The sequence below is a fragment of the Schistocerca americana genome, chromosome 1 (assembly GCF_021461395.2).
Source record: "Schistocerca americana isolate TAMUIC-IGC-003095 chromosome 1, iqSchAmer2.1, whole genome shotgun sequence".
In the NCBI taxonomy this organism is placed as follows: Eukaryota; Metazoa; Arthropoda; class Insecta; order Orthoptera; family Acrididae; genus Schistocerca; species Schistocerca americana.
Genome location: NC_060119.1, coordinates 448,086,782 through 448,158,870, shown reverse-complemented (window position 1 = coordinate 448,158,870; position 72,089 = coordinate 448,086,782).

The window sequence follows — 72,089 nt, the reverse complement described above, 5'->3', positions numbered from 1 at the left end:
TGTGTATATCAGAAAAAGAACTGAGGTATGGCAGAATTTGCGTAAATTATTGGAAACTGTGTATCATGAGCAAAAACTATGTTTACATAGAAATACAGACAATGTGTATTTAACAAATTAAAAAATATCTTGCAAAGCAAGAAATCAAAATGTAACATTGCACAACAATTAAGTATGTGTTCAATAATACATGCACATGATCGTCTAAAATTGAGAAAAATGCTTCAAATATGGTGTGTATTTATGTAATAATGATACTAAAAAATAAAGTTACATGTTAATATGACAAATCATATTAATTACATGAAAAAATATAAATCGGCTCCAATAAATTCTGTTGTCGATAGTCTAGACTCTAAATAAACTGTAGGATTTAGTCTTGTCACATTTTGATTTATTTGAACAGGCAAACGGGTTCAGCTCTACACCCACCATATCTTAAAAAGAACAGAGATCTACAGGATGCGTAATTGTTGAATTAACGAGCTTTATGCCACTGGCTCTCATGATAACTGCTAAAGAACTAGTTATTTTAAACAGCTGCAAATGACAACGGTACAACTACATACGGCATCAAACTGCATCTTATCATACAGGGTTGGTCAGAGTGTATAGGCAACTCAGTCTCACACAGCTGGGCATGCAGTCAATTTTTAGCAAGCAGACACTTAGATATGCAAATACACTCCTGGAAATTGAAATAAGAACACCGTGAATTCATTGTCCCAGGAAGGGGAAACTTTATTGACACAATCCTGGGGTCAGATACATCACATGATCACACTGACAGAACCACAGGCACATAGACACAGGCAACAGAGCATGCACAATGTCGGCACTAGTACAGGGTATATCCACCTTTCGCGGCAATGCAGGCTGCTATTCTCCCATGGAGACGATCGTAGAGATGCTGGATGTAGTCCTGTGGAACGGCTTGCCATGCCATTTCCACCTGGCGCCTCAGTTGGACCAGCGTTCGTGCTGGACGTGCAGACCGCGTGAGACGACGCTTCATCCAGTCCCAAACATGCTCAATGGGGGACAGATCCGGAGATCTTGCTGGCCAGGGTAGTTGACTTACACCTTCTAGAGCACGTTGGGTGGCACGGGATACATGCGGACGTGCATTGTCCTGTTGCAACAGCAAGTTCCCTTGCCGGTCTAGGAATGGTAGAACGATGGGTTCGATGACGGTTTGGATGTACCGTGCACTATTCAGTGTCCCCTCGACGATCACCAGTGGTGTACGGCCAGTGTAGGAGATCGCTCCCCACACCATGATGCCGGGTGTTGGCCCTGTGTGCCTCGGTCGTATGCAGTCCTGATTGTGGCGCTCACCTGCACGGCGCCAAACACGCATACGACCATCATTGGCACCAAGGCAGAAGCGACTCTCATCGCTGAAGACGACACGTCTCCATTCGTCCCTCCATTCACGCCTGTCGCGACACCACTGGAGGCGGGCTACACGATGTTGGGGCGTGGGCGGAAGACGGCCTAACGGTGTGCGGGACCGTAGCCCAGCTTCATGGAGACGGTTGCGAATGGTCCTCGCCGATACCCCAGGAGCAACAGTGTCCCTAATTTGCTGGGAAGTGGCGGTGCGGTCCCCTACGGCACTGCGTAGGATCCTACGGTCTTGGCGTGCATCCGTGCGTAGCTGCGGTCCGGTCCCAGGTCGACGGGCACGTGCACCTTCCGCCGACCACTGGCGACAACATCGAAGTACTGTGGAGACCTCACGTCCCACGTGTTGAGCAATTCGGCGGTACGTCCACCCGGCCTCCCGCATGCCCACTATACGCCCTCGCTCAAAGTCCGTCAACTGCACATACGGTTCACGTCCACGCTGTCGCGGCACGCTACCAGTGTTAAAGACTGCGATGGAGCTCCGTATGCCACGGCAAACGGGCTGACACTGACGGCGGCGGTGCACAAATGCTGCGCAGCTAGCGCCATTCGACGGCCAACACCGCGGTTCCTGGTGTGTCCGCTGTGCCGTGCGTGTGAACATTGCTTGTACAGCCCTCTCGCAGTGTCCGGAGCAAGTATGGTGGGTCTGACACACCGGTGTCAATGTGTTCTTTTTTCCATTTCCAGGAGTGTAGACTTGCAATTTCTTGTTCGTTGAAGTACACTACTTATCAAAAAAGTGAAGCTCCCAGAAGGGGAGGAGGAAAGACAATAAAACTTTACGAGTTGAGCAGGCAGTGTAATGCTATTACAGTGATTACAAAATCATGTTAATTTACAAAGTGCTTGGCCGTACGAGCCTACCTTTCAGTATGCTTTGCACTACTTCTGATCTCAATGCATACACTGACTAGGTTGGGAAGTGTGTCATAAAGAAATTATGTACTCCCCTGAGACAAGCCGGCTTACAACACTAGCACTGGGACGGAGTTTACGTCAGTGCTGGTTCCACACATTTTGTATGAAGGACGGCTGTGAGTAGATTTACAGCCACAGGAGTGCCTCAGCATCTCGAAGAAGTTCCTAAGTATACGTGATATGAGTACGCGGGCGTTGTCCTGCTGAAAAAGAGAGTATGCGTACGGAACGATTTGAAGTGTAATGATCATATAAAATTAATTGTTGATAAGGCGGATGCCAGGTTGAGATTCATTGGGAAAGTCCTTAGCAAATGTAGTCCATCATCAAAGGAGGTGGCTTACGAAACGCTCGTTAGACCTATACTTGAGTGTTGCTCATCAGTGTGGGATCAGTACCAGGTCGGGTTAGAGGAGATGGAGAAGACCCAAAGACGAGCGACGCGTTTCGTCTCAGGGTTATTTGGTAAGCGTGATAGCGTTACGCAGATGTTTAGCAAACTCAAGTGGCAGACTTTACAAGAGAGGCGCTCAGCATCGCGGTGTAGATTGCTGTCCAGGTTTCGTGAGGGTGCGTTTCTGGATGAGGTATCGAATATATTGTTTCCCCCTACTTATACCTCCCGAGGAGATCACGAGTGTAAAATCAGAGAGATCCGAGCGAGCATGGAGACTTTTCGGCAGTCGTTCTTCCCGCGAACCAAACGCGACTGGAACAGGAAAGGGAGGTAATGACAGTGGCACGTTAAGTGCCCTCTGCCACACACCGTTGGGTGGCTTGCGGAGCATAAATGTAGGTGTAGACAGATGTACTGCCGGGTGTGATAAAACACGTCGGAACGCAAGATTTCCGTGACATAACGTTGTGCCGTTCGAGTTCCCTCTCATTACTAGCCGTGACGCGAAATCATACATGGTGGTCCACCACATCATTATGCCGGGAGCAGCTCCGTTGTACCTCTTCAAAACATAGTAGTGTATCCGACGATTATCAGCCATGGTAGTGCAGAATCGCGATTCGTCGCTGAAGACAGTGTATCTGCACTCGTCAGCATGCGCATCCGATGGTTATTCCCTAGTCTGATTGCTGCTAGTAGTCGACCGACGATGCGGGATGACAGAAAATGTTGTAGCGAGTCCTTTATTTTGTTAGGTACCAACACTGTATCAGGTAGCTGGCCGCAGAATTTCGTAACTGCGTGACCCCGTTCACTTTGTTTTCCTTGCGGGAGTGTCAACAAGCTTGAAACGAAACGGCAGCGTTTCATCGCGTTGGCACGTTAGGTGCAAAACAGGACATCAGCGCTTTGCGGCGAACTGCGTGGCTAGCATCAGCAGAAACTTAGTGAAGCAATACCACTGAGAAGTATCTCGTCACCTTGTTACGTGAAGCAAGAGGCCGCGTCGCTAACGCAAGAAGGCGTACTGAATGTTGTTACGGACCAGTCTGTTGGTATAACAAATGTGTTGAGTAAATAGGGTGTGATATGAATCGCAGATACATCCGTATTAGGAAAGCCTATGCAATCATTACAAGTGACGTTGGGACAACACCAGCTCATATTTCACACTATAAATACTCCAGCATTTGAATTGAGAAGGCAGTTGGTCAGAAGGATCGATGGCGTACAGGACACGCGTACTAGATTCCCTGGGACGGTACTAACGCTGTGTATAAGTCTGTTGCAGATTTGCTGCTCGTACTCAACACCGCCAACAGCCGCTGGAGACGCGCCTTCGTCACCGTAAGCACCAGTCGGGAGTTCAGCGCTGCTGACAGCTTCCAATGCACATGGGAAGACCTGGGGGTCTTCCGTGTCGACTTGGGCCAGGACACCAGTGTTCCTGACACGGGACCTACCTGCACGGCAGGCCAGGGTCGGCACACTTCTCGACCACACGACAACCGTCATCGCGGTTCAGAGAGCAGAGTTGAGTCACAGTTGCGGGAGGGATCGAAGACCTCATAGGCCGGCATGTGTAAGCCATCTTCTTAGAGTGCGGAGGGTGGAGACGCATCATCCACTTCCTGAGTAGCTGCCGGGCGCTCGCGGCGCACCCGGACATGCTGCTACAGAGGATCGCAGTAGCATAGGTAAAGAGGAGATCTATTTTGCAGAAATAAATGGTTAAAGGTCACTCTTCTTTTATTGTGCCCCCCGGCATACACAGGTTACAACCACCTCCTCTTTCCTGAGGCAACGGCAAGTGGCGAACTGGGAGAGTGCCTCCTGATACACCATCCATCTGCCACGCCTCCAAATAGTCGCCACTAGAGATGGGGGATCCGCTCCTGAATTGATTCATAGAGTTGAATTTTTCAAAGGAATGAACAATCAGCGATTCAGAAAAAAATAACGGTAGCTCCAAACGTTTCCCACAGCAGAGAGAGAGAGATAGAGAGAGAGAGAGAGAGCGCATATCAGCGGTGCCTCTGCTGGTCAGAGCACACTGCACGCCACACAACACAGCCAGCGCCGGCCTCTGCCCTGCTTCTGCCTTGGCTGCCTGCATTGTGCAGTGCCCCATTGGATTTTGTGTTTCACATATGCCGTGCCGTCTCTGTGCCTCCTCTGCCGCGTGCAGTGTCTGGCGTACCTTTACTTAGCATCGCACTCCATCGGCGATCGTTTCAGTCGCACGTCCTGCCCTCTGGGCAGCTGATGCGAGCAACAGGACAGAGAGCCTCCTAGTGGAGAACATAAGAACTACTTGCAACAACCTGCTCGCAAGAGAATGGACGATTTGTCTCGGAGCGGGTGACTGGTGGCAGTTCACCGCTCCCCCCACCCTCGGAACTCACCCGCTCAACGCTCATCCCTCCGTTCTCGACTCTAGTCAGAGCGTTGAGCAAAGCAACTCAGGTGTCACTCTGGTCTCTGCAGTCTTAGTTAACGCAGTAATACAGCTCGCGGCTCGACCTGCTTGACTCAGCGCCTCTGCATCGGAGTTCATCTCTACTGGATATTGTTCTTCGTAGTAATACCGGTATGTATATTACATAATTATGTATACATCATTTGTTTTTATTTTATTTTTATTTGTTTAAACTGATCAGATTAGGTTCCTGACGACTCCTCTTAACATAACATATACTCGTTGTGTGTGTCGACTGTGCATACTGAAATATATTACAGTTTTTGTATGTTACTTTTTATGCAATTAAAGTTTGTTTACATAATATGAATCAGTCTTATATTCAAAATTTCCCTACCTGATAAAAATACTTAGAATTTTATTGTAATATTTTTATTTTTTCCACCAGATGAATGTATAACTTTTCTATCTCAAAGTGACTCAGGATGTAATATAAACCTATCAGTGATTTTTCCTTCATTGTGGACTGCAGTCATACTGTAATTTATGGATGAAAATCCAACCATTTGATTAAGTTTCATTATTGCTTCATTTCACACTATCACTATTTAGATGTGGAGGTTTGTTCTGTGGGGCACTGAAAAGTGTCGTTATCAGCATGCTATTTTAGCTTTGTAGCCATTATCACATGCAAAGGTGAAATATTTATTACATGTCTGACATGTCTGAATGATTGTTGTCACAATATTACAATCATTCAGACGTCGGATATTTTATGACTATTTCACCTTTGACCATGATAATGGCTACAAAGCCAAAACCACAATAGTGCAAAATAAATCAATAATCAAAAACTTTGTCATATCATGGAAATTTCAATAAACAGTACAAAATTCTTACTCATTATCTGTGTTACTTCAAAATAGGATCAAATAAGATCAAAATACAGGTATAGTACTGGAATAAACAAAGTCTAAAGGGCAATGTGCCTTCCATTTATTTTCTATTGTGAATGAGTGGTGAGTCATGAAAAAGAGCTAGTTCATTTCAGGGAGTGAAGAGTTCTGACCCGATCTCTGAAAAGAACAGTTTTGCCCATCTCTAGTTGCCACCTGCAACTTGTTCTTGGTTGACGGGCGCAGTTCTGAAGGGGTTCGTTAAGAGTATGATAATCAGACCTGATTGACCGGGACTGAAATGGCGGAACAGCGGGTGAGCGGAGTGGTAAGGTGCTGGTCTAAACAAACAATTAATTAACTAAAAATTTTATGCAAACAATAGACCAAAAGCCGGCTGGTGTGGCCGTGCGATTTTAGGCGGTTCAGTCTGGAACCGCGTGACCGCTACGGTTGCAGGTTCGAATCCTGCCTTGTGCATGGATGTGTGTGATGTCCTTAGGTTAGTTAGGTTTAAGTAGTTCTAAGTTTTAGGGGACTGATGACGTCAGATGTTAAGTCCCATAGTGCTCAGAGCCATTTGAATCAACAGACCAAACAATTTAAAAATTTTCCTTTTGCAAAATTTCGTCTTTGGTATAAAGATGTTCAAATGTGTGTGAAATCTTAGGGGACTTAACTGCTAAGGTCATCAGTCCCTAAGCTTTCACACTACTTAGCCTAAATTATCCTAAGGACAAACACACACACACACGCATGCCCGGGAGGACTCGAACCTCCGCCGGGACCAGCCGTACAGTCCATGACTGCAGCGCCCAGACCGCTCGGCTAATCCCGCGCGGCACTTTCGTACAAAGACACCATTAAAAGATCTCTTTAATCAAAATATTAATTATTCTAGCCCAGATCATTGGCCGAAATCCATCAAAGTTTACTAAACACTAATATTCTAAAGCACAGACGGACACGAGTGTCCCTTAAACAAAACGGGAATTTACTCTAACAGCATCAAAGTCCTTGAACATGTGCGTTTACTTTAACAGCATAAAAGTAAAATCCACCAAAACGTGACGTATGCCTCCAACTAGAAAGACAAGATTCTACTTAAACCGAATCAAAGACACCAAACAGCAAAACTTGAGATATGTCGTTCTTAAGATACAGTAATTGCGCAGCAGAAGCAAGAAAGACAACGTGGCTAAGAGTGACATATATCACTTTTAAGATAACATAAATTTACTTAAACAGAATTAGAAGGTACAATATAGCTTAAATGTGACGTACGTCACCCCAGGGTTTAAAGAAACACTGCATCTTTAATTAAAATGATCGCAAATAATACATTAACTACCCATGAGGTGCGGCGTCATTAAAAGGAGAAAGTGTCCCCTCCTCATTCTTATTAAGGAAAAGAAAATAATTCTCTTGTCAGCCGTGGAAAATAATGTAACACAGCCTGCGCCTCAATAGAATATAACTTTCTGTGAAACACCAAACGTCAGATATAGTGCAAATATTAAAGCAATCGTCAAAATTCAAGAATAATCATCATTCCACTTGGGGGCTTTAGCAATAACAGCTTAAGGCCAATTACTTCAGTGGCGCAATCAAATATCAGAATACGCTTTGAGTAAGGCGTAAGTTTTAACTGAGGTGGTAGAACGTCCACAGTTGAAAAGATATTACTTAGCCTTAAAACAAGATATTAAATACTACTCGAGGAAATTACTCACCCGGTCACCTGAACCCGAGCACAACAAGCCTATGCATAAGCATCTTCATTACAGTTATCAATACTGGCGAAGAGAGAACACGTCGCGCTACAAGGCAGGACTTCGCGGACGATGCACAAATCTGAACTGAGCCAACGACCAACCACCGCCTTTGCTCAACTGACACTCGTTAAGTTACAAGTGTGCTTTCGCACGCAAACGGGAGCACACAGCAAATCACAACAATTAAGTAAACTACAAAGAACAGAATGCACTCCCCTTAGCACGAAGTACTGGCACCACGGACACACTCCTGTGATAATACAGTGTGCCTGAACATTCACAAACTTCGTGCGAACAATAGACCCATAAATATAGCACAGATCAGTGACTCGTGCACTTTGGGACAAAATTAAACAAAAGTCACCTGAAACATACAACTGCAGTTAGACACAGCCACAAAATATTATTACAATAAACTGTATTCACGACACGCCTCCAAGGGCAAAATTCAATATAATTTATATATTGGAAATGACTGGTGTTAGGTATGAGCTAACATTTCACTGATACAGCTTAATGTGCAATTCTTGCACGTAATCGTGTCTCAAAATATCTGACCATTCACACTCAAGCAATAAACTGGACGATGCACTTACAGCAGGCCGTCCTCATCATTGTGACACTGAAAAGGGATGACACTCATGTATTTCCAAAAGTGAGCTTTTCATTAAGCTTGCAATTCCACGAGAGTAGTAGTGAGTAGCCCGGACTTGCCCCAGTTCTGTCAGTGCTAACAGAATTATGCGCGCCTCCCCTCCCTGCTGTCGCAAGGTCGACTGCCGCCACCGGCAGTCATCAGTCCAGGCACCGCGGCACTGCCCGGTACCTGAACGCTCCATCTCGCACTCTCCTCAAAACCCCCTCTGACATCTACCGCGCAACAAATACCTTCGTAGCTTGTAACCATGGGTATATCGATACCCAAGATACCATCGATATACCCTCTGCATGGCACAGGGACCTTAGCGACGAATGGGCCTGCCCTTACATACTCATGCAGTCTAACATCGGGCCAGTGTCAGATCCGATCACCCACAAAAATTGACACTGCACGATTCGCCCATCCGACCAAACAATAATGGCGTGTGACGAGGGCCTCCCATCGGGTAGACCGCTCGCCTGGTGCAAGTCTTTCGATTTGACGCCACTTCGGCGACTTGCGCGTCGATGGGTATGAAATGATGATGATTAGGAAAACACAAAATCAAGTCCGTAAGCGGAGAAAATCTCCGACCGAGCCGGGATTCGAACCCGGGCTCTTAGGATTGACAGTCTGTCGCGCTGACCACTCAGCTACCGGGGGCGGACATCCGACCAACTGAGAAGCCTCTTAAAATTCCGTTAGGTGCTGATAATGCTATCTCGTACGAGTACATGCCATCTACATGTCCTTCACAGTTATCACTCAACATCTTTCGTTGTTCACGCTCCTTATATACATTTCCAGCCCCAGTAACAACAATAAACATAAACAACACTATCGATAGTTAACAATGTATGTGTTTACCAGGTGTCTGTACCTTCACATTAAAGTCTCCTTCTGACATGCATGAATGTCAGGTGGAACACACACAGTTCTGACGATTACAGTTGTAGTAAGTTTTGGATCAGTCCTGAAGGCGTGCTCGGCTAGGCGAAGTGATTAGTCGACACCATTTGATAAGCGGGAAATCCAGGTTCGAATTTAGGTGTCGCAAACAGCTGACCTCAGTCCATTAGCGATTAGATTTCGTAATAAGCAACGCTAATGCATTCTGGTGGCCCTTACATCTATCACAAAGATTTGGAACTCTAATAATTTACACACTCGTTCATTATGTATACATGTACGAAGTTACATTGATATCCTACCATGTGTACTGGTGCTTAGTTTTCTTGTGTCGCAATGTATATTTTAATTAACACAGAATGCACAAAAATATACAGTGTGCAATCTGTATCTCCAAGAAACAATTTTATTACACTATAGGTTCTGCAAACTCTTTCACTCTGCTCACATTATTACACTAGAAGTCAAACATCACTTAGTCAACGTCACTTCAGAACTACGAAATGTAAAGTGATTTTAAAAACATTTCTTTGCACATCAGATGTAACTACATAACTTTTGCATGATTCAACTTTCTATTGATTTTGTTTATGAGTGACTTCCACTTTGATATCTGTTCGTCTAACGTCATAGATAACGCGGAATATTTTATGCAGCTGGGATCCCCCGTTGATTTCTCCAACATTTTCTTCTCAGCTGCCCTTACTTTATTGGTTCACCAATACTAAATTACGATTTATTTATTCTTTCGAATTTTATGCTACATTCATTTTACTTTAGGATCAGAACCCGCATGCACAGTTGAATACTCATGTAGTTGCGATTGAGTGAACAGATTCTTATTCTAAGTCCACTTGTTACAAATTCCTGCTACAAGGTTTCTGTTTTCAAGGGAATTTTACTTTTCAACCCACCGTAACTTTTGCAGTGCTTTACAGCTGATCTCTCACTGATGTGCAATAGCTTCCTTCTTCCTCCATTTTTACTGTGGCAAATATTTTTTGATTATTTCTCTGTACTTTGTACCACAGAATTCCACTTACACCAATTATGTTTTATTTTCATATGGCTATACTGATACCTAGGGACTCAGTTTTATAGTATACAGTGGTTTAAAAATATTTGGAAAACGTAATGACACAGCAAAAAATTGAAGAACATAAATTACGTTCTGGATAAAGTTATCACGGGAGTCCTGTAGATTTGCTCTAGCCAACATAGTTGAATGGGTTTGGTAACATTTAGCCTAAAGCCTGAGACAGAATGCGACTGGGAGACGAGGGCGGGAAACACACAGATGTCCGGGTGGGTAACATTAATACTTCTGCGGTATTATGCATAACCGAAGATTTGGCGCTCAGAAATTTTATCTTAGGACGGTCAAGAGCTACAAAACGCCCTAATGACCCATCTTTGTTGTTATTCAAGAATAGTTGGAGGAATAGGATTGTCATACCCACCTCAAGGTTTCCTTTCTGATTCGTCATACATCTATGGAAATGAAGCTTTCGTGGTGGAAGTGCCTTTACTTAAAATCGTACATCTTTGTGTAGCTGACAGCCCTGCTTCTCTTTACGGGTGAAAGCATAAAAGCACAGCTACTATCGACGTCTCTGAAACGATTAGAAGATGTTAGCACGCCAGAAATGTGCATTGAAACTCTATTTTATGCTCAAACGTAAGAATGGTCCAATTTGTATAAGGCTGATTAACAGATGAAAGGTGATGCAAAAACTTAATTAGACTGTTTAGTTGCACGTAGATCAAGACCACTGCCTTGAGTAACACATCGTATTTTAGTAGCGCAGACACACACAAAAAAAATGTTGTACACTCGCGCCATTACTCGTCCGCTTACAAAGGGGGTGGTGAGTTGGGGAGGCGGAGGGGTGGTCATTGGAAATGGGTGCACTTGACTCCCGGAATCCGAGGGCATAAACGTCATGTTTATTATGAAGTTTAACCGTATTTACAGAAATGATCGTCTGCGATCATACTAAATCACATATACAGCATTATCAAGCTTAACAGGCAATAGTGTAACTAATTGAAGTTTATTTTTGTGTCTCCATGTTGAGGAATAAACATTCAACATTTTCTTACGCATTTGTTGATGTCTTATAGGAGTTATCTTATGTTTCAGATTTTTAATTTTCACAAAAACATAATGTCATTGATCAATGAATAATGTTTTTCTTCAGGGTAACATGTTGAATACCCTAGATCTGATTATAATAGCAATGTTACTTTAGTTTGTTGACTTAAAAAGGTGGCACGCACATTAATATGAACGATGTAACAATACATATTTTATAATGAAATAAGCTTGCCATTTCTGAGTCAAACTTACGCACACAAAAGAACTTCAATGGAAACCTATCAACCGAGATACAGTACAATACGTACATTCTGAAACGTGTCGTATCATTTACAAAAACACCCCAGTTTTATTATCTCGCCCCTTCTAGATAAAATTCTGCGGAGGAATAAGATCTGAAGACGGCTGACTACTAGTATTTATTGTTGAATATAAAAGTCATCTATACATTCCGTTCGTATAACAATAAAAGATCACTGGATACATCATATTTTCCTTCAGGTTTTCCCTAAAGATACCACCACTATCGTAAATTCGCAGTTTCGTAGTGCAAAAGTTAATTAAACTCAGCATTTGAATAACAGTGACAATAAGTGTTCATGCTGGAAGAAGGCGATGTATCTTTTAGCTGATCTCTAATTGGAACGAAAAGGATAAAGCACTTAAATTACACAGAAAATAATTTGTATCAATTAATGAAAGAATAATTCCATTGTAGACTCAAATAACAGAGCAACAGATGACTGCCGTTTTGGAGAAGGAGCACTCTTGGCGCCATGTCCCAGGGAATACTACCGAGCGAGGTGGCGCAGTGGTTAGAGCACTGGACTCGCATTCGCGAGGACGACGGTTCAAAGTCGCGTCCGGCCATCCTGATTTAGGTTTTCCGTGATTTCCCTAAATCGCTTCAAGCAAATGCCGAGATGGTTCCTTTGAAACGGCGCGGCCGACTTCCTTCCCCGTCCTTCCCTAATCCGATGGGATCGATGACCTCGCTCTTTGGTGTCCTCCCCCAAATTAACCAACCAACCCAGGGAATACTGACATATCATGTAACTGTGATTTTGTGAGGGCCTGTACTGGTCGCAGACGTGACCGTGGAGTTCGACCTACTCGATGTCTCGTAAACAACAAGTACAGGTGAAAAGGTGGACTGCGTCTTCCTAGACTTCTGTAAGCCATACGACACTGCACCTCTTCGTCGACTGCTAACCAAGACAGGGTTATAAGGAGTGTCTTATGCAGATATGTAATTGGCTCGAGGTATGTACCTCTTAAAGTACAGCTCTACGTGTGTAAATCAGTGGGGGTGACTGGTAGGTGGACAAGCAACACTCTCGTGGCGGCTGGTTCCTTCGCTGTAGGCCCTGCGCGGAGACGCGGCAATCAATTAGCAGCTATCGGCTGGTGGCTGCTCCGTTCCGCCGCAGCCTGCAGACGCTGCCAATGAGCTATGTTTATTAATGAGCCTGCCGGATACTGTCGACGCTCAGCCGACTCCATCAGTGCTCTCGCAATTATTGCAGTTTACCTTCTCTCTCTCTCTCTCTCTCTCTCTCTCTCTCTCTCTCTCTCTCACACACACACACACACACACACACACACACACACACATATTTGCGCAACAGTATGTGGTGTGCGGCCTTAACGCACACACACACACACACACACACACACACACACACACACACACACGAGCGCGCGCCCAAGTACACACTCACATTTAGAACCTCTGTGTAAGCCTTAAACTGAATAGCGTTATTCCTGTTAAAATTAACTTACTGTTGTTCTGTTTTATTTAGGAACTGGTTGAGACGGTAGGTGATATATTTTTTTCAGTGATCAGAATATCAGGTCCAGTTTATAAAGAACATGGCAGTATGACCCTAGTTTCGGTATGATGTTGCAGCCACTCTGGGTTGAATTCGTGCACTGATTAGGTCGGGAAGCTGCTGGATACTTTGCTGAGGGAAGCTGGCCCACAGCTGTTGTAAGTGGCCCTTGATATTTCTGATACTGGCACAGGGACGGAGGTTACATCCGAACTGGTCCCACACGTGTCATAACTTGATAGTTGGTGCAGAACTGATAGGGTTATGACGAGCCTGGTGCACAGGACACTGATCCTCCCTTATGATGGTAAAACGTGATCGACCAGAACCTTGACGACAGGTGTGCCTGCCTTCACGTTTCCATGTAGTCCGGATCGGGCCACTGTCACATCGGAATACTGCGAAAGAAAACATTGTCCGTGGTAGGTTGTATATTTTATTTTTATTTATTTATTGTTCCGTGGGACCAAATTAAGGAGAAGTCTCCATGGTCATGGAACGAGTCAATACATGAAATTATAACACGATAGTAGAAACAGATAAAGTGAAATGCAAGAAACGTATTCAGGCGACAATTCGTAAGGTTAAATGAAGAAAATCAACAATGTAACACTGGAATTTACTTAATTTTTCAGCTCTTCCAGGAGCTCCTCGACAGAATAGAAGGACTGAGCCATGAGGAAACTCTTCAGTTTAGACTTAAAAGCGTTTGGGCTACTGCTAAGATTTTTGAGTTCTTGTGGTAGCTTATTGAAAATGGATGCAGCAGAACAGTGCACTCCCCTCTGCACAAGAGTCAAGGAAGTGCATTCCACATGCAGATTTGATTTCTGCCTAGTATTAACTGAGTGAAAGCTGCTATCTCTTGGGAATAAGCTAATATTGCTAACAACAAACGACATTAAAGAAAATATATACTGTGAGGGCAATGTCAGAATTCCCAGACTATTGAGTAGGGGTCGACAAGAGGTTCTCGAACTTACACCACATATAGCTCGAACAGCCCGGTTTTGAACCAAAAATATCCCTTTTGAATCAGAAGAATTACCCCAAAAAATAATACCATATGACATAAGCGTATGAAAATATGCGAATTAGACTACTTTTCGTGTTGAACTGTCACCTATTTCAGATACTGTTCTAATGGTAAATAAAGCAGCATTTAGTTTCTGAACAAGATCCTGAACACGGGCTTTCCACAACAGCTTACTATCTATCCGAACGCCTAGGAACTTGAACTGTTCCGTCTCGCTTATAATATGCCCATTCTGTCTGATCAAAATATCAGTTCTTGTTGAATTGTGAGTTAGAAACTGTAAAAACTGAGTGTTACTGTGATTTAGCATCAAATTATTTTCCATAAACCACGAACTTATTTCATGAACTACATTACTTTATAATGGTTCAATATTTCACACAAGAACCTTCACTACCAAGCTGGTGTCATCAGCAAACAGAAATATTTTTGAATCACCTGTAATACTAGAAGGCATATCATTTATATAAATAAGAAATAGTTCTCCTTGATATGCGATGGACCAGTTTCGACTTAAAGTCATTTTCCAGCTCAAAAATGTTCAAATGTGTGTGAATTCTTACACTAGACACTACTTAAACTAACTTCAGCGCGACCACTCTGCGAGGGCATTTTCCAGTACTTATTCGTAATTGGCACCCTATACGCCCTATGCGTTGCGCCATGTAACCGAAAAAACCATCCCATATGTTCATCCGTATGTAGAATAATGTATCTGCATTGCCATATGAGATCGAGAACATCGTACCAGAAGCAAATAACCCCTTCGTCACATGTGTAAACCACACGTTTTCCACTCTGAATGTTAAGAACATAACGCTGCCAGTTGTATTTTTTATCGCAAAGTGATATACGAGATGGTGCTGTCGCATCAGTTCATCGCCAGCTTTTTTTGAAAGGACAAAACTCCGTTGATGGCGATCCTTGATCACCACTGGTTAATGACTTCACAATACAAAAGTATTCCATTCCAATGGATAGGTCCCGAAATTCCCAGCAATCTTCCTTCAGTGACATGAGAAAATGTAAAAATAAAGACCATGCGAATCTTTGTCCCTGAATCGACGATAAGTAATGAAATTATATCTTTAGCCTTTATTTTACATGGCAGGTTTATAATGACACTTGAACAGAGTTAATAACATTATCTAACTATATCCCCAGTGTTTGAAATTATTCGAACCTGTGGACATTTATGAAAAATGAAGTAATACTTGTTCCATTAACCAGCAATAAGCTTGTATTGGCTACCGAATTGCACCAGACACTTGCATGAAGTCAAAACAAAAATATAAAATTTAAGTGCTAAATTGCTTGAGCATGATCAGCTTCAATAAATGTTGGTTTGTGCCTTACTCGTTATTCTGCTGCTCAGTGTCGAGCGTTGTGCGTGTTCAGCGTTTAATAAAATGATAAAAACGTGTATGCATGCATAAGTTCATGGGTGGGCTAACGCTATACAGCTCAGTGTGGCTGCATTGTCCCCTCTCCCCCCCTCCCCTCCTCACCCAAAATAAATCGTACACCTAAACATACAGTCGGTGAAGTGATTCTAAATCAATCTTCGTAACAGACAAATACGAATTTGAATTTCTACATGATTGGTTCGGCAAGAGTGACTTAAATCCATTCGCTGCACTTACGAAACATTTCGTTAGGGTGGCGGCCGAACGCTACAAATACGTTATCTGAACATAAACATCTCGTCCAACTCGGTCGGCACTCTCGTGGCTTACTGGCGGCTCACAAGAAAAATCGTTTAAAACACAGACAGCTATTTCTCTGGGGCTTACGCTGGCAGCCAGTGAAATTCTCAAATAAACATTCACGTCAAATGGCCCTCTCCCAGCAATGCATGTATGAAGGTCGTACCCTTCTCTACTCTAGTAATCCGTATCGGATATCGACGGTCTCCCACAAACAGAGTACTTCGGAACTCCCATAATAACAAAGCACTGATTTTAATACTCAGAGATGACACCCAAAGAAACGACAATGAGGCACCATACAAGATAATACAGATAATATAAGAAGGTGATGAAACAGTGCACGACATTTCTTAATTCTCACTGTTGAAGCTTTTGAAACAAAATGCATGTGACAACTCTTAGTAAAGAGTGCTGACAATTCTCGAAGCTCGCCGCTGCATCACTTCATCTACAACAGTCGAAAACATGTATTAGCTTTTAGACAATGGCAAGATCTCCGTCAAAGGGGCGTATGAATTTAAGCAACAACGCTTGTGTACACGGACTTACACAAATTCTCCAAAAGCATAAGCGAAGTGCGCTAAATATTTTCCCAGCAAAGTAACTAAACGTTTATCTTAACCTAGCAAAGACGAGAATACCCCTACATGCACGACATATTGAAGAAAATGCTTATTTCTGTGATTGGATACTGAAGTTCTTCTGCGTTATCCGTCTCGGCTTACAAGTCATTTCTGACTTCAATCATACTTCAGTATGTTTCGAATCCAAACCCGGCATTCATGTGCTCCGCTATCAACCCAAGATTGCGGGCTGCGGTTTACAGCAGGTTCCCGTAATTCCATCATTCCAACGGCTCCGTTTTCTCGCTCTATCGGCGTCACTGACATTCCGTGTTTTCTAAGGCATCTCCACTTCAAACTGCAGCAGCTTTTTACCTCGCCACTGCGGTTCTGAAGCATGACTTCTGTTGTCTTTACTGCGTCCGTATAGATTTATGGTCCCATGCTCGCTACTCCAACCGTTTCCGTAATGATGCTAATCGTAAGTGCCACCCTCTCTCTTCTCCTCATGCTTGGAACCACTCAGATCAAATAGTATTAATCTGAAAGCCTCAACGTCTTTCTCTTGCGCACCAATGAGCGTTAGCTATTGCTCTGTTGGTCTCTAGTTTAATAATACGAGGGTCGTTCAAAAAGTAATGTCCCAGATTTTTTAAAAAGAAAGCCATCAATATACATAAACAAACGTCCCTATTCGTGTTTCACATTTGATGTTTGTTCTGTGCGCCGGTGAAGTTTCGAACCGTTCCGGCAGATGGCAGAGCCCTATTAAGCGTCAAAATGGCGTCTACAGACGACTCACGTCACAAGTATTGCGCTGTTATTGGATTCTTGTGCGCAGAAAAAGAAACCGTGGTAAACATCCATAAACGTTTGTGTGCAGTTTGTGGCAATGCTGCAGTTCATAGGAGTACAGCTGGGCGATAGGTAGTGAAAGTTACAGCCTTAGGAAATGCAGAAACAGAGCTCCGTGATCAGCCACAGTTGGGACGTCCTGCCACACCCACGACTCCAGACGTATTGAATCGTGCGGATGCCATTATTCGTGCCGACCGGCGCATCGCAATTCGTTTGTTGTCGGTCAGCGTTGGAGTTGCGTCTGCAATGATCAAGACTCTCGGATATTTAAACAGGTGCCGACGAAGGGCTGATTGCCTCAAATGGTTCAAATGGCGTCCTAACCGCCGTCTGCTTCACGTCTGCTGTGCAGCGAGCTACCTTAATTTCAGTATTAACTGTATTTTTCTTACTTATCACTTCTTCTTTCGTGTGTTTTTACTTTTAGGCAGCTTTAATTGTCGAGTGCTATTAATAGTGTTCCATAGATTTCGTGTTTGATTTGAATACAGTCAGAGAGAGTTCCTTTAGTCAACCATTGTGCCAGTAGTGCTAGTGTTTGTTTTCAATGCAGTCCAGAAACAGGTAGTGCTATTTTCATTGATTTCTACTAGAAGTGTCTAGTGACCACAGATTAGTCAACTATCAGCCACCTTTAGTGAATTAGCAGTCTAGTTAAAACTTGATTAACTCCCTACAGTAAATTGATTTCTTAGGATGGATAGGATGTGTGACTGCTGTGAACGGATGCAGGAGGAGCTGGTCACTGTTCGCGAACAGCTGAACGTGTTGATGGCCGCGGTCAGCCGTCTTCAGGCTGCTGCCTCGGAGTGTAGCGGCAGTGGGGAGTCTGGTGCGTCGCAAGGTACACCCCAGGTGTTACATGCTTCACCCACTGTCCCTGCTGTCGAGACATCTTCGCGGGTACCGGGCGCGGTTGGGCCACCCTCTCCCCAAGGGGAGTGGCGGGTTCAGCGGCGGTCGCGGCGCACGAGGCGGAGGGTAAATGTGGAGGCTGGCCGTGTGGCATCGCCCGCTCTGCCTGTGAGTGGACATGTGGCTGCTCCTTCAGCAAGGTCCGAGCAGGCACACGGGGGGAGGAGTTTATTAGTTATTGGGAGCTCCAACGTTAGGCGGGTGATGGAGCCCTTAGGGCAATAGCGGAAAGGTCGGGGAAGAAGGCCAGTGTTCACTCTGTCTGCTTACCGGGGGTTCTCATCCGAGATGTGAAGGAGGCCCTACCGGCGGCGATAGAGAGCACTGGGTGCACCCGACTGCAAATTGTTGCTAATGTCGGCACCAATGACTCCTGCCGTCTGGGTTCAGAGGTCATCCTCAGTTCGTACAGGCGGTTGGCGGAATTGGTGAAGGCGGAAAGCCTCGCTCGCGGGGTGGAATCAGAGCTAACTATTTGTAGTATCGTTCCCAGAACCGATCGCGATCCTTTGGTTTGGAGCCGAGTGGAAGGCTTAAACCAGAGGCTCAGAGGATTCTGCGGAGATCTGGGGTGCAAATTTCTCGACCTCCGCTATCGGGTGGAGAAATGTAGGGTCCCCCTGAATAGGTCAGGCGTGCACTACACGCCGGAAGCGGCTACAAGGGTAGCGGAGTACGTGTGGAGTGCACATGGGGGTTTTATAGGTTAGAGAATTCCCTCCCTAGGCCCGACAAGACGCCTCCTGAGACGCGGAAAGGTGGGAGTAGGCAAAATGCAACAGGGAATAACAATACTAATGTGCTAATAGTAAACTGCAGGAGCATCTATAGAAAGGTCCCAGAACTGCTCTCATTAATAAACGGTCACAACGCCCATATAGTACTAGGGACAGAAAGTTGGCTGAAACCAGAAGTAAACAGTAATGAAATCCTAAACTCAGATTGGAATGTATACCGCAGAGACAGGCCGGACAGCGAAGGGGGAGGCGTGTTTATAGCGATAAGAAGTGAAATAATATCGAAGGAAATAGACGGAGATCCGAAATGTGAAATGATTTGGGTGAAGGTCACGGTTAAAGCAGGCTCAGTCATGGTAATTGGATGTCTCTATGGGCCCCCTGGCTCAGCAGCTGTTGTGCCTGAGCACCTGAAGGATAATTTGGAAAATATTTCGAGTAGATTTCCCCACCATGTTATAGTTCTGGGTGGAGATTGTAATTTGTCGGATATAGACTGGGAGACTCAAACGTTCATAATGGGTGGCAGGGACAAAGAATCCAGTGAAATTTTTTTAAGTGCTTTATCTGAAAACTATCTTGAGCAGTTAAACAGAGAACCGACTCATGGCGATAACATATTAGACCTTCTGGTGACAAACAGACCCGAACTATTTGAAACAGTTAACGCAGAACAGGGAATCAGCGATCATAAAGCGGTTACGGCATCGATGATTCCGGCCGTAAATAGAAATATTAAAAAAGGTAGGAAGATTTTTCTGTTTAGCAAAAGTGACAAAAAGCAGATTACAGAGTACCTGACGGCTCAACTTAAAAGTTTTGTCTCAAGTACAGATAGTGTTGAGGATCAGTGGACAAAGTTCAAAACCATCGTACAATATGCGTTAGATGAGTATGTGCCAAGCAAGATCCTAAGAGATGGAAAAGAGCCACCGTGGTACAACAACCGAGTTAGAAAACTGCTGCGGAAGCAAAGGGAGCTTCACAGCAAACATAAACATAGCCAAAGCTTTGCAGACAAACAAAAATTACGCGAAGCGAAATGTAGTGTGAGGAGGGCTATGCGAGAGGCGTTCAATGAAATCGAAAGTAAAATTCTATGTACTGACTTGGCAGAAAATCCTAAGAAATTTTGGTCTTATGTCAAAGCGGTAGGTGGATCAAAACAAAATGTCCAGACACTCTGTGACCAAAATGGTACTGAAACAGAGGATGACAGACTAAACGCCGAAGTACTAAATGTCTTTTTCCAAAGACGTTTCACAGAGGAAGACTGCACTGTAGTTACTTCTCTAGATTGTCACACAGATGACAAAATGGTAGATACCGAAATAGACGACAGTGGGATAGAGAAACAATTAAAATCGCTCAAAAGAGGAAAGGCTGCTGGACCTGATGGGATACCAGTTCGATTTTACACAGAGTACGCGAAGGAACTTGCCCCCCTTCTTGCAGCGGTGTACCGTAGGTGTCTAAAGAGCGTAGCGTTCCAAAGGATTCGAAAAGGGCACAGGTTATCCCCGTTTTCAAGAAGGGACGTCGAACAGATGTGCAGAACCATAGATCTATATCTCTAACGTCGATCACTTGTAGAATTTTGGAACACGTATTATGTTCGAGTATAACGACTTTTCTGGAGACTAGAAATCTACTCTGTAGGAATCAGCATGGGTTTCGAAAAAGACGGTCGTGTGAAACCCAGCTCGCGCTATTCGTCCACGAGACTCAGAGGGCCAAAGACAAGGGTTCCCCTAGAACGTAGAATTACTTAAACCTAACTAACCTAAGGACATCACACACATCCATGCCCGAGGCAGGATTCGAACCTGCGACCGTAGCGGTCGCGCGGTTCCAGACTGTAGCGCCTAGAATCTAACTAACCTAAGGACATCACACACATCCATGCCCGAGGCAGGATTCGAACCTGGGACCGTAGCGGTCGCGCGGTTCCAGACTGTAGCGCCTAGAATCGCTCGGCCACTCTGGTCGGCCGTGCAGCCATGTCTCGATCCCTGAGTCAACACATGGGGACGTTTGCAAGACAACAACAATCTGCACGAACAGTTCGACGGTCGTTTGCAGCAGCATGGACTATCAGCTCGGAGACCATGGCTACGGTTACTCTTGACGCTGCATCACAGACAGGAGCGTCTGCGATAGTGTACTCAACGACGAACCTGGGTGCACGATTGTCAAAACGTCATTTTTTCGGATGAATCCAGGTTCTGTTTACAGCATCATGATGGTCGCATCCGTGATTGTGCGATATCGCGGTGGACGCACATTGGAATCGTGTACTCGTCACCGTCATACTGGAGTATCACCCGACGTGATGGTATGGTGTGCCATTGGTTACGAGCCTCGGTTACCTCTTGTTCGCATTGACGGCACTTTGAACAGTGGACGTTATATTTCAGATGGTTACGACTCATGGCTCTACCCTTCATTCGATCCCTGCGAAACCCTACATTTCAGCAGGATAATCCGTGACCACATGTTGCAGGTCCTGTACGGGCCTTTCTGGATACAGGAAATGTTCGACTGCTGCCCTGGCCAACACATTCTCCAGATCTCTCACCAATTGAAAACGTCTGGTCAATGGTGGCCGAGCAACTGGCTCGTCACAATACGCCAGTCACTACTCTTGATGAACTGTGGTATCGTTTTGAAGCTGCATGGGCAGCTGTACCTGTACACACCATCAAAGCTCTGTTTGACTCAATACCCAGGCGTATCAAAGCCGTTATTACGGCCAGAGGTGGTTGTTTTGGGTACTGATTTCTCAGGATCTATGCACCCAAATTGCGTGAAAATGTAATCACATGTCAGTTCTAGTATAATATATTTGTCCATAGAATACCCATTTATCATCTGCATTTCATCTTGGTATAGCAATTTTAATGGCCAGTAGTGTATCCGTCTTTACAAGCAAGATCATTGAGAAATAAATACAAATAAAATATATAAATTTATCTGTAGCAATGTTTCCTCTGATGAAGTGCAATGCATGCGAACGAATCGCTGACCGCGGAATGGTCGCTACAACAATATTCTGCGCACTAAACTGCGTCTCACTGTGCCGTTCCTAACTGCTATTGGCAGACGATTCCAGAGGCAGGAATCCTGGATCAGAGTCGACATGAAACGTACAGCTTGTAGGGGTCGTTGGCGTGATCGTGACGTGCTGGGGCTTGGCAATGAAAAGTGGTATCTCCCAATCACACTCACGTGCTCAACATACAAACGACATCAAAAAAAACTCTTTGACCTCAAGACTCTACAGAATGGAAGTGAGAGCAGTTCACAGTAGTCATATATCATACAAGTTAATTAAAGTTCCTATCGCATATTTATAGTTCCGTGTAGGAGCACCTGTTTTACTACGGAACCCGTCGCAGTCAGAGCCTAAATCAGTTATGCAGAAAAAAATCGATCTTATTTTGTAATGAGGGGCGCCAGACTTGAACTGCTGTAGGACAATAAAAAGGGGGCGACCAAATCAGTTCTTTTAAATATTGTATTTTTTCTCTAAATTGCTTCATAATTAAAACGGATACTTATACATGACTGAAACAAAAATGATTGTTTACTTGAACCTCAAAGATAGAGCAATAACGTCTGAAAAATTTAACAAAATTATATTCCAGAACGATATGCACGTAGATCTGCTCGAAAGCAGAATAAATGATTTCTTGAGCGAAGCCCGCTTGGGACAGACTATTCTCTTAACAGGTGATGGGAACCTCTAATCGAACAGGAGATTACTATGGAACTACGACTGGCTTTCCAAAATCTGTGGAGCTCTCAAATGCAAATTGAAATCAGATCCAAGATTGAAATAAGTAAAGACACAACGTAAGTTGTCAAATTGCTCTCGCAAACTATTAGATGCTCAGAGCAAAAGCAACATCAGGGCTAAAGAAAGCGACTGTCGATCAATTCAGCGAAAACTGCGCCGGGCCTCGACCAGGGGCCTCTCACTTTCTTGATGTGCCCTTTTGGCCACGCTTCACTGCACCGTCTCCTCGACTCCTTCTGAACCCTCTCCGCTCCCAGAAAAACACAACGACTTGTAGGGAGGATTCGCAACTTTAGCCACATTGTTGATCAAGAATTCCTCGAAAACGCAGGAGAAGCCTGCCAAAACTCCTCAAATATCGCTTACAATATACCCATTAACTGCGCAGACGTTGGTAAACTGTATATACTGTGTCGCCAATCATTGGTTCCGACATTTACGGTACAGTGGTTATGATAATGACTCTTCTGATTCGTTGACATTATCCGGACAGTTAGATAGAACTTTCCCACGGTGAATATGGTAATGTAAGAGTCAAGTGTTTGCAGTCGCCGACGGGAAATGCAGATTTGTCACCCCATAAATACCAAAGGGACCTGTGGTCACCCTGCAATAACTTCCAAGACCGTGCCAGCTCGCAGACAACGGAATCCGACCATTTTTTCTGGGTGCCTCACATCTTTCGTCGGGTGAACCGTGGCGGCTCATTCCACTTTTCCACCACCGTAGTTTCTAGCTGGCGTCCCTCCAGGTGGCGCGTTTTACTCCCAGTCGCTGCAGCGGCTAGGCTTCAAAAGCGACCCCTAGAGCGGTGTCAAAAGAGGGAGGCCATCGAACAGAGCAGTGTATTTTACGCGTAGCCTTCGCCCAGTGTGGAGCGGGGGCCAGCGGCAGTGCTTGGCGCAACGGACACGAGGTGCGAATCGGCACGACGCCTTTTCCGGGTCATCGTACACTTTTTTTTTTTTTTAAATCTTATGGGACTTAACTGCTAAGGTCATCAGTCCCTAAGCTTACACACTACGTAACCTAAATTATCCTAAGGACAAATACAAACACCCATGCCCGAGGGAGGACTCGAACCTCCGCCGGGACCAGCCGCACAGTCCATGACTGCAGCGCCCAAGACCGCTCGGCTAATCCCGCGCGGCTCGTACACTCTTCTTCGCCAGGACTGGGTAGAAGACAAGGCTTTGGTGCGTATCAGGTTTTTCAGCTCCGTGCACCGATATTCCTCCCCGCAAGCTGCTTGAGCAGATATTCGTGTTTTTGTTTGACTCTATGTGATTCTAGGGCCAATTTATTGTCCTGTCTACTCTGAATGTTTTTTAAGTGACTTGTGGATCTGCTGTCCAACATTCTATCAAAAAATTTGGTTAAAAAATGGCTCTGCGCACTATGGGACTTAACATCTATGATCATCAGTCCCCTAGAACTTAGAACTAGTTAAACCTAACTAACCTAAGGACATCACACACATACATGCCCGAGGCAGGATTCGAACCTGCGAACGTAGCGGTCACGCGGTTCCAGACTGAAGCGCCTAGAACCGCACAGCCACACCGGCCGGCTCACAAAATTTGCCATGGTTAATGTTGCTAAGGCTATATATCGTGTTCGGCTTTCACGCATAATTATATCAAGGGCCTATGAATTACTTTTCTTTTTTATAAAATATGTGTTTGTTTTTAAATTGTTTATGCGATATAAAACATATTTCTGAATTTTAATATTTGTTTTCACTACGCTTTAGAAGTTGGTGTTCTCTCTGTTGTTACTATCATTCGGCCATTTAACTTTGTGTGGTAAGACCCTAGCGAGCTGTCATTTATGTTCCTTCGTGGATGAATTTTCAACTCCCTTCGAGTGACCTTACTGGACAGGTCTTATAAGTGCAATCGTGGTTAGGCAATAGCCTTCACCTGTAATGTAATTCACTGAGACATTTATGTCTGGTGTCTGTTAACAGCGCCTACTAAGTTGCAGGGAGAGCGTTCTGTGTCGGCTGCTTCTTGCCACATGACAGTCGCACGTCCTGTCTGTCTGTGCTTGAGTCTGTCTCAACCCCTGCGATGTCTGTCTCAACTCCTGCGATGGATCTACACAAGAGGCTAGTATTTACACAAATGAGGTTTACATGTGATGAAATGGGATCTCTCATGCGTTAGTTGCCATGGCGCCTAGGCATGATTATTCGTGGCACCTCGCATAACTCCTATGTCGTGTGGGTTGCCGCGATGTCCATCCGTACGGAACAGACGCTGCGGGAACTCTGAATCCTGGAACTCTACGCTCAGATAAAGAGATGGCGTCAACAGCTTTCCGGACAGGCCAGCAGGTGCCGCGCATGTCGGCGGTAGAGGGTGCTGACGCACCACACCTTTCTCTGCGCCTGCAGTGCCACCTAACCAAAATATGCCAACATGGATCTTTCCGCGAGACAGCTATTTAGGACGTTGCGGGAGTTTAACAGAGCAGCAGTTCCTGCTGCTGGAATAATTCCAGGTAACAAGAGAAGAGGAAGAGCTGAAGTGACAAACAGAAGACGTACCTAAAGGAGACGACCACACAACAATTGAGAATCTACGACGCAGGAATTGCAGGCCCTGCTTAACCTGCTCCAAACGTGCATTGAATGAACGCGAATCACAAACGCACACACGCACGTACGCACGTAGCAGAGCAGTTCCGTCGAAGCGAGCAGCCGATCCGAAGTTTCTGCTACACCTCCCTCAGGGCACCGCCACCATCTTCCAGGCCAGGTCACCTTCCGCCTCTGTGTCGACTAGGTGAATGGCGACGTGCAAGACAGGACTTGGTATAGCTTCAAATGTTTGTTTTCTTCACTTTTAAGATAGTGCTAAGACTTTACTTGGTGCGTCAGGACTTCGAAATTTTCCTAAAGTATTTTTGATCTTCAATACTTTTCCTGTGAAAGGTGTTCTGTTTCCAACACTGAAGCATAGAGTGCGGATTTGTTTTTCAAACCTAAGAACTGGGGGACTTGTTTCATGCCGAACTTTACTTCATTCAGATTTCTAGGTATTTAATTCCAGCGTTGAGAAACTTAAATTCCTTTTTTTGGGTTTCAGAAACTGTAAGCATTGTTAGTGAGGAACGATTTTTTGTTTGTATGCTTCTGAAAGAATTTTGTTTCGTCGCTAATTAAAGGAACATTACCTCCATATTACATTGATGAATTTTTTAAGTTGTATTGTGAAATAAATTTTTGTTATTGTGACCATCTGCCTTTTTCGGGGGTACCTCCATGGAAACAGATATATCATTTGCCACCGGCGATCGATACAAAAACAGCCTGTCTGAATATATGCCTTCATTTCTTGACGTACAGTGCATTGCAGGCGACCATTACCTTCGGCAAGAAAATGTGTAACTACAGCGCTCTCAGATTGTATCAGTATGGACTGAGGACTTTAGAATGCATGTACGACTTTCAAAATCACTCGAGCTTCGACCTTACTGAGCAAAATTGGAACCCCATCGAGCGAGACAAGTGTGCCTTGCGCCAGGGACTGTGAGCGACAGGCTAGAGGTCACAGAGCAAGATGAATCTCCAGTTCCTTCTCTTTTTCATGGGGTCCAAAGCCTTATGTGTTATACCGTGTCTTAAACATTGTGCCATCTCCATCACGTAATTTGTAAGAGATGTGACAGTTCGTGATTGTTACATTATTTTACTAATTTAGTCAAGCGTTTGAAGATTCTCATACAATTTTGCATCTACACTCAAGATCACTTTTTATCTTGGGTCTCTACACCACAAAAAAGTGCTCCTGACATAATACAAGGTGAGGGACGAGGGGCTACTTATAAAAGCAGAATGCTGGAGAAAAGTATCTCGAGTAATAACATTTGGCTACATGCTAGAGAAAAGAATCACGAATAATAACATTTGGATGCATGTGGCTGGATGGACACCCTAACTTGAAAGCAATGGACGTGGTACGTGAGGACTTCACCAGCTATTTATGGCAACAGCTCTGCTCTTGTTTCAGCCAGAGCCTTGAAAGAAATTTGCATGTAAAAATGGAATTGATTTTTAAAACCGATTATTTAATAACAGCTTCCTGTCATGACTTTAATGTCAAGATATACTCTTACACTGGGTAATTACATGAGCAACAGCAACAGAAAGGAAACCACGGAAGAATTTGTTCATAAATATTCCTTATAATTTCATTTGTCACGAAGTTGTAAAGTGGCTTAATTATTCATGTAGTGCCATCTTACATATTTTTTCACATCTTTATGCTCTACTCCCCATGTCTATTAACCCCTGAACTTAACAATTTTTCTGTAGAAATGGATACAAAAATTTTCAGTTCTTTTATTGCTTAATTTTAAACTTTATCATGATTATAGGTTATTCCAAACAATATTGTCTTAAATGTTAATTAGTGAATGCTGGAAAAATGCTATATTAAAACCCCAAGTATTCTCGTTCCTTTTAAAAAATAACTACACATGGAATAAAATGTCTTCGGACAAAATATTTTAGTCGAACCTCTTTTTTGAAACTGTTAGTGCAAAAATTGCAATAAAACACCGTCGTTCAACATACATCTTCATATGTTCGTGGCTGTGTGAAAGGCTCGGAAGAACGGTACAATGAAATTAGGTACATCAAAATCTTTACACATATATCGCAATTCCCTTCTATTTTTCTTCCCATTCGCTACACATCTCACATGTTCTAGTAGGATCCCGCTTTTTCGCTATAGGTGGAATGAACGATAGGAAATGACGGCCAGTTACACGAATAGGACTGGTGCTCGTGGATGGATGATAAGCTACTTTAGAAGAGAAATGCTTTCTGTTAGTTTCGGCTATCATCTTCTTACGCACTGCCACGCGGAAAAGAACATTTCTTCTACAAGCTCAATGAATTACAAAGAGTCAGTTGCAGTAGATGAAATAAAATTTTCTTTTTAGTATTTTTTCCTCCTTTCCACGTTACTGGATTGTGTGATATATTCTGGTCATCTTTATCCATTCGACCCGTTGTGTCGTTATATGATATGACGGCAGCTGGTTTTATTAACTGTTTACCCCTTATATTTACACTTCGCATTTGTGCATCGTGGATAATTCTCAAAATCACATCACCGCTTGCCTTTCCATCTCACTGCTGTAACTTTACTACTCTGCAATGCAACAATATCTCCCTTCTTCAATTTCTTACTGCGAAAGTTTGGTAACATATCTTTTCTAGTCAGTTTTCTACGCAGTAACCTCAGCTAGTTGTGGAGACGTGTAGGAATTATCAACTGTAAGTCAGTAGTCTTTGCTGTCAAGAGGTTTCATTTGAATTTCTTCTAAAATGGGCCAGATTTTGTTTAGCTTTGGCTGTGGATGGCTATCAGGTTCATACCCTGAGTTGCCTGAAAAATGACGGCATTTCATTAGTATCAAAAATCGTTTGTAGCTAAGTAAGTGGCGAAATATTGTAGTTGCAAGTAGTGAATGTTTACACCAATACATCTTGTAGCTTGATTTCTTTGTAATACTTTGTAACTGTATTATACTAAAGAAGACTCTTTTTTCACTGCTGTTTGTGTCCTTCCAGCTAGGAAGGTTCGTATCTTGAGCACATCTATTAGTCTCAGTGACTGCAGAATTCACTAACTCTTCATCAGTTATTTTACTTACATATTTCGCCACATAGCTCGTACACAGTTTTACATGGAGTTTTACCTCTGATGGAATTAAAATCTAGGTTATATACTGAACTGCATTTGTACTGTGTACGGTAGTTGTGACAAAACTTTAGAGATTCGGTAGGCAGCAAAGAGGTACTGGTTACTTTATATGATACGGCATTCTCAATAAAATCAAAAATCCAAGTTACAGTCCTGGTTTGTATATAATTTGAGTACGACAGACCTTAACGCGGAAACCTGCTTCCATGCGTGAAGAAAAAAAAGTACCTCTGCATGTTAATTTCAAATAAATACACGGAAACTATGTTGTATTACCATATTAATACTCTGGATCCAAATAGCTTTGCTTTACAGATTGTGACATGAGCAGTATGACAGGAATTGTTCCTGTTAGATCAACAAAGATAATACAATTTTAAACTGTGCAGACTGTCCCCCTCCCTCCCCCCCCCCCATCCCCCGGTTCCATTGCCGTGTACTTGTAATTTTTTGAATCATTTGTGTATTCTAGCACGTTTTAGTTATTGTACCTTTTTCCCATTGAACTTCTCATGCGGAGAGCGAAATATTCACCTAACGTATTTCATTCGTCTTAATTCTCCACACATATTGCACGAAATTACCCTCGATTTTTTGGTGTGCCTGTTTGAACTCTAGCTACAATTAGTTTCTTCATCATTTTTTACTTTGTCATTATTATCATGAGGATCAGCTTAACTGAACGCTTTTGACGTTTATATAACTGCCTTTAATTGAGCATGTGCATGAACAGGCGAGTGTTATCTGACCTTCGTGTATTAAACTTGCAACTAACAACTCGAGAGGTACATTGACGCTATGCCTAAACGGATTCAATGTCACTAGTAAAAACTGTTGTTATCATTAATAATATCATACACTGAGGAGAAAAGAGAAACTGTGCTAGTGCAGCCGCGGTAATAGCCAGTCTGTACTGAGGTGACAAAAGTCTTGGGATGGCGATATGTACACATACTGGTGACGGTAGTATCGAGTACAGAAGATATATAAGGGCAGTGCATTGGCGGAGCTCTCATTCGTATTCAGGTGGTTCATGTAGTTACTGACCGCACCCCCATGGATGATATGTATACGTGTGGACGTGGCAATTTTATAACTTTACCAATAATACAAACCGCTCTATAGCACAGCATGTGTGCCTTACTAAATTTAATGGAAATGGAAATGAGCGTTCGGCGTCATTGGCCGGGAGGCCCCTTACGGGGCAGATCCGGCCGCCTTGGTGCCGGTCTTACTGCATTCGACGCCACATTGGGCGATATGCGCGCCGGATGGGGATGAAATGATGATGAAGACAACACTACACGCAGTCCCTGTGCGGAGAACATCCCCGACCCAGCAGCCGCGAATCGAACCCGAGCTCGTAGGGGTGCCGGCAATCCGTCACGCTGACCACTCAGCTATCGGGGCGGACACCAGATTTAATGTTTTCTCCTATTTCTCTGCGTCTCTCATAGCTGTTTCCCAGCAACCTCGTGTGTTCTTACATTCCTCCAGAACCCAAACTGATCCTCCCCGAGGTCAACTTCTTTTTCTCAGATCTTTAAGTGATTTGTGTCAGTATTTAAAAAAAATATACATTTCGGTAATATTTACACCTGTGAGGACATGCCTTCTTTGCAGCGGCATTACTACAGTTCTGTTGAAGATTGATGGTATTTCGCCTGTTTCATCTATCTTGCGCACGAGACGGAATAATTAGTTGAGGAATACCATCGCATCGTTTTCCTCCTCCAAAAGGCGTTAGGAAAATTACAACTGAACTAGAGTCTTGTTTCAGCTTAGTACGAGGGGCGTTCAGCTGCTAAAGCAACGCAATTTTTTCTGAAAGCAAGGTGGTTTTATTAAATACATCATATTATTCCCTACAGCCTTACGCCACCTTACTGGGAGCGCCTGTATGCTCACGTGGCACCACTCTACTCGTCGACTTCGGATCCAGCGTCTTCCCTATAACGCACATACTACATCCCGTACAGTGCATCCTTGATTGGGCTTAACAGATGAAAATACGATAACTGGGCTGTAGGGTGGATGAGGAAGAACAGTTCAATGAACTTTCGTGAGCTCATCTCCGGTGTGCGGACTTCTGTGGGGCCTTGCGTTGTCTTGGAGAAGTTAGTTTGCATTTTTGTGGCGACGAACACTCTGATGTTTTCTTCGATTTAGCGAGGGTCGCACAATACGCTTCAGAGTCGATCGTTGCACCATGAGGGAGGACATCAGACAGAAGAGCCCCAGCAGAGCCCCAGAAGACCACCACTGTACCGGCTGAGGGTACGGCTTTGAACATTTTCTTCGGAGGAGAGCTGACGCGCACCACTTCATGGACTGCCGTTTGGTTTCCGGTTCGAAGTGATGAACCAATGTTTCATCGCCTATAGACAAAAACTGTCGCAATCAGCCTCTTAACGCTCAAGCAGTTCCGCACAGATGGTCCTTCGTTGCTCTTTACGGCCTTCTATCAGGCTGCAAGGAACCCAGCGGGCACACACTTTCGAGTAGCCTAACTGGACGTCCAGTAAGCCGGCACTACGAACAGAGACATCCAATTGTGCAGCGAGATGTTTGTGATCCGTCGATGTCATCCAAAGAGAATGTCCACACGTTGTAACACTGCAGGCTGTGTGCGACGGGGCGGCACGGGGGTTATCGGTTTGCGCTACTTTGTTCCGACGATGACAGATATCTCGCCCAACGGATCACCGTGCTTTTTACACTACTGGCCATTAAAAATGCTACACCTCGAAGATGACTTGCTACAGACGCGAAATGTAACCGACAGGAAGAAGATGCTGTGATACGCAAATGATTAACTTTACAGAGCGTTCACACAAGGTTGGCTCCGGTGGCGACACCTATAACGTGCTGACATGAGGAAAGTTTCCAACCGATTTCTCATACACAAAGAGCAGTTGACTGGCGTTGCCTGCTGAAACGTTGTTGTGATGCCTCGTGTAAGGAGGAGAAATGCGTACCATCCCGTTTCCGACTTTGATAAAGGTCGGATTGTAGCCTATCGCGATTGAGGTTTATCGTATCGCGACATGCTGCTCACGTTGGTCGAGATCCAATGACTGTTAGGAGAATATGGAATCAGGGTGTTCAGTAAGGTAATACGGAAAGCCGTGCTGGATCCCAATGGCCTCGTATCACTAGCACTCGAGACGACAGGCATCTTATCCGCATGGCTGTAAGGGATCGTGCAGCAACGTTTCGATCCCTGAGTCAACAGATGGGGACATTTGCAAGACAACAACCATCTACACGAACAGTTCGACGACGTTTGCAGCAGCATGGACTATCAGCTCGGAGACTATGGCTGCGGTTACCCTTGACGTTGCATCACAGACAGGAGCGCCTGCGATGATGTACTCAACGACGAACCTGGGTGCACGATGGCAAAACGTCATTTTTTCGGATGAATCCAGGTTCTGTTTACAGCATCATGATGGTCACATCCGTGTATGGCGACTTCGCGGTGAATGCACAATGGAAGCGTGTATTCGTCATCTCCATACTGGCGTATCACCCGGCGTGATGATATGGGGTGCCATTGGTTACACGTCTCCGTCACCTCTTGTTCGAATTGACGGCACAGTCGTCGTTACATTTCAGACGTGTTACGACCCGTGGCTCTACGCTTCATTCGATCCCTTGCGAAACCCTACATTTCAGCAGGATAATGCTCGACCGCATGTTGCCGGTCCTGTACGGGCCTTTCTGGATACAGAAAATGTTCGACTGCTGCCCTGGACAGCACATTCTCCATATCTCTCACCAATTGAAAACGTCTGGTCAATGGTGGCCGAGCAACTGGTTCGTCACAACTCTTGATGAACTGCGGATTCGCGTTGAAGTTGCATGGGCAACTGTACCTGTATACGCCATCCAAGCTCTGTTTGACTCAATGCCCAGGCTCAAGGCCGTTATTACGGCCAGAGGTGGTTGTTCCGGATACTGATTTCTCAGGATCTATGCACCCTAATTGCGTGAAAATGTAATCACATGTCAGTTGTAGTATAATATATTTGTCCAATGAATACCCGTTTATCATCTGCATTTCATCTTGGTGTAGCAATCTTAATGGCCAGTAGTGTAGTTCACTGCCAGATCTCCATTGACTTTCTGATGCGCTTATGAATATCTTCGACGCTGTGAATTTCCGACAAAACGGACCCAACGACAGATCTCTACTTGGAACGCACCTCTGTTACAGACTCCATTTTGAAGGCTTCGTATAGCTCCGCCATATACGAGAACTTCATGAAACTACAGGGGCTGAACATTCCACGAAGACCCACAACAAATTCCTCATTTTTACAACCGAAATTGTCCGAGAAAAAAGAGTGTTACATATCTTACTGACCGCCCCTCGTCCTCTCCCTATGACCGTTCGCTCACGTAGTGCTGGGCCGTCGTAATCGGCGAGCTGGCTGGGCCCAGCGTCGGGGAGAAGTTGGCGGAGCCGCCCGAGTTGCCCTGACGCCCGCGCGTGGCGCGCGCAGTTCCGCCCGACTTCTTCTTTATTTAGTTTGAAACCGCCGCACAGATCCGCGGGTGCACAGCGCGTTAATCCAATCTGGCCGCGTGTTATTGGGTTAGGGGCGCTGGCCGCCTCTCCGCTGAGTGAACGTTCTCCTGAGGCTTTTCATCCGGCGGAAAGACAGGCCGGCGGCGCTGCGGTGTAAGGCTTGGCTTCCCCTCTCGTCCTGGGACCTCCTGCTTTGCTGCGAGCTGTCTCTTGTTCTGTGAGACGAGGAGTGTTCCTGAACCGAGGGCTCCGACAAGCTAAAGTAAACGAGTTATTTATGGCGGCATTTTGGATTATTATTCGCACCTCTTCATTTAGTAAAGCGCTAACAAACTTGCAAACTAAAGATAATAGGGAATAAGAACGGCAAAATTTAAAGATTGTGGCAGAAGAAGTTCTCGGTAAAAAGAAGAAAATAAGGGAAGTAAAAGAGGCTAAAATTTGGAATGAGTATATAATGAACAGGATACATATATAAAATACTTAAGCATCTCCGCAGCTGAAAAGAAGCAAAAGTATAAGGACAGAAGAAATGTCTCTAAATGTGTAGTGAGAAAAACACACTGAGAACATTGAGAGACATTTATTTCCGATATCGAGAGTGATGTTCACGGGAGACAGAAAATGGCATATAAAGTTTTAAAAACTTTTAACGCACCACCATTAAAGAAGGTACAGAAACCAGTATTGAAGAAGAGCAATGAGTAAATTATTACAAAGGATTATCGTATGACGATACAGCGCAATAAACTGAAACTGAACTAATAGATGAGAAGCGATTAGATAAAATACAGCCTGACGACATAGTATCTGCCTTAACATCACAGAAAAGCGGCAGGAAGAAAAGGCATTACTGCTGGATTACTAAAATAGGGAGGAATGATGCTACATCTATGACTGCTACATCACTTAAAGGGATGCTGAAAGAGCAGAAGTATCCCCAAAGATTGGAAATTTGCTAGAGTGATGTCAGTTTTTAGAAAAAGGAGATAAAAGTCTATGCAGTAACTACGAAGAAATACGTTTGCTCTCCTCAGCATACCAGACAGATACTAAGGTTTTAAATACAAATTACAAAACATAACATTCGTGGTATTGCAAGAAGAATTAACGGATTCTGAGGAAGGATGCTCTACGGTAGATGCGGCTTATATTTTATAGCAAGCAGTAAAAAAGCGCAGACAATGTAATAAAGAGGAACACACAATGCTTTTACCGATTTTGATAAACTTTTTATAGTGTCAGTAAAAAGAAACTCTGGAAGATAGTGTCGAATCGCAGATATCTGAAACATCTAATAAATACGATAAAAGGTACGTGTTAGAACACGACTGTCACTATAGGCCTCAACACAAGTGACTAAATGATACCAACTAACAGAGGCTGCTGCATCTCGCCAACTTGGTTTAACATTTCCGTATATGAAATAATGCATCTATGGAAAATAGACTTTCAAAAAGATATATACCTGTTGAGAGGCCAGACAAACATGTGGTTCCTGAAGAGGGGCAGCAGCCTTTTCAGTAGTTGCAAGGGCAACAGTCTGGATGATTGACTGATCTGGCCTTCTAGCAATAACCAAAACGGCCTTGCTGTGTTGGTACCGCGAACGGCTCAAAGCAAGGGGAAATTACGGCCGTAATTTTTCCCGAGGGCATGCAGCTTTACTGTATGATTAAATGATGATGGCGTCCTCTTGGGTAAAATATTCCGGAGGTAAAATAGTCCCCTCATTCGGATCTCCGGGCGGGGACTACTCAAGAGGACGTTGTTATCGTCAGAAAGAAAACTGGCGTTCTACGGATCGGAGCGTGGAATGTCAGATCCCTTAATCGGGCAGGTACGTTAGAAAATCTAAAAAGGGAAATGGATAGGTTAAAGTTAGATATAGTGGGAATTAGTGAAGTTCAGTGGCAGGAGGAACAAGACTTCTGGTCAGGTGACTACAGGGTTATAAACACAAAATCAAATAGGGGTAATGCAGCAGTAGGTTTAATAATGAATAGGAAAATAGGAATGCGGGTAAGCTACTACAAACAGCATAGTGAACGAATTATCGTGGCCACGATAGATACGAAGCCCACTCCTACTACAGTAGTACAAGTTTATATGCCAACTAGATCTACTGATGACGAAGAAATTGAAGAAATGTACGATGAAATAAAAGAAATTATTCAGATAGTGAAGGGTGACGAAAATTTAATAGTCATGGGTGACTGGAATTCGGTAGTAGGAAATTGGAGAGAACGAAACGTAGTAGGTGAATATGGATTGGGGCTAAGAAATGAAAGAGGAAGCCGCCTGGTAGAATTTTGCACAGAGCACAACTTAATCATAGCTAACACTTGGTTCAAGAATCATAGAAGAAGGCTGTATACATGGAAGAAGCCTGGAGATACTGACAGGTTTCAGATAGATTATATAATGGTAAGACAGAGATTTAGGAACCAGGTTTTAAATTGTAAGACATTTCCAGGGGCAGATGTGGACTCTGACCACAATCTATTGGTTATGACCTGTAGATTAAAACTGAAGGAACTGCAAAAAGGTGGGAATTTAAGGAGATGGGACCTGGATAAACTGAAAGAACCAGAGGTTGTACAGAGTTTCAGGGAGAGCATAAGGGAACAGTTGACAGGAATGGGGGAAAGAAATACAGTAGAAGAAGAATGGGTAGCTTTGAGGGATGAAGTAGTGAAGGCAGCAGAGGATCAAGTAGGTAAAACGACGAGGGCTAGTAGAAATCCTTGGGTAACAGAAGAAATATTGAATTTAATTGATGAAAGGTGAAAATATAAAAATGCAGTAAATGAAGCAGGCAAAAAGGAATAAAAACGTCTTAAAAATGAGATCGACAGGAAATGCAAAATGGCTAAGCAGGGATGGCTAGAGGAAAAATGTAAGGATGTAGAGGCTTTTCTCACTAGGGGTAAGATAAATACTGCCTACAGTAAAATTAAAGAGATCTTTGGAGATAAGAGAACCACTTGTATGAACATCAAGAGCTCAGATGGCAACCCAGTTCTAAGCAAAGAAAGGAAAGCAGAAAGGTGGAAGGAGTACATAGAGGGCCTATACAAGGACGATGTACTTGAGGACAATATTATGGAAATGGAAGAGGATGTACATGAAGATGAAATGGGAGATACGATACTGCGTGAAGAGTTTGACAGAGCACTGAAAGACCTGAGTCGAAACAAGGCCCCCGGAGTAGACAACATTCCATTGGAACTACTGACGGCCGTGGGTGAGCCAGTCCTGACAAAACTCTACCATCTGATGAGCAAGATGTGTGAAACAGGCGAAATACCCTCAGACGTCAAGAAGAATATAATAATTCGAATCCCAAAGAAGGCAGGTGTTGACAGATGTGAAAATTACCGAACTATCAGTTTAATGAGTCACAGCTGCAAAATACTTACGCGAATTCTTTACAGACGAATGGAAAAACTGGTAGAAGCCGACATCGGGGAAGATCAGTTTGGATTCCGTAGAAATGTTGGAACACGTGAGGCAATACTGACCCAGCGACTTATCTTAGAAGCTAGATTAAGGAAGGGCAAACCTACGTTTCTAGCATTTGTAGACTTAAAGAAAGCTTTTGACAATGTTGACTGGAATACTCTCTTTCAAATTCTGAAGGTGCCAGGGGTAAAATACAGGGAGCGAAAGGCTATTTACAATTTGTACAGAAACCAGATGGCAGTTATAAAGAGTCGAGGGACATGAAAGGGAAGCAGTGGTTGGGAAGGGAGTGAGACAGGGTTGTAGCCTCTCCCCGATGTTATTCGATCTGTATATTGAGCAAGCAGTGAAGGAAACAAAAGAAAAATTCGGAGTAGGTATTAAAATCCATGGAGAAGAAATAAAAACTTTGAGGTTCGCCGATGACATCGTAATTCTGTCAGAGACAGCAATGAACTTGGAAGAGCAGTTGAACGGAATGGATAGTGTCTTGAAAGGAGGATATAAGATGAACATCAACAAAAGCAAAACGAGGGTAATGGAATGTAGTCGATATAAGTCGAGTGATGCTGCGGGAATTAGATTAGGAAATGAGACACTTAAAGTAGTAAATGAGTTTTGCTATTTGGGGAGCAAAATAACTGATGATGGTCGAATTAGAGAGGATATAAAATGTAGACTGACAATGGCAAGGAAAGCGTTTCTGAAGAAGAGAAATTCGTTAACATCGAGTATAGATTTAAGTGTCAGGAAGTAGTTTCTGAAAGTATTTGTATGGAATGTAGCCATGTATGGAAGTGAAACATGGACGATAAATAGTTTGGACAAGAAGAGAATAGAAGCTTTCGAAATGTGGTGCTACAGAAGAATGCTGAAGATCAGATGGGTAGATCACATAACTAATGAGGGGCTATTGAATAGGATTGGGGAGAAGTTTGTGGCACGACTAGAAGAAGGGATCGGTTGGTAGGACATGTTCTGAGGCATCAAGGGATCACCAATTTAGTATTGGAGGGCAGCGTGGAGGGTAAAAATCGTAGAGGGAGACCAAGAGATGAATACACTAAGCAGATTCAGAAGGATGTAGTTTGCAGTAGGTACTGGGAGATGAAGAAGCTTGCACAGGTTGGAGTAGCTTGGAGAGCTGCATCAAACCAGTCTCAGGACTGAAGACCACAACAACAACAACAACAATATACCTGGACAGGGGGACTCTTTTGAATAACTTACTGTATGTTAACGATGCAGTGATCCTAGAAGAGGTCCTTAAGAAAGGAATATACTTACTGAATCAAGTAACTGCAATAACTGACAGAGATCTCAACAGAATCACTAAGACGATGGTCTTCTTGGAGACAGAACACATTATAACGAAAACAGTGGTAGATCAAGAGATTTTGGAGCAAGGATAGCACTTCAGTTACCTAGGATGTGAGGTGACATATGGCTACTGCAGAGATGTACAAATTAAACTTAGTAAATTCAGCAGAATATGTGGAATAGGTAACACAAAATTAGGAAAACTACTCAAATTAAATTCTACAAAACAGTTGCAGTCTCCACACTGCTCTATGGAAGCGACATCTGAGTGATAGGTAAAAAGCACGAGATCATTATTCAGGCAGAAGATATGACACTCCTGAGACGAGTTAAATGTAGCACAATACAGGAATGAAGGTGCCTAAGAGAACTAAAAAATTTTAGTCTAAATAGTTAAATTCTAGATTATAGCAGAGAAAGGAACGAACACCCAGAAAGAATGGAGAGTGACAGACTCTCCTGAAATAGTAAGTGCGAAGGAAGAAGAGATATAGGAAGACCTCAGTCACGGTGCGTACTGTAACAGGCCACTTCGCCTAGTAAATGAGGAGAAGAAGAAGTTATTCGCAGCTTAGCTTTGCAGTAGCAGCAAACACTGAGTGTTTAAAAAATCAAACTCCAATGTATAAAATAGCTTCAGACTTCAAAAGTGAGGTAATGTGTTAAATATTTAACGGTAAGCATGCAAGCGAGAAAATTTTTAGAGAAGGTTTTAAGATACACTTAAAATTTGTTGGAAGTCGATAAGTGCTCTCATTATGGAACACTGCCCTAGATTTTAAGCAAAAGCAAAATTTTCACTCATCTGAATGGTTATGATGTCATATCTCCTGAACTAAGTATCGTACGCTGATAAAATTTTGGATGTGCTTCAGTGACATATATGGATATTGTATGCAAACTATGGTGGGAATAGAGTGGGTAGTAAAGAAGTAATGAATTAGAGCGTCATGTCTGATGCTGAAGGTTTACTGCATGAACGGCAAAAACTTATCTCTTTATCATTTTGTGGGTGGCGGTAACGAGGAAAAGTTTCTTACGGTTTTGAAATTATATGTAGTGCTTGTTGGAAGTCGTCAAGTGCTCTCATTATGAAATACGGGATGAATAAAGTACAGATTTTTGCGTGCCGGCAGCTATGCTGTCCCAAGGTACACAGTTTCTAACTGTAATACTTGTTGTGTTAAACTTTTAACGTAAGATTGTAACTGTTATGGAATAGATTAAGACAGAATTTTAAATTTTAAATTGGCTAAATTATTACGCTGAATATTGAAAGTCAAATTTTTTCGTCTGGAAATGGTTAGATAGACAACCTGCAACTGGTACCGGTTTCCGGGTTCTGGGTTATTCGCTTAGTAACGGAGATTCGATACTGACATCGAATTTTTTCTCTGTGCTATCCTCGTATAAAATCTGGGTGTACAGATCGCGTCAAATCCGAAATAAAACTCGAGCTTTCGAAGATAATCACCGTTTTATTCGTGAGGATATCACTATCTGCCGCGTTTGACGTTTGTCTCCTATATAGTGGCGGTCAAGTTTGTCTTTCGTGGGGTGATGTCAGTTTGTATCGAAACTTCTATTAGCGGAATAATTTCACCTGGAGGGATGCACGACTGGAGGGAATCGTCAATGAGGCAATAAACTCCCCTTCCCGGCCGAAATTCAATAGAGAGCGAAGGCCGCCTCCAGAATCACCTACCCTTTTAAGAATTAAGTTTCTTTGGTTTTATTTCTTTGAAGACGCTCCGTCTCAAACGTTCGTCACGAGGCACTACTGAGATTTTAACCTCTGTCTCTGTGAAACTGTTGGGCCATATGCCAGTATACACTGATGGGCCAAAACGTTACGACGACTGTGCAAAGCGAGACTAAATGCCTTCCTTGTCGTGTTGCGCGCACGTGACGCGTTAACGAAAGAATGTAAGCGAAACAGAGACGAATGGGTAGCTGTTACAGCGAATATACGGGTCACAAAAGCGGAAATCCACCGATATAAGCGGTTTTGACAAAGGCTCATTATTATGGCCCAGCGCCTGGAAACGAGAATCTCTGAAGCGGGGAATCTGGTCGGCTGTTCGCGTACTTCTGTCGTGAGCATCTGCGGAAAGTGATTGAAGGATGCTGAGATAACGAGTAGGCCACATGGCATTGGACGTCTACGTCTCATTACAAAACGTGGAAGCCGGAGGATTTCTCGCTGGGTACAGTAGGACGGGCAGCGATCTGTGATAGGATACAATGCTTGTGCAGGCGCAAGAGTTTCGGAGCACACCGTTCAAAGGCCCTGCACATAGAGCTTCATGGCACACGACCCCTACGTGTTCTCGTGTCGACACAAAGACATCATCAATTACAATTACAGTGGAGACAGCATCACTGGGCTTTCACCGTGTATCAGTGGAAACATGTCGCCTGGTCCCATGAATCACATTTCTTGCTACACCAAGTCGATGGTTTAGTGTTTACATGCCGTCAGCCACGAGAGCGACTGCTCGAAACATGCATCGCGTCTCAGATGCAGGCCGGTGAGGGCAGAATTATGCTCTGGGGTACATTCAATTAGGTATATACGGGATCTGTGGTAGTATTTGAAGACACCATGACAGCAGTGTACTACGTGAACATTACTGTAGACCACCTGTATCCCTTCGTACTTAATGTTTCCCGCGGCGGCGATACCATGTTCGAGCAGAATAACTGTCCATATCACAAGGCCAGAAACGTGCTACTGTGATTTGCGGAGCATGGCAGTGAATTCATATTGATGTCTTGGTCGTGAAATGTCCCTTATCTGTGCCCAATGGAACATACATCGGGCGCCAGCGGTGCACACACATATCACCAGCCCGTAATAAGGGCAATTGCGTTATCTGAGCGCCGATATTCGGTGCCATGTACCTCCGGAAACCTGTCAAGGACTTTTCGAATCTGTGTCAGGCAGAATCGCTGCTGTATTCAGTTTGTAAATAGATGGTCACAATGTTTTGGTTCAACAGTGTATACCTGCGTCTACTATTAGTGAATGGGAGAGGATCTTGGTATTCTCAGAGTTGATCTTATACACTTCCATTAGGTCGTATTCCGCTAACGCCGATTTTTCAAAAGTTTTGATGCATTATATGCCGTCTCTGTTCAGTGCAAAGCTTGGCTACCGGGCGGATTGTCTGTCCTCCTTAACTTTCACCGCATTCACAACCAGATGCACACAAATACGTGTTGTCTTTTGATGGACGGAGAAAGTCCTTAATTTTCCGCAGATGCAGGAGTACTGCTCTAATGCAGTATTTAACTCGAGTTCTAGCTCAGATTTGATACAGTCTTTACACCGAGATTTTATGCAAGTATTCCATAGTATTCAGCCTGCCATATTTACAATAAGAATTGTTGAGAAACAAGACCCAGTACATTTATCATTAATAGTTAAAAGAAAGTGGCACAATTCTCGTGCGTGGAGAAGTGTTTTCGTTCTTATGGATGGAAACATATTAAAGATTAATGCCGAATTGATGCCTACATCATTAGCGATAGAGCATAGGCAAGGGGACGGAATTGAAGGAATATGCCCAGCATAAGCGATTCAGAGAAACCGTTGTAGTGAAACTATTAAATCAATCTCGGTGACGTTTGTGAAGTTGTGTGCCGTTTTTAATCTAGCTGTTCAATTAAAATGTGCGGCAACTGCAATGTAATAACTAAAATTTTTTATGTGCAAGCGGCAGAGAATGGCAATATTCTAAGCCCCTTCTCCTCGTGTGGACGAGGAGGTTTTGCATGCTCTGGATCCGGAGGCCACGCAAGACGAACAGGACAGATGGGAGGAGTCGTTGTCCCGCAACGGTCTATTGGTCGCTTCCTCCTACACTAAGCCTGTCCTTACCACATTCTTTTTCTTGTCACTTCCAGTTGTGAGTAAAGTGTATGGAGTACTCTTAGGCGTAGGGAAGCCAGCCTCCGTATGGTAGGAAAGTCTTAAAAGGGAAACGAGCAGGCTGGCAGGCTGCAGAGCGGTAGCCCATTATACAACTGTATGAGGGTGGACATGAAAAGCTTCCGACCTAACAAGGAAATAAAATATTTTTTCTTCAAATTTACTTTTATTTTTCCACATAACCTGCTTGTAAGTCTGTACACTCCTCCCAGCTGTGCTCCCCTGTGCTGCTCTGTCCAAATAGTTGTTTACGAAGTGATATCCTTTCGACGAAAATTTCTGCTCTCCAGTCAAAATGTTTAGCCGTGGGAACAAAAAGAAAGTCACTATGGTTCGATTTGGTGAGTAAGGAGATTGGTCAAACTGGTGAAACTCTTATTCGTGGATTCTCACCATGACAACCGCTGAGGTGGGAGACGGCGCAGAGCGAGCAATCTTGGTTCCCAGAGAGTAGTCAGCTTTTTTATCCCTATATAAATACGTGACAAATAGGTCATTTAGATGTTTTAAAAGCCTCTGACATATGTCCCAACCAAATTCGACGATTTTCTAGTAACATTTGGTGAACTTGAGCAACGTTATTGTCAGTGGTTGCAGATTTTCGCCCTCCCGAACGTTCGTCGTCACCCAAGCTGGTAAGGCCACATCTCGAATCAGCTGCCCAAAACTTCACGGTGGTAAATGATGGTACAGAATTTCCCCAAACAGTATAAAATTAGTGTTCAATTTGTGTAGGCATCTTCCAGTTTCAAAAGCAAAAATCTAATGACAGCTCGATACTCGATTTTGTCCATTTTCACAAAAACACTCACATCAAATCACTAAAACGACTGTCAAACAACAGCTGTGCTTCCAGAACTTTGGTGTGTACCTTATTAGGCATGCGCAAACATTCCTCAACTTCACTTGAGAAGTGATGCTATTCTTTGAGAGAAATTTACGCCATTTGACTGTTAATTGTTCATTTTTTTACACAGTCATAATTTAGGCTTTATAGCCATTCTCAAGTGCATGTTGAAACGTATTTTAATAAATGAACAGTTAACAGTCAAATTATGAAAATTTATTTGAAAAAATTCTGCGTGATTGTGGTATCCCACGAAGGAAAGATCATTAACTGCCGCTGTCATGTGATCGGAAACTCCACAGAGTACCCTTACACCTGCGCAACCCTCGTAAGGACTACAGGTGAATTTTCTCAGTTACTAATAGTTCCCAAAACAGCCTCGGATCAAGGTCAGATACACCGAAGAGAAAAGAATAAATGGGTTGCTAATACGGTTGAGGTAGCAACATGGAATGTCAACATGGAGGCAGAGTCGACAAAAATTTTTAAGATGGCAAAGGTAGATACAACTTTCGTAACAGAAACAAAGAGGACGGTAAACAAGTATGTAGGAAAATATTTGATGTTATTCAGCACAACACGATAACTGAAACGAGCAAGAGATGTCAAAAGAGAATTACAGAGTATAATTATATAAATGAAAGAACTATTACTTTACCTGTCAAAAAGAGAGACAAAATTTGACTATCATTGTAGTTTATGCACCTGAGGAAGACAAAAGGATTCTATAGAGTACTATTACAAACTGCAGTTAGTTCTGATCAAGTACAACAATAAGCATCAAATAATCCTGACAGGAGATGTAAACGCAAGGGTAGGGAATACTATACCCAAGACGGTGGGAAAGATGGGGGAAAACTTGATTTCTTAGAGACTTTGTTTGTTTTAACGAACTAAAGATAATTGATACTTTCTTCCACAAAAAACATATCCATAAATATACATGGTCAGCTCGAGGATTTCAGTCTCCTGGTGTCTACGTTATCATTAAAGAAAAATTAGAATGCGATCTAAGAGACGCAAGAGTGTACAAGGGATGTGGCATAGGTTCTGATCATTTCTTGTAGATATCTCAAACAGATACACTGATGAGCAAAAACGTTAGCTTGTTTGTCTGCTTTTGGATCGAAATACAACACTGATTCTGCGTATCATGGATTCAAAATTTTGTTGGTAGGTTTTTGGAGGTATGTGGCTTTAGATCGTGGTACTCGCGTAAATAACGTGCCGCTGATATGAGTAGGCGGTGATGGCGCCCGCTAGCGCCCCAGATGGGTTCCAGAGAATTTGCATCTGGCGCGTTTGGTCGCCGAAACGTCAACGTGAACTCACTATGATGCTCCTCAAACTACCGTAGTACTGGCTCCGAGAGAAGGATAACTACACTGCTGAAAGATGACGTAGCCGTCGTGGAAGATATCAAGCGTGAAGGGATGCAGGTGGTTCCCAGCCGCCAGCGTGTCTTCGATTACTACCCCAAATCCTATTTAAGCGCAGGAGAATGTCTCCCATAGCACAATACTGCTCACACCAGCCTGCATCCGCGGTGAGATTCACGTTTCGAGCCTCTGTTCACCTTTTAAGTAGGCTGTTTACGTTTTTTATTGGTAACGCCACGTAGCGCTCTGTATGAAAATCACTGGCTGTGCTGTGTGCAGTCTGTGGCTGGTTTGCATTGTTGTTGGCTATTGTAGTGTTGGGCAGCTGGATGTGAACAGCGCGTAGCGTTGCGCAGTTGGAGGTGAGCCGCCAGCAGTGGTGGATGTGGGGAAGTGAGATGGCGGAATTGTTAAAGTGGACGATCTGGACGTGTGTCCAGCAGAAAGAGTTAATTTGTAATATTGGATTCATGGACTTATATATATATATATATATATATATATATATATATATATATATATATAATGACTTTTGAACACTATTAAGGTAAATACATTGTTTGTTCTCTATCAAAATCTTTCTTTTGCTAATTGTGCGTATCAGTAGTTAGTGCCTTCAGTAGTTTGAATCTTTTATTTAGCTGGCAGTAGGGGCGCTCGCTGTATTGCAGTAGTTCGAGTAACGAAGATTTTTGTGAGGTAAGTGATTTGTGAAACGTATAGGTTAATGTTAGTCAGGGCCATTCTTTTGTAGGGATTTTTGAAAGTCAGATTGCGTTGCGCTAAAAATATTGTGCGTCAGTTTATGCACAGTCATGTATAATTTTTCTAAGGGGATGTTTCATATGTCGACCCTTAGCCGAGGATACCTCACTGGAATCTTCTGATTTTTTCTTGTAGATTGTGTAATTAGTGTAGCTTTTGTTTATTGCTAGCGCGAATTGTAGAGAGAATCTCTTTTGTAGTTGCAGTCTTTCATTGATGTACAGTAACACAATTGTGGCATGCATGTAGATTTGCACCAAGTATTTCGCAGCTGCGCTTGCAATTATCTAGATATTATTTTCAGTGCTATGTTAATGTGTTCTCTTATTTTTGCTCTTCAAATTGTGCTTTTCTGTGTTATCGTGTGAAATATTGTGACAATTATGGCGTGTGAAAAACGTAACACTAGGCTCCAAAGTAAACTGAGAAATAATAGTGATGACGAGCGTAGCTTATCAGCACCACTGTGTAATGAATTAACAGACATTCGAAGTAGTAATTTGGTAACTGTGCATGGGGAAATGGAGCGGGCGGCAAATAATGGCGTAGACAGTGAAACAATTAGTGAACAGGGAAGCATTATCGATCGATCGGTCGGCAACAGCTCGCCTCGGGAATCCGAAATGACAGGACACAATCTTGCAAATACTGTAGATTCAGGTTTTCGGTTCTCACCGTTTTCTAAAATGAGTCTAGACACATTTTCTGCTTGTAAAAATGTGAATGTTGCCGGTGAAAATGCACTGCCAAAAAGCATAGAGAAACAGATTCCAGACACTAATACATTATTATTGCGATTAATGCAACAAATGGAACAAAATCAGAGACAAACACAGTTAAAGCTTCAAAAGTTAGACACAATGGAACAAAATCAGAGACAAACACAGCAAAAGCTTCAAAAGTTAGACAAAATGGAACAAAATCAGAGACAAACACAGCAAAAGCTTCAAAAGTTAGACACAATAGAACAAAATCAGAGACAAACACAGCAAAAGCTTCAAAAGTTAGACACAATGGAACAAAATCTTCGGAAGTTAGACACCACACTTGAACAAACACGTGAAGATTTAACTACTGAGTTACATAACATTCAATCGAAATGTCAGAAAGTCTGTAATGATGTAAAAACACAAATTTGTGAGCATTTTCAACCTATTTTTTCGCGGCATGAAAATGCATTACAGAATCACGAAGCAGCTATAAAAGAACTGCAAACTGTTGTTCATGAAAATCATGAGACCATGCAAGCTAAAATTGACTCAGTTGCATCTACCGAATCTGTTATGCAACTTGCAAAAACTCAGGAAAACTTAAAGGACACAGTAAATACTCTGAAAATTGGTTCAGAAAGACATATGGAGGAAATTAGTTCATTATCTGAGAAAGTAGTTGAACTTTCGGATCAGCTAAATAATTTATCTACGAAGGTAAATGATAATTTGAATGACACAGAAGAGTGCGAACAAATTAGGAAATGCAAACAAAATCAGAATCAAATTAATACGCAACACAAAAGAGAAATGCGGGAAATACAAGATCAGCTGACACAGGTAATACAAGAATTACGTATTTCAGAGGTCACTCGCGCTCCAATACGGGAAGAGGGACATAGAAATACGGAACAGCCACCAAATAATAACACAGGGCACTTCGGACATTATGAAAGACATTGGCAAGGTACACCGAATTTTGAGATGGAACCGGCGAAACGAGGTAACAATGATCGACATGCGACTCGCCGACACGATGATTTTGACGATAAGCTGTTTATTGCTACACGTAAATTCAATACATTTAAGAATTCCGGCAACGACATTCATCCACAAGCGTGGCTTCATCAATTCTGTCATTGTTTTCCTCCCAACTGGTCATTAGAGCACAGATTAGAGTTTATGTGTGGCTATTTAGAGACTGAACCAGCTGTAAGAATGCGATCGGTCATTTACGATTGCCACAGTGAAGGAGAATTTTATCATGCCTTCCTCTCAGCATATTGGTCTCAAGCTACACAAGACAGAGTAAAACATAGCACCATAATGATGAAACATTTCGAAAAATCTGAATTCTCCAGTCTTGTGAAATATTTTGAAGACATGTTGCACAAGAATCAGTACCAGTCAAACCCATACAGCCCCTCAGAACTCATCCGCATTTGCTTAATCAAATTGCCTGAACATTTACGACATACTATTTTGGCAGGACGTTGCAAAGACGACATTGAAGCTCTTCAGGGACTGTTACAAGAATTGGAAATTGACACTGACAATCCGTCACAATTCCACCATGACAGAAATAATAAATGAAAACGACAAGGCTATTCTTACAACGCAAATCATGACCAAAACAGACACCACCTGTATGACAACCGTTGGCTGAGTAGTAATAATTACAGGGAAGGATCGCATTTCCGTAGTAATGACTATCACAGAGAGAATCAGAGAGACAGACAATATGGGAACCAAAAGAATTATTATCAAGGGAGACAGAATAACTTCAGACGCAACAGTCCACTGTGAAGTGATAATTCAGGAAGAAATTCTCCACCACGTAACCGACAAGAAAGAAACTACAGGGACTACCGACATGACGACAGACGATATAATCGTAACGACAGACCTGAATTGCATCAGAGCTAGCGGGATTCGAACAGGGCAGGGCTCTCCCGGCAAGGTGAATTTGTAGAAGTTAGACGTCCAAATCTCAATAACGACGCGCGCCAACAAAGAGACAGACAATGACTTGCACCGCAGGCAGCCACGTGCGCCGGCTGGTTCAGAGAAAAATAACATAGACGCTAACCTTGAGAAAAATTTTAGCGTTCCTTACCGACGTATACGGCATGATAATTGCGTTCAAGTTGAAACTCTGAGTACTATGTAAAACCGTTTATTGAGAGATAATCTGCTTTTTAACTTAGTCTTTGCTATAAAATTTTTCACTTCACATTTCTAGTATGCTTTGTCAGACTTAAGAAACTGTTACCATGCAACAATGTTTTGAAGTTAACTATCCAGTCTAGAACCTAGGGAACATTTTTAAACAGAAATTACGAATGCATTGTTATAGTGAACAGACGACACAGTGCTGTATTTGTACATTCTTGCTTGTTAGTTGCACGATTACGTAACGACTATCAGGCTTACATACTTAGGACATATACTGGTACTGCTAATGAGATTTTAATGCAACATTTAGGTTTACTTGAAAATACATTCTGGATTTAAAGTACTTTCTGTGAGATACCAGATGACACAGTGATTAGTTTATGTGACGGCTACACGATTTTATCACGACGCTACTAATGAGCAACAATTTTCAATGTAGCTTTTGCGGTGTATCTGTTTTATATCTGCACAGTTTTTCCGTATTATTCTGGAAAGTAAAACATGTTTTAGTAGTGACTTATGTGGTATAGCTACAATGAGACAGCCTTTTCCATAGCACAACAATACGTTACATTATAGTACCTTCTTGATCACGATAAGGTACGTAATAACTCCGATATCTATACGCAAGGCATTTCACTTTCGTTTATGATGAGGTAAGTACATTGACTTCAGCAGAACTTTGCTTACAGAGGACGATAACTACGACACTTCCACAGAATTATCTTACAGCAAGACGCACATTTAGCGCTACAGGACACGCATTTGAGAGATTAATTTTGTACTTAAACCATTTATTTTTCAAGATTTTTGAATTACAAAGAAAGTTTTCCGTGATACATTTCATTCCATTGCTGTAATCTGCAACATCTGAGGGTATAATTACATCAATCCTCAGGGGGTACACGCTTACTTTGTGTATCATGTGTTTGGCAAGCACAAGGAGCCCTAGTTAATATGGTATTTGCTTACACAACTTTACACATCGGTACCATATTTCTCTAATACATAATTACACAGCTATCTGATCATTTAACTGAGAGAGAGACAAACATTTTTTTTACTACGTCAGTGACACATGTTTACGCAATTACAAAGTTGGATAACTTCACACTTATAAAATTGTATTTTGTCTGTACTTTGTGAACTGTTCATATTTTTTTCGGACCCATTGTGATACTATGAGAGCTTTGAATGACTTATTTGGTATGGGATCATGATTTTTAAAGTACATTTGAGATAGATGACACTATTGAAATAAGCAGTTTTGAAATTATTGCAGAAAGCTACGACGTTTTTGAGCTTTGGCTGAGGTGTGTATTATGCTTTTGAGGTATGTTTATGATCAATGAGATGATGCTATATGAGGAATCTGATTATGCTATGTAGTTATGATGAAATATTGAAGACGAATTGATGAATATGAATATGTGCATGTGTAATAAGGTAAGGAATAAGGAGTAGTGGTTAGGGACTCTGATTTATGAAAAGGATGTTGGAAACCAAGAATCGTACTTTTAGTTATGAAATGTGTGTATATGCGTGAATGTATCACAATGCCGGCGAAAATTTTTTGGACACTGTTATATTTACAGGATTTTGTTTCTACACATTTGTAACACAAATTTTCGACATGTGAAATTTTTGTATGAGACTGTCACTGTAGCGGAGACTGCTGTCGTAAATATTTCGGTAAGAAAGTTAAGTGACCTTCACGTAATGTGGCATGGGCACTCAGCTGCACGGCAGTCGCCTGGAAAAAAGCCATTAGTGTGTGCCTCTCAGAGGCATCTCCCTTATCTGCATTGTTGTCTTTAGTGTACTATTTTTTCTGCTTGTGGGTTTGTCATGTTTAGATATAAGTTATTATATTTACTGCTGCTTGCTTTGCCAATTTCCACTTTTTTGTCATTGCTATTTGTGTTAATTGTTGTGTGCTGCTGCACTGCCTCGTCCCTTGGTATATATATCTGAGCTCAGTAGATTTAAGTTAGCTTAAGAGGGGTAGACTATATAAGAAACTAACTATGATGAATTGGAAGAAATGCATTGAGAAGCTATAAGAAAATGGTTTGGCCATAAAAGTAGTGTACAGTGGAGAAATAATTATTTTGAAAGAAATATAAATAGAATACAGAAAGGAGGCATAGACAGGACTTTTTGGGAATAATGATGAATGTAGGGAGATCTCCAAGAAGTAAATAAAGTTTTGTTTGCAAAATAGTGCAGTAAAAAAAGCCCTGACCTTTCCATGTGTTATCCCACTATGTGTTTGTGTACCCTTGTATATTTGTGCTTTCCTGTCTTTATGTGTTTAGCTGATACGAGTTATGTTGTAGAATTTTTCTAATAATATGTTATTTTCTTTGTAAAGATGTTTATAGACATTATTAATTCTGTTCTGTATTAACGTTCATGAGTGAAATTAATGTTTCGAAAATTATTCTCATTATTTTATATATTTACTTATGTAATAATTCCTGTAACACTGATATATATGTTTATTTCTATTCTTTTGTAAAGCCAATATTACTTCAAATGTTATCCGTATTATTATGTTTTAATGATGTTTTCTGTATCTTTGTAATTATATTCTCATGTTATAAAATTGTAATTGACACCAGTTTATCAAATTAAGTAACTTGTAAGCATTCATTTCACTGCACACATTTCTGTTGGTCATAGTACATGCACAATATGTGAATAAAAAAGGACTGTTAGTGTCTGCACGTGTGTTAATAATTCAGCACGGGACTGGATAACAGCATTGCTGGTTCTAAGGACATTTCAAAAAATTTTTTTGTGAGTGCACAAGTGGTGGTTCATGGACTTGCGATATTCTCCGCAAGTCTCTTCAATGGTGATTGTGCACCTGCACAGTCGCAGCAGATGGCTGCTAGCCATCTCTACAAGGACTACAGTGGGTCTGCATCTCTGGTGGCCCACCAATACCGTAATCTCTACCAGGACTACAGTGGGTCTGCTCTGTGACGACCTACCTACCAATATTCTTCAAAACTTCGACTGACTCTGTGGTGGGTTTGCTCTGTTGTGGCCCATTACCTGTCTGCATGTCAGGAGTCAGCACTGACTTTCTGTTGGAAGGACAGCACTACTTCTTCAAGACTGCATTGGAATCCACTACTTCCGTGGGCATTGTCTTTTACTGCTCAGACTTTGAGAAAAAAAAACTGCAATTTTACTGTGATGAATGATCAGGACTGTCTTTATGGACTGTGAGAAAATTTTAGCTTTTGACCAACATTGTATCGATAAGTGTGTGCATTTGATTTCTTCGTTATTGTAATTATGAAAAAAATTTTCAAATCTGTGTTGGCCACTGCCCAAAACAATTTGAAAAATTTTTTGTGGGGAGCATGGGGGCTACTTAAGTAGGGTGTTTAGGTTTTTTTATTGGTAACGCCACGTAGCGCTCTGTATGAAAATCACTGGCTGTGCTGTGTGCAGTCTGTGGCTGGTTTGCATTGTTGTTGGCTATTGTAGTGTTGGGCAGCTGGATGTGAACAGCGCGTAGCGTTGCGCAGTTGGAGGTGAGCCGCCAGCAGTGGTGGATGTGGAAAGTGAGATGGCGGAATTTTTAAAGTGGACGATCTGGACGTGTGTCCAGCAGAAAGAGTAAATTTGTAATATTGGATTCGTGGACTGATATATATATATATATATATATATATATATATATATATATATATATATATATATATATTCTCGGGGCGGTTAGTAGACCCGCAACCGAGCGCCTCCCCAGGTGGCGGATAGGGGAATGCCTCCTAGATATAGGCGGTACCGAGGAAATGAAATACTCGGGGCGGACCAAAACTACTAGTAGCGTCTGTTCCCACAGTGGGCGGCTACAAAAGGCGTCTGCTCCACATGTCAGTGGCGGCCTCAACCAACCTCCTGATCTGGAAAGTCAGGTTGTACTCGGCAGCATGCCATACATCCAACTACTAAACATCATGATGGTACAACGAGAAAAATCTCATTACCCCGGGCCCCAGTCAATAGACTGGGATTGTCGTGAGCATCGGATTCCGGGAGCTCACGGATATCATGAGAAGAATCGGAGCTTCTCAAACTCCCTCAAGACCAAACGCAAACACTACACCGGCACACTCAACGTGAACACACTGATGAAGACAGGAAAGATGAAACAACTGACAGACACTCTCGAAAATTTTCAAATCAAAATATGTGCACTGCAAGAAACACGATTCAGAGACGAAGACCATTTCAACACGGAGAATTTCAGAATATACAAAGGAAAACCATCGAGACAACTGAAAAACCTAAGGCTTTTTGGCACAGGATTTGCAGTACACAGGTCCATCACGGACAGCATAATCGACTTTTCGTCACCAAACGAAAGAATCAGCACCATCACAGTGAAATCAGCCAATAAATCCTACACAATAATCAACGCACATGCACCGACTAATGACTACAACAGGAAAAACCCGGACGAAATTGATGACTTCTGGACGACAATGGAAGGAACTATCAGAAAAATTCCTGCACATAGAGTCAAAATAATACTGGGAGACTTCAACGCCAAACTAGGGAAAGAAAAGATATACAGACATATCACAGGAAAACATACTCCACACAAGGACACCAACAAAAATGGAAAGCATCTGATAGACTTTTGCAAAAGCCACGACCTCGCCATTATGTCAACAAAATTCAAGAAACCAACACGAAAACTTACTACATGGAAATTCCCCAGCGGAAAGCAAGAACTACAAATCGACCACGTAATAGTGCAGAAAGACTCACAAAAAGAAATTTTGAACATAGACACCCGTAAAGGCTACTTCGACTCAGACCACCACCTACTACAGATCAGGATTCGTATTTTGCCCAAGAAAAAGCTCCAGAAGAACAAAATTGTTAGACCAGATCCAGAATACGTTACTTTAAACCAGACACAAATATTACACAAAATTAAAATGGAGAAAACGACAGACTGGACACAACTTTCACGAAGAATCCGAGAGGCCATGAAACTAGCACAAGCACCACGAACACGGAAACACTGTTGGTGGAACCACACATGTGACCAAGCTATTGACCAACGAATCAGTGCATCGAAAAAATTTAGTAGCCATAAATCCCAAGAGAATTGGATGAACTTCTTGAAAACTCAGAAGCAATCAAGCAAAATCATTCGCAGTGAAAAACGACAGTATGACAAACGGCGACTGACAGAGATCGAATCGGACTTCATGAAGAACAATACAAGAAACTTCTACAGAACGTTCAGAGAAAATATGACTGGATATCAACCACCCAACTTGTGCTTCAGAAGACCGGATGGAACCCTAGAAACCAATACCAAAAACAATTGTGACATTCTGGCAAAGTACTTTGAAAAACTGCTCAACACGGACCTCCCCCCCCCCCCCCCCCCCCCATGGAAGAAATGATGACAGAAACGAGCACATACAATCCAGATAGTGAACCTCCAACTCTAGAAGAAGTTAAAGAAATAATAAAGTCACTCAAGAATCGTAGAGCACCAGGAGAAGATGGCATCATCGCGGAAATCTGGAAGTTGCAAGACCCAGAACTCACCAAAGACATCCACAGGATCTTGGAAGACATCTGGAAGACCATGAAAATTCCTGGCGACTGGAAAACTGCCCTGATACACCCACTACACAAAAAAGGTGACAAGACTGACCCGAACAACTACAGAGGAATATCCCTACTACCGGTCACATACAAGATCCTCTCTAAAGCTTTACTGAACAGACTAGAATGCCAAACCGACCACTTGATTGGGGAATACCAAGCAGGCTTCCGTAAAGGGCGGTCTTGTGCGGAACAAATTTGGAACCTGAAAATGATTTTACAACACAAACAGAACCTGATCATTACCTTTGTTGACTTCAAAAAGGCGTACGACTCTATCGACCGGAAAACTCTCTTCAAAATTTTAGCAGAATGCAAAGTAGACAACAAAACACGGGCTATCATAGAGCAAACTTTAACCAACACGACCTCCAAAGTAAAGTTCTGTGGGGAACTATCAGAGCCCTTTGAAATTCGCACAGGTGTCCGACAAGGCGATGGCCTCTCACCTCTCCTTTTCAATCTGGTGTTAGATAAGGTCATAAAAGAATGGGAAACATCACAACAGGGGATAACCTTAGGAAACCTACAGATTAAATGCCTGGCTTTTGCAGACGATTTGGCGATTGTCACGAAAGGTATAAAGGAAACAAAAGACGCTATTGAAAAACTGCACGAGATCGCTTCCAAAACTGGACTACAGATCTCTTACGAAAAGACACAGTTTATGAGCACAAAGAAACTCTCATCTCTGAACACAAAGTATGGCACGATTTACAAAACGGCAAACTTCAAATACATCGGTGAAACACTACAAATGAGTGGACATAACAGAGACTCAAACGAAGAAAGAAAGACTAAACTGGACAAGGCATACAGAGTAGTGTGGAATCATTACAACAAGAAGTCTATCTCACAAAAAGCCAAATTACGCCATTACGACACGGTGGTGCTCCCCGAGGCACTATATGCAGCAGAGACCACACTAATCCTAGGGCATACACGTATCAGACAATTAGAAAAAGTAGAACGGAAAATACTTAGGAAAATATTTGGTGCAACTAACAACAATGGAATATGGATCAAGAAACCTACAGAGGAACTGTACAAACATACGGAGACAATCACAGAAAAGATTAGAAAACGCAGACTACAATTCTATGGACACCTATACAGAATGCCATCACACAGGCTGACCAAACAGATCTTTGACTGGGTAACCACTAGAAACAACAAATGGGTGGCAGAGGTAGAAAACGACCTGAACCAGCTCAACATAACAGCAGACACAATAAACGACAGAATAAAGTTCAGAAACATCATTAAGAAAAGTAAACTACATGAGATACAATGCGACAAACGAACAGGCATAAAATGGACCGAAGAACGCAAGCAAGATCACAGCCAGAAGATGAAAGAAATATGGGCAACCAAAAAGGCAATCAAGATGAAGCCGAAGACACAAAGCCGACAAGAAGCATGGACAGAGGACCGGAAACAGAAACACAGCGAGCGAATGAGGGAAGTTTGGGCAGCAAGGAAGGCAGCAAAAGGAACTGGCCATGTAGTTTAGTACAAATGCGCTCTTTAAGGGCAAAACACCAATAATAATAATAATATATACATTATGACTTTTGAACACTATTAAGGTGAATACATTGTTTGTTCTCTTTCAAAATCTTTCTTTTGCTAACTGTGCCTGTCAGTAGTTAGTGCCTTCAGTAGTTTGCATCTTTTATTTAGCTGGCAGTAGTGGCGCTCGCTGTATTGCAGTAGTTTGAGTAACGAAGATTTTTGTGAGGTAAGTGATTTGTGAAACGTATAGGTTAATGTTAGTCAGGGCCATTCTTTTGTAGGGATTTTTGAAAGTCAGATTGCGTTGCGCTAAAAATATTGTGTGTCAGTTTAAGCACAGTCATGTATAATTTTTCTAAGGGGACATTTCAACCTCGATAACGGCGTTTGTGGAGACGACCACCGACCTAATGTGATTCCCGAGAAGAGCTGATGCGTTTTCATTGATCGACAGTCGAATCCCATGGTCCCGACCCACTGAAATCGTACTACATAAGGGTGGTCCGCTGCGGAGCTCCATGTTCAACAATGTACGACGAATGGTGTGCCCCGAAACACTTATGCGTGCACGAGCATTGTGCTCTCTCGACAAAGACGCCACAGATCAACATCTATCCTACTTTACGGAGCAGACAAACCTACGAACCCCACCTCCTGTGAAGGGTCGTGGACGTCTAACCACTTACCGTCTAGGGGTAGGTTCATGTCCTACCTTTTTCCGTAGGTGCTCATGACGGTAGGATGTGAACATTCGTCCAGCTTCCCCATTTTCCAGATACTCGTTCATAAGCTCTGCGTCTGTCCCTCCGTCAAAGTCGCTTATCTCAATGGATTTCCCCTAGCATGAACCCCCGTCCGTGTCTGTTCCGTTTACATACTTTTGTTACTGTATCGCCTTCCCGTAACGCCACTAGGCGGCATCCAACGTCGCGATGGGCATAACATTTTGGGTTATCAGTGTATGTACGCCAAACAGAGTGAAAAACAAAATGTTCACAGAGAAAAAGATGAAGGAAGAAATCAACAACGTATATCTCTAAATTAACCTAGTATATGAGATCTGTACCTAAGGAGTCGATGAAGACTGGAGCAGAAAGAAGAGAAGGAAGTGAAAAGTATAGAAACCGTAATTAAGAAAGCAGCTGAAAAAGCCATAGAAAAAATTATAGGAAGGAAGAAAAGGTCAAAAATTTGGCACCAGAGTTAGATAAAGTTGAAAAGAAAAAAAAGACAAGGCACCTGTCTTATGTGTCTCATTGATTGAACACAGGAGAATGATCGAGGCAGATGAGGTGCTCAGAGGACACATTTAGTCTACAATGGTGTGCCCTGGAAGGAGCTGTTGCGAATACAGGACTGCAATTGGAGCGTCTCACTGTGATTCTATTAAGAAATTAGAGATAATACCCGTCACCACCATCCTGGTTTCCAATTTATTGTATTGTGGGTTATTGAGAACTCACTGAGAGCGCAGCGCAATCTACGCTTTATATAAACTAAACAGCAATATCAAATAACATGTGTTATGCTGCCTTATATGTAAGAAAGCGTTGTCATTCATCAAAAGTTACTGTGTAATTCTGACCCGAGTAACGGGCAAGTGCTGATATGATTAAGTTATAGTAACGGTTAATCAGTACTACTTCTTTCTTGCCTGTAAATTTACCAAGCCGCTGGAAGATTTTGTCAAGCAAAATTGGTCATTATTTCGACTGTTAACTGTATTTGTGCTTGTATATATTTGGTGTGTTACAGGTTGCTTATTCATCATGTTATAAAAGCCTTGAAGCTATAAGGCGTTACACGGAGGCCATGGCGCGTGCTATGGTAAACAAAGGTGGTTTGTCGTGACCACATTGCCACTGGGACTTCACTTTGTTCATGAGAGCTTGCCTGGGCGCGGATACTGAAAATTACTGTTGATCCTTTTAGAGAATACATTTTAAACCTAAAAGTTCTTCCACTATCTGTAGAATTTATTTGCACTGAGGAGCCAAAAAAACTGGTACACCGGCCAAATACCATGTAGCGCCCCCGTGAGCACAAAGAAGTGCCGCGACACGACGTGACATGAACTTGACTAAAGTCGGACGTAATGCTGGAGCGAATTGACACCATAAATCCGTAAGAGTACGAGGGGGTGGAGATCTCTTCTGAACAGCACATTGCAAGGCATCCCAGATATGCTCAATAATGTTCATGTCTGGAGAGATTGGTGGCCAATGGAAGTGTTTAAACTCGGAAAAGTGTTCCTGGAGCCACTCTTTAGCAATCCTGGACGTGTAGGGTGTTGCGTTGTCCAGCTGGAATAGCCCAAGTCCGTCAGAATGCACAATAGACACGAATGGATTCAGATGATCAGAAAGGATGCATACGTATGTGTCACCTGTCAGAGTCGTATCTAGACGTATCAGAAGTCCCGTATCACTCCAACTGCACACGCCCAACACCATTACAGAGCTTCCACCAGCTTGAACAGTCCCCTGCTGACATGCAGGGTCCGTGGATTCATGAGGTTGTCTCCATACCCATACACCTCCATCCGCTCGATACAATTTAAAACGAGACTCGTTCGACCAGGCAACATGTTTCCAGTCATCAACAGTCTAATGTCGGTGTTGAAGGGCCCAGGCTAGGCGTAAGGCTTTGTGTCGTGCAGTCATGAAGGGTACACGAGTGGTCTTTTGCCTCCGAAAGCCCGTATTGACGATGTTTCGCTGAATGGTTCGTACGCTGACACTTGTTGATGGCCCAGAGTTACAATCTGCAGCAGTCTGCGGAAGGGTTGGACATCTGTAACGTTGAACTATTCTCTTCAGTCGTCGTTGGTCCCGTTCTTGCAGGATGTTTTTCGGGCCTCAGCAATATCGGAGATTTTATGTTTTACCGTATTCCTAATATTCACCGTAAACTCGTGAAATGATCAAACGGGAAAATCGTCACTTCATCGTTACCTGGCAGATGCTGTGTCCCATCGTTCGTGTGCCGACTATGGCACCACCTTCAAACTCACTTAAATATTTAAATCTTGATAGCCGTATATTGTAGCAAAAGTAACCGATCTAACAACTGCGCCAGACACTTGTCTTACATAGACGTTGCCGACCGCAGCGCCGTATTCTGCCTGTTTCATATCTCTGAATTTGAGTACGCTTGCCGGCCGCGGTGGTCTCGCGGTTCTAGGCGCTCAGTCCGGAACCGCGCGACTGCTACGGTCGCAGGTTCGAATCCTGCCTCGGGCATGGATGTGTGTGGTGTCCTTAGGTTAGTTAGGTTTAAGTAGTTCTAAGTTCTGGGGGACTGATGACCATAGATGTTAAGTCCCATAGTGCTCAGAGCCATTTGAACCATTTTTTTTGAGTACGCTTCCGTGTAAATACACTCCTGGAAATTGAAATAAGAGCACCGTGAATTCATTGTCCCAGAAAGGGGAAACTTTATTGACACATTCCTGGGGTCAGATACATCACATGATCACACTGACAGGACCACAGGCACATAGACACAGGCAACAGAGCATGCACAATGTCGGCACTAGTACAGTGTATATCCACCTTTCGCAGCAATGCAGGCTGCTATTCTCCCATGGAGACGATCGTAGAGATGCTGGATGTAGTCCTGTGGAACGGCTTGCCATGCCATTTCCACCTGGCGCCTCAGTTGCACCAGCGTTCGTCCTGGACGTGCAGACCGCGTGAGACGACGCTTCATCCAGTCCCAAACATGCTCAATGGGGGACAGATCCAGAGATCTTGCTGGCCAGGGTAGCTGACTTACACCTTCTAGAGCACGTTGGGTGGCACGGGATACATGCGGACGTGCATTGTCCTGTTGGAACAGCAAGTTCCCTTGCCGGTCTAGGAATGGTAGAACGATGGGTTCGATGACGGTTTGGATGTACCGTGCACTATTCAGTGTCCCCTCGACGATCACCAGTGGTGTACGGCCAGTGTAGGAGATCGCTCCCCACACCATGATGCCGGGTGTTGGCCCTGTGTGCCTCGGTCGTATGCAGTCCTGATTGTGGCGCTCACCTGCACGGCGCCAAACACGCATACGACCATCATTGGCACCAAGGCAGAAGCGACTCTCATCGCTGAAGACGACACGTCTCCGTTCGTCCCTCCATTCACGCCTGTCGCGACACCCCTGGAGGCGGGCTGCACGATGTTGGGGCGTGAGCGGAAGACGGCCTAACGGTGTGCGGGACCGTAGCCCAGCTTCATGGAGACGGTTGCGAATGGTCCTCGCCGATACCCCAGGAGCAACAGTGTCCCTAATTTGCTGGGAAGTGGCGGTGCGGTCCCCTACGGCACTGCGTAGGATCCTACGGTCTTGGCGTGCATCCGTGCGTCGCTGCAGTCCGGTCCCAGGTCGACGGGCACGTGCACCTTCCGCCGACCACTGGCGACAACATCGATGTACTGTGGAGACCTCACGCCCCACGAGTAGAGCAATTCGGCGGTACGTCCACCCGGCCTCCCGCATGCACACTATACGCCCTCGCTCAAAGTCCGTCAACTGCACATACGGTTCACGTCCACGCTGTCGCGGCATGCTACCAGTGTTAAAGACTGCGATGGAGCTCCGTATGCCACGGCAAACTGGCTGACACTGACGGCGGCGGTGCACAAATGCTGCGCAGCTAGCGCCATTCGACGGACAACACCGCGGTTCCTGGTGTGTCCGCTGTGCCGTGCGTGTGATCATTGCTTGTACAGCCCTCTCGCAGTGTCCGGAGCAAGTATGGTGGGTCTGACACACCGGTGTCAATGTGTTCTTTTTTCCATTTCCAGGAGTGTAGCTTAAAGGTTAATGGTCAGTTTAGTAATTACTTTTGGCTGGAGATGTGTTTTATTACATTCATTCTGATCGAGATTATTATTTCTTATGTCCTTAGTGTACTTTTTTTTAAATAAAAGGAGAGGTCAAATCTCTTTCTACATCATAGGTTTTTAAATACACATAAGGAAAAAATCCGCAACACCACGAAAAAATAATGCGACATGAACAAAGTTGGTAGACGTGTTCCCATATCCGACAGAAGATATTTATTCAATTATCGCACCATTCGCATAAGAGTGACGCTAGTTGGGCTACTATAAGGATGCAAATCATATTTGATTTACACTCTGTAACGGTTGTGAGCGTTAGTTACCTTTGACGGTGAACGTGGTAGGTTGACGATAGTCAAGAATGCCTTTATGGCGACAAAGACACCCTTATCAGCACCTCATTTAGCTCGAACGAGATCATGTAAAAGGACTACTAAAAGCTGGATATTGCTGAAAGGTCTCCAGGAATGTAGATGAATGCTGGCAGCGGTGGTCATGAGTATGTACGGTTGCAAGATGACCGGGGTCCGGACGGCCATAAGGCATTACCGAGAAGGAAGTCCGTCGTGTTTGGTGTGTGGCTCTGGCGTATCGTACTGCATTTGCGTTAGCAATGTATGCAGAAAGTTGGCACCCAACTGACAGGACGATCTGCTACAAATCGGTTACTTGAAGGACAGCTCCAAGCCAGACGTCATGTGGCACGGAAACACGAGCCACCGACATTTGAGACATCAGTGTTGTCAAGTGAGGACCCACTGGAGGGTAGGGTGGGTGAGGTCTCTTGCGTTTCCTCATAAAAGCTGGTTGTGCATCCGTGCCATTTATGGCCGTGTATTAGAAGGAGGTCCTGGAACCAACCTGTCTGCATGCTAGACACACTAAACCTACACCTGGAGTTGTGGTCTAGACTGCGACTTCGTAGGACAGCAGGAGAACTCTTGTGGTTATCCTACACACCTTGACTGCAAACCTATACGTCAGTCTGGTTATTCGAGCTTTCCTGTTGCCGTTTCAGGGGGTGTTTTCTAACAGGATAGCGCTCGTCCACATACCGCTGTTGTAACTCAACGTGCTCTCCGCCCCATTAGCTGAATGGTCAGCGCGTTGAAATGTCACGCACGGGGGCCCGGGTTCAATTCCCGGCTGGAGTGGGAGATTTTCTCTCCTCAGGGACTGGGTCTCGTGTTGTCGTCATCATCATCTCATCCCCATTGTCGACGCGCAAGTCGCCCAATGTGGCGTCGCACTCAATAACACTTGCACATGGCTGCCGAGCTTCCTGCTTGGGGGACTCAACGTGCTCTAGAGGGTGTCACCATGCCGCTTTGGTCTGCTCAATCACCAGATATATCTCCAATGGAGCACATATCGGACATCATCGGACGACAACTCCAGTGTCATCTAGTATAACCGACCACGTACAACAGACACGGAGCTCCACACAACAAACTGACATCCTGCACCTGTCAACACAATATCCACGTTTATATGCCTGCATTCAACATTCTGGCGGTTACAACGATTATTAATGTACCACCATTTCACATACGCCAGGGCTTATCTCGCACTTACATGAACCTGTGATCTTGCGATGTTAATCACTTCAATATGTTATCCTGGCAATTGTATTCCCTAAATTTCGTTATTCTACGTTTATTGATTTTTTGGTGTTGGAATCTGTTCTCCGTTAACGTATTTCAAAAAATTTGTTTTAAGTATTACGGGTTTTATTAATTCCAGCACTTCCCACCGCACCACCTAGCTCCACCTACCTCCCTACCATTTGAGTGGTAGCAGTGAGCGTGGCTGTCAGCGTGTGAGAGTTGGGGTTCTGATGTAGTGTATAAGTGGGCGGAGCTATATAGCATTACAGTCTGCTTTTGTTTTTCCATTTATTCAATGGAGGGGGGACTGAATCAGAGAAGACTATTAGGTATTTCCCATTTAACGAAGCCGCAGTTACAACATATGGTGGCATTTCGCATGATGCCAGTGGAGGGCAGCGCGGTCGAGTTGCCACAGCGTTTATGCCCCGCCTGGTAATAACTTCTACTATTAGTGGGGTAGGTAATGTCCCATTTGCGAAAGTTTGCTCTCCAGTGGGCTTGTGAATATAGAATTGCTACAAGGGAGTGTTCCAACTTGTGACCATGTTTTTAGAATTCAGGCACAAGTGACTTACGTGATTAATAAAATTTATTTAAGGTTAATAGGGGGTCCAAACTGAATCCTCTTATCGAAGAGCTCAGAGAAAAAAGTAGTCAGTTACAACTACAAGTAAATCCTCTTCGTTAGAAAAGTAATACTGGAACAGATGCGGGTTTGCTTCCTGTACTAGTTAGTCAGGATGAAAGGGCGAATCATTTGGCAGGCAGATGGTGGTGAAAGGCGGAAGATGTTTGGGAAGTTGCCTAACCCTCTGTGTGCTGTAGCAGTAAAAAAAAAAATAATGAGAGAATGACCATAGATACTAATGAAGAGAGAATGCAGATATTGAGGTTGTCCGATTGGAAGTGTGGGCTGAGGCCTTACATAGCGCTCATTATACGATGTTTCAGTTTGTCTAACATTTAGCCCAAGGAAGGTTACGAAGGATATTCAGTGAGACCTTGGACAAACGTGAATCGTTGGATAAATACCGTAAAACCTTGTTGCAGAGTTATTTGAATGGGGTGAGGAATGAGTTTGCTAACAGCCATTGCTACCGAGTACAAAGTACGAGGGAGATCCTTTTGCGCTGCACTGAGGATGTTAGGACAGCAGCTCTGGCCCTGTGTCTAGACTGGACGGAAGCAGAGTTATTTAGCCATATTCTGGACGGAATTGTCCCGGAAGGTCGGTCTCGACTTATTTTTGTTTCTGTACCAGAGACCCTTCAGAATCCCGATTTACAGGTACCCCTAATGGAGAAAATCCGATTCAATGTAGGTGTAATTTTGGGAAAGAAAAGATAGCACTGGACGTCGAAGTTCCACAGCACGGGGGGGGGGGGGGGGGGTTAGACGAAGTGCCTGAGAGAAGATTGTGTTATAGGTGTAATCGTTTCGGTCATCTAGTACGAGATTGCAGCATCTGAATAGACAGGTTCAGATAAAGCTGACACCAGAGGTGGACAGCTAAGTGAAAAGAATTGCATTGGCTACTGAAAGGTTTCAGTAGGAATAAAGCAGTGTCACGAGCTTTATTACCATTTGTGTGTGCGAGTGTGCGAGTCTGAATAACGAATCAGTGTGCTTGTTAGTGAATTCAGGTAGTAATATTGGATTTTAAATTACTGAGGTTAAGCACAGATCATATATTGAACGGATCAGTCAAAGGAGAGACGTTGACTGGAAATGGCAAAGTGAGAATTAGAGCGGGAATTCAGGAACTCACTTGACCAACGGATTTTATTGCGATGAAAGGATTGTCCACACCTGGGCTGTTATGTTGTAGACTTCTTACAGGAAACAGGGTGTATTCTCGACTACCGAGACGAGATTATGATTGCATGTCCATCCTTTTGACTGGAGGTTTAGGGGACCACATCCGTTCATTATTGTAAGAATATGATTCGCCTACATCTGTCCTTATGACCTTATTTATTGTGAAAGTTATAGATTGCTGCCACGCATTTATAGCCTGACATTTAACAGACATATTGCATTTACTTATGATTTAATTACTGGCATGTTGTGTGGCCCCCTCACTGCTTAGTTAATAATGCGGTTTGTCTTTTAGATGATATGTATGGACGATAAGTTTCTTGGAAATTTTGATTGTGTGGATGTAATGGCTTGTGGTTTTAATATGGTGGAAAGCCCAAAGTGTGTACTAGTTAGAGTACATTTATTCATAACTGTACGAAATTTTTGATCTCATTTTATTTTATGTGTTCACTTGTGTTTAATACATATGAGTACTTCTTGAGTGATTTGCTAGTCAGAAAGCTTTTCTGCTACTTCATGTAAGAATATTGTTGAGTTATCCTTCATCGTGCACTGCATCCTCGCAGGCTCTTAGTATCCTTGTGTGTGATTATTTCGTGGCAGTACATAATATATGTATGCATTCGCACATGAATGTTGTTCACTATGAACCGTTTCTTGTGAGGGTTTTTCATGTGTTCTACATTGTTATGATCTGAGGTCTGTCCTATATTTGGTCCTCTGACATGTCTTGGACATTTTTATGTATATGACATAAGTATGCCCCTCAGCTGTTTACATCTCGGCATTTTATAGTTTGACACGACGCATACATCATGTTTCTTTGCTTTATTTCTTTCTGAGGTTGTTGTCCTCTCTCATACATTTCGTACATTTATCATCTTCTACGGTTATTTTGTCTTTCAGTAAGTTATTTCAGGGTTGTGCAGATAATGTATGTCCGAGTGGCCAATAAAAATCATGGAACAGTTATTTAATGAAGTTATTAATAAATAGTATAATTGTACAATGTATAGAGTGGAAATTCGTCAGTAAATAGTATAACTGTACAATGTATATAGTGGAAATTCGTTGTGATATACTTTAGGTATGTGGCAATGGATGTATCCGTTCATTCTATCAAATTCACTTTTAGAGTCTTGTCCTTGATTTTCAAGTTTTTAATCTGTCTTTGTATTTCTTGGTTGATAAATTGATAATGCTATCATCACCCTTTATGCATACAGGCCTGAAGATGGTGCATTGAAGCGCCGGAACTGGTAGGTACACAATAAATAAGATCATAAGGACGGCTGTAGGCATTTAATTTTTTTACAACCGAGATAAGAGTTTCATGTTTAGATATCACCCAGAAAGAGGGTTGTGATTCTGTAAGCATGGTTTGCTGGGACAGATATATAGGGTGAAAGTGGAATCACCGCTTTATGTAGGTCACTCAGAAAAAGAGCAAGTGAATTAGCTGCTAAAGGTATTGAGTTCCCGGAAGTTCCGACAGATAATCTGGGGATAAAAAGTGAAACAGACTATAAAATTCAATTAATCGATCAGATAGCTGTACAACAGTCACAGTACAGATGGTATCCCCATAAGATGCGGCAACTGAGGAAATTATTGTATCGGCAGCTGGCCCAAGGGGTTTTAGGCCGTCAACGCTTCTCTCCTGTTCTTAGTTGCTAAGCCTTGTGAGAGTGGGTATAAACCAGTTGTCAATTATCGCTTGTTAAACCAGACATTATCATGCAGCCAGCTCCCTTGCCAGACCTGCATAACAGTTATTCCTTGTTCGCCGGAACTCAGTTTCTTACCATCCTTGATTTAAACCAGGCATATCATAAGGTCCCTTTGCTTGAGGAATATAAAGCATTGACGGCGTTTAATGCGACTGGGACTTGTTTGAATGCAATAGGTCCCTTTTGGACTGCCAAATGGAGCCGTTGTGCTATCCAGATTATTGGATTCGGTACTGGGTGATTTGAAATTGAAATGCGCCTGTAACTGGATGATGTCATCTATAGTCAGACCTCTGCAGAAGATCTGAATCATATTCAGATGCAGGCCCAATGGTGAAGCCAGCTAAAGTACTTTAAGATGAACATAAGCAGTCTCAACCGCAAGAAACCTTTATTTTTTGACCATCTTCAGACTTCAAAACGTGATGGTAGCTGGTGACGGTGAACGGAGCAGGCGTTGCGATACCACTAACGTCAACTGTTCACAGTCGTAAAGCAGCTAATGCAGATTTAGGTGGCAGGGAAATATCATTATTGGACCACATTATATCAGCAGAAGGTATATGGTTGGATCGTGAACATACCAAAGCAATTTATCACTTATCTCCACCAAAGGATAAAAATGGGTTAGCACTGTTCATCAGAATGGAATGGTCAGTTTCTTCTGAAAAATCATGTACAATTTTGTACACTAGGCCGAACCTTTGAAACATTTAAGACGTAATGGAGAACCGTTTGAGTGGACGAACAGCAAACGGGCCACGTTCGCGGGTTTAAAACGCGCTGTTTGGTTTGGAAAGACATTCAAACTGGAAACGGATAATCAGGCTCTGACTTGGGTTTGGCATATCCTAGGACAACCGGTAAGATAGCACGATGGGCCGTTAGAATTTCGGCTTTCAAATTTCAGGTAAGGGGCACTGGAAACCTAATTGCTGATTCACTGAGTCTAGTGTTCCAAGAGGAAGCCGGAAGTTAGACACATCATTGATGATTAAACAAAGATTAAGGGAGGAGCTGAAGTAGTCGAATATTCCCTCCGGAAAAGACTCTTCTGCTATAAATTCGCCAGGACAGTAAGGACTAGATACGTTTGCCGGCTGAGTTAACTCAACCTGTGTTCGAATATTTCAATAATCTTGTGGGAGACATTTGGGAAAGCATAAGACCTTGACGAAAATCAAGGAGAACTTAACGTGGCCAACTCTGTACAGCAGTATAAAGAAAGCTGGTGGAAGAGTCTACGAAATGTAAAATGACGAAACAATCCAAATTCTCGAACAGGGAAGCTTAGTTCGAGTAGAGTGGAGCCTCTGTTGGATAAAATGTTCATAAATTATGTAGGCCTTCTACTAGGAACTAAGCAAGGTAACTACTATGTCTTGGGCACACCCCGTTTCTATGGCTGAATGCGACTAGGCGCACCATAATCTATGTGACTACGAAACATCGAACAAAGATATCTGTGATATTTTGAGCGCTGAAGATCCTCGTTAGCGACAATGCTCCAGCATTTGCATTAAGGCAATTCAAAAGATTTTGCTTTAGAACATTGCAAGAACTTATGGTATGAAGAAACATGATACACGGAGAATATAGAGGATGCAACTGAAGTAGGAACTATAGAGGATTTATGTATCTATGAATTAAGAGAACCCATCAACTCCATAAACAACAGAAAGGCTATTGGTATGGGCGGCATAAGCGCTGAATTGTTGAAATATGGAGGAACCCTACTACAAAAGAGATTAGTGCATTCATTTAATATTTGCAGCAGAAATAGAGCTGTTCCAGAAACATGGTAACAAGCAAAGTTAGCATCACTGCTTGAAAAAGGAGGAAACTATAGAGGAACCAGCTTGACGAACACCGCATACGAAGTTTATTCAGGAATACTGAACAAGAGGATAAAGGTTATAACTGAGAGTTTATTAGGTGAAGAACAAATGTGATTACGGAGGGAGAGGGCGAGAACAGATTCACTGTTTATAATTAAACAAATAATTGAAAACCCAGAGAGTATAATACCATACATTGATTTTATCGAGGTGTTCGGCTGATAGAAAGAAATCCAATAGGCCTGTCATCCTGTAATTGTGAATGCTTTTAGTTGATGTCAACACATCTCTTATAACCAAGCACCTATTAAAAAGGAAACTACAATCGCGATGATAATAAATGTCCTCTTTCCACGAATGTAGGCTCAGTCCTTTTTTCTTTTAGTTTTAATGCAAAGTCGGAATAGATTTTATATTCGACTGCAGGATGCAAATGACATCTCATTATTTTGCAACTTCCAATGAAGCGCACCACCGCCGATTACATTCAGAGGTCGGGTGTACAACCCTATACGTGTCCACCCTGCGTAGAATTGTCGAAAAAAAATGCTTTCACTATTTTGCTGCGGAAATTACCGGCCACCACAGAATGTCCTCGTTATTTAGAAACTGTAAAGTAAAGAGTAAAGAAAAAGCGAGAATTTAAACTCTGAAGAAAAAATCTATGTTAAGCAATTTCTTTCAGCTTGATGGACAAATTACATGACCTGAGAGCGTCTGTCGTGTTCAGATAAGTGTCTGTAAATAATCTGTCATGAATGTGAGTATTAGAAACATTTCAGAGAAGCGAAATGACATTCCAGAATACACTCTTTCATGCCACTGGCTCACATGTCGACAACAACATACTGTAATTCAAGTGGACACTGGTGTTTTGGACAATATGGAAAGTCCCGTTTTACCGTTGTAAAGCTATATCACACCTGGATTTACGAAACAAAGCCTGGCTTGTAAGGTAAGAGCGCTACTGCGATTTTAGGCGGTCCTTGGGTAGCGCTATGCATATGGTTGTTAATTAGGCCTGACCTTTATAACTACTTACACAATTAGGACCGATCTGTACTTTAGTTTCCCGTACAAAATAAAGAAAGTTCACTAACCTAACCTTCCTCTCCTGCATCTGGGCAGTTTCCATGTGTTTGGGGGTGCATTTGGGCTTTCCATCCTGAAGGAGTACGGTTCGAGTCCCAGGAAAGGTACCACAATTTTTGTTTTCCCGTCAGTTCCAAACATCTCTGGTGGTATAATTGTATTAGCAGGGTGCACTTGTACTTTCCATCGAGGACGACCAGAGTTCTAGTCCCAGAAAGGGCATTCCATTTTTAATTTCCAGCCATTTGCCGAATCGGGGGGGGGGGGGAGGGGGGGGGGAGGGGGGGGGGGAGGAGGGTTGAATTGGACGTCAGACAGCTCTGGGACAAAGAAATTCCCATCAAAATTCGAAATTCTCGTCAAATTCGAAATTCCCACAAAAATTCGAAATTCCTGCCAGTTGGGTAGATGATGGGGAAGGTAGGGCAGGGGGGGAGGGGAGGGGGCTGGGACCCACGTGCAGGCTGAAAAAAAGACATGACATCATCTGAGGGTGGGGGTGGGCTTGTTTGGGGTAATTAACTGATCAATTTAATTAACCTGCATATCGATTTGACATCAAAATAGCACCAACACCGCCAGTACCCTACTATTTCCTGTCTTACACCCTTTTTAATCGGTATGCTTCGTTATTCGTCTTCGTTTCTTATTGTTCCATGTTGGTTCTTGGACATATTCTCTATTAGCCGTCTTTGACAATAGCTTGTTCGTATTTTACCCTTTTTAGAAATTTCCATTCCTCTCAGTTGAACTCTGTACTCCATTCTGTCCAGCTTACAGTGGATCGTTAAGCATTCACATCCATATAGACATTTTCTATATGTGCATTTCTTATTGTAAACATTCTTTGTTGGATCATACGCTTTGTCTATTTTGTTAACTCTTATATCCACTGCAAATTTTTCTAGTCCCTTCTGTTGCATAGTTTCTCCAAGATATTTAAATTTAGTTACTCGTTCTATTTTATGTACTTGTTTGGTTTCACTATGAATTTTGGTACATTTTTAATATTTGTCATCAATTTTGCTTTTTCATCTGAAATTTGGAAACCAGTTCTATTTGTTATTTCTTCCAAAGGATTTACTTGGATTACTGCGTCTGTCAGACTTTCTGAAGGTATTGCAAAATCGTTTGCAAAAACCAGTTAGTTGACCTTAAAACCATTTTTTTATCCTTCCTAGAATTACCGGATGAATTTTGTGATTTTTTAACTCTAAATTTCAGATCCTTGTCTAACATCAGTTTTTAATTCAGTGGCCGAGATACTGCATCCAGAATTTAACTTTAATTATAGTCTTCGTTAGAAGTCCATGAATTATGTTTCCTAATTTTGCTTTAACACCAAATTCTGTAATGTTTTATCTATTGTTTCTCTGTCTATAGAATCCAATGCTTTCTTTTGAAATCAATAAATGAAACTATTATATGTTTTCTGGTTAACATTCTGCGGCGAATCATTGATTTTTAACTTAAAAATCTGTTCTGTTCTAGAAAGCCACCTTGATATTTCCCCAGTTGTTTGTTTCTGCAGGTCTGTCCTAGAGGATTTTTAATAATATTTTGTATGCCACTGGCAGAAGCAACTCTCTTCTGTAACTGTTGACATATTGTTTATCTAGATTTTTATATAGCTGTTGTAAAAATGCTACTTTCCATTCTTTTGAATTCTTTTCAGTTTTACAAATGTTCTCAAAAGGTACTTGTAGATCATTCATAATCTTTGGTTCTGATCATTTCGATAATTCTCCGATAATGGGGTCTTCGCCATTTGCTTTGTAGTTTTTGAGTGATTTGATGGCTCCATGAATTTCTTGCTCTGTTGATGGGACATCTTCAAATGGTTCGAATGGCTCTGAGCACTATGGGACTGAACATCTGAGGTCATCAGTCCGCTAGACTTAGAACTACTTAAGCCTAACTAACCTAAGGGCATCACACACATCCATGCCCGAGGCGGGATTCGAACCTGCGACCGTAGCACCAGCGCGATTCCGGACTGAAGCGCCTAGAACCACTCGGCCACAACGACCGGCTGGGAAATCTTCCTCCAGATTTTGTGGTATTACTGGAAATTCGCATTTACCAATTGGAACTGGGTAGTTTAAAAGCCTCTCAAAAATTTTGCTAGTTCTTCACATTTTTTTGTTATTTAATCCCATTTTTCCATTTTCATCTTTGAAACAAATACTTTTTGCTCGATACCGTTTATGAACGTGTTTAAAAGTTTGATAAAAATTTCTTATATTATTTTTGGTAATTTTTTTATTATTGCTATTTTTGTCAGCTTATTATAGATTTCTTTGGATTTCATAAACAGTTCTTTCACCCGAGAGTTGCGATGCTGGTGGAACGCAGCACTGAGAAGACACCGTCTCCACACAATATTCACGCCGTGCTCCTAGGGACTCGAATGCCCACGTGATTCAACGACTGCCAGTGGTACAGCCTGTCCGTGACAGTCTCGAGGCGATGGCCGGGTAGCGACTGCAATTCCAGCACGGGCTGTGCAGCCGGCTTCCAGACTTGGACGAGTCTCGCCGCGCCTGAGCAAGTTCCGCGGCGCAGCCCCCGGCGAATGGGTCCCGGAATCTCACGGCAGAGCTCCGTTCCCCATTTTCTGCATATGTGGCCGCCTGGCTGGCTGCACGAGATTACGTACAGTCTGGACCGTGAAAGAGGCCGACTGGCTCACCAACAGCTCTGAACGTGCTGACGTTCTCTGTTATGTGACATACACGCGAAGGTAAGAGTGTTGTAACGGGTTTTCACGAGTTTTCACAGTGGTTATAAGGTTTTCCTATGTTTCCTGCCATTTTGAATAATTCACCTTTGCTGTGCTGGGACAGAGATAAACGAGCGCGCTGCACAAGAAGATCCTTCACTCTGTGTTGAATGTTATCTGTGGCGCGCTTGGTCGCCTGTCGGTTGCCCAGCGCTGAGGCATTATTTGAGACATAGCACAGAGCAGTTGAGTTTTTAGAGAAGATATTTGTCAATCTGACAGAAATTATCTGGAATACTTCATTATGGAGATGAAAACTTGTTTGTAAAAATATGTTACTGATTCTATTGATGGAGAAGATTTTTGGAGACATTTTCCAAGGTAATTATTGCATATGCAGGAATGAAATATTTGTTTATCAGAACTATTAATTTAAGGAAATCTTTGTCCCTCAGAGAACTAATAACATTCATGATGACTTAATTTGATCTCCTTTTTTTTCATTATGACTCAAATAACGCTATTGGCTGGAATGTCTGTAATTTTTGTATTGAGAGAATTTCGTAATTATTAGGGTCTTCTTATGTTGTACAATCTTTTTTGACAATAATCAGAGTTAAATTTTTCAAGAACGATTTTCTTTAAAGTAATACCCACCTCCAGCATTCTTAGCAAAGTTTTGAATAGTTCATCTTGTGTCCATTGGACGTTACGCCACGCGAAGGGAAGGATTATTTCTCAGAAGCAAAAAAAAAAAACAAATTTTGTAGTTTATTTTTTCCTTCGCTTGCTGCATCTGCTGATTTCTATTTGCTTTCGACACAAAACATACTGACAATGAGGTAAGTTACTTTTCTTTCAGTCTTATGAGGAAATGGTTCGTAGTTAGAATTATCAAATGTTGTGTTTAGCAATCTGAATTATTTACTGTGGGAAGTGTAGATAACCTCAAACAGTTATTTTTCTTCTGAGTAGAGAGTACTTTATTTTTGTGGACATTTCGGGTCAGAAATACCACTCCATGTCACGCAACTTTAATAATGTTCTTCAGTACTGTGTTTCAGTTAAACAGTTTTCACTAAGCACACAATTAGCTACCTTTGGCTTTAAATTAAAATAGTTTTCATCATTTCAAATTCAGTATTTCACTAAGTCTAAAGTGTTGTTTCACGACACTGTTAACATACACAAAATAGGGACAACCAACTGTGAGTATTGCTCAGCAAATGAATGCGATATCGGAAACGCACGTACATTTCTTAGGTTTGAAGAAACCAAAGAAAGAACATGTTTAGCGACGCTGTCCCTGGCAAGCTGCTTACATTTTCGCGCTTGACGACCTGATGTCTAACTTCAATGCCAAATTACTCGGAAAGGGCGCTACTGGTCGAACTTCGCCCTTAACGATATTTCTCAGCAGAAACTTCCCTGAAACAATAGCTTTTCAGACTATTTCTGACCACCTTGTATAATACAGTGGGCTAATTAGTGTTCATTCAAGGAAATTTCCA